At 41.8% G+C, this 72089-nt stretch overlaps 1 long non-coding RNA gene across 2 annotated transcripts; it reads left to right on the top strand.

Annotated features, from left to right (window-relative positions):
- Positions 1-24221: 24221 nt before the first annotated feature.
- On the top strand, positions 24222-66901 carry LOC142042316 (uncharacterized). Of its 2 annotated transcripts, none has more exons than XR_012653708.1 (4): positions 24222-24280; positions 58758-58955; positions 59277-59450; positions 66050-66901. It is a non-coding gene; the product is annotated as an uncharacterized LOC142042316 (long non-coding RNA). The 2 variants fall into 2 exon arrangements; XR_012653709.1 differs by lacking the exon at positions 24222-24280 and adding an exon at positions 56106-56206.
- The last annotated feature ends 5188 nt before the right edge of the window (positions 66902-72089 follow it).

Genomic DNA, 72089 nt, shown 5'->3' with positions numbered 1-72089 from the left:
ATCTGTAACACCTGTAAGCAGAAGCACTGTTAATTTCATAGTGTGCAATTATCAAGGCATGGAAAGAATATAGATGAGACAGACATTTAGAAATAACAGTATTCCCTCCTTCTTTATTTATCAGTGAATCAAGCCAATATTATACATATCAGACATAGGAATATGTATATATATAAAATCATAGAATGGTTTGGGTTGGAAGGGACCTTAAAGATCATCTAGTTCCAACCCCCTGCCATGGGCAGGGACACCTTCCACTAGACCACGTTGCTCCAAGCCCCATCCAACCTGGCCTTGGACACTTCCACGGATGCGGCAGCCACAACCTCTCTGGGCAACCTCTTCCAGTGCCTCACCACCCTCACAGTGAAGAACTTCTTCCTTCCATCTAATCTAAATCTACCCTCTTTCAGTTTAAAACTTTTTCCCCTTCGTCCTATCACTACACGCCCTGATAAAGAGTCCCTCCCTATCTTTCCTGTAGGCCCCCTTTAAGTAAGTACAGGAAGGCTGCTATAGGGTCTCCCTGGAGCCTTCTCTTCTCCAGGCTGAACAACCCCAACTCTCTCAGCCTATATATATACACACACATACTTTCAGTATTATTAATTAAGGGCATTTTCAGCCGTCTGCATGCCCTTTAGCCTTATAGCATATGTATATGTAAATATGATACAGTGAATGTAAGGAAATGTACTTTTATGAGGCTGCATTTAGAAAAAGTATGCAAGTAATATGGAAATAATTATGGCATTTTTTTTCCTTTAAATCTGAAACCATACACTCACTATGGTTGAAGACTATCCACCTGTATTAAGGATGAAAACTACAGTATTCAAGAATTTCAAGATGAACAGTACCATCTTAACGCATCCCTCAAGCAAAATCTGCTTGATATGAGTAAGTGCTCTTTTTGCTTTTATTCTGTGTATGTTATTGGCTTTCTTTACATCACTTCTGCATATAATAGTCTGCATATAATAGGAAGGGGGAAAAAAAAAAGTAGTGTAGGTTTGGTTGTGAATTTTATGCATATTTAGTATTTGTGGTGGCACTGCTTGAGCAAGCCTGTGATTAATGATCAGCGTAGCCCCTCTTTGCATAAAAAAAGGCTTCCTCAGTGGCAGAAAAGCAGCATATGCAATGGAGTAAATTTCAGATGACAATAACAACCAAGGCCCAGTCTCGCTTTTTTACTTTCATGCTACTTGTATCATGCAACAGCACCAATCATTATCAAAAAAGTTTAGTTTTGTATGTCATGTAGAAAATATTCACTTAAGGTTTTCCTAAGTCATGCTTTAAATCTTACTTTCAAGGTACTGCAGCTTTCTTCTGAAAACCTCTGTGTTATTTTCTGGAGTTTTGGCACGATGTTTCATCCCCAGCCACTTTCCCATTTTTAGCTGTGTAACTGTTTCTTAAAGCCTAGGCTGTAGCTACTTGAAGACTGGGATGAGCTATGGCAAATAATCAAATTTAAATAAATATAGTGACACTCTGAATGCATAGTTAATTCGGTGCTCATAACTGTCACTGTAGTCAACAGTTACAAATACTGTTCTGTCAGACATTTAGGCAATGCCTGGTCTCCTATGATTTAAAATACGCTGAGGTTTCCTTCCTCCTACAGCACTACTTCAGTCTTCAAAAAAGTTGAATCAGATGATATTATTTTATCATAGAGGACTTAGAGGCCTTAACTGATGTTTTCAAATCAATAGTACAACAATGAATTAGGAAGTAGTAAATTTACTCTGGGCATAGCTTTGAATATTGGGATTTTACTTGTTTTTACTGTAATATAGAAGCTTCATCAAATTTTACCACAAATACTTATCCATTTGGTCTGGAAGCTTTCAAAATTTTCCAACCTAAATATATCTAAAAGTGCATTAGTAACTGAGAATACCTTCAAAGGAAGCCCTGTCTCTGTAACTGTTTAGGAACTAGTGTAATGCCCATCATCGGAATATCAATGCTTTTAAAAAGAGAAATAATATCTTTTTCTTCTTCCTACCCAGCACATGGTCACTAGCCATGCGTGAGTCTTGCTGACAAAGAATGAAAAGGAAGAGATTAGCTTTGGCTTTACCTCTAAGCATGAAGATGCACGTGGACAGTTTTATCCTCTGCATGCCAGAATCTAGGCCAGTTCCTTGCCAATGTCTCAGCAATTTGGCTCTGGTTCTCTGGGGACTCTTGCTATCAGGACAGACATGTCACAGGTTACTGGAACTGTTTGTACTTGTGCAAAAGGGTAAAAAATAATCCCCCACCCCATCCACTCAGAGTGACGTTGTGTTCTTGCTCTTCTTAGAAATTTTTCAGAAAAAAGTGCTATCAGAAAATGTGATTTGTGGAGTCCAAAATGCGTTGTCTAAGGCTCTGCCTCTAAATCAAGGGATGCCTTGATGAGCTGCACAGTGCATGCCTGAGATGATTAGCTCCTGGACATGTGTCCACGCTCTCCCACTTGTACAGCAGAGCTCCAGGGGCTGCGTTTGGGCTGAAATCCAGGGAATCCAGAAGTGGTAGCTCTAAACTGAATGCATCTGCACTAACTTGCACCTGAACTAACAACCCTGTTTAGCAGTGTGCTGTGACACGGGCTTAGCAGCCTCTGGGATCCAAGTCCCTCGTAAGGAAACATGCGAGTTTTGGAAATGAAATTTCATTTTAAGTGAAAATCTGTTTATGCTTTGAAAATAAAAATTTCCTTGAATTATTTTTTTTTAACGTTGGATAGATTTCTAACTTCTCTAATTCCCCCCACTCCCCCGATTGCAATTACACTTTTTCTAAGCTCCATAAATTAGTCTGTAAACAGCAAAGCTGTAGACAATCTAGCTTCTAAATTAGGCATTTACAGGATCCTGTGTCTCATTCCTGTAGTACCCTGGGCACCTGGATGCAGATCCTCTATCTAGCTAATATTACTATTGGCCGCATACTCCCAGTATGAACCCAAACAAAAAGAAGCCTCCCTCTGGCTAAGCCATTCAATGCTGTGCCAAGCGTATCTCAGCTGTAAGTGGCTTTTTCCATATCTTCCCAATCTCATATGAATTGTTTTCTCTTCCAAATGTTGTGAAATATCTGGGTCAGCAGGTATAATAGAAAAGCAAATGGAAAAAAAAAAAAAAAAAGATCTATTTTTGCAACTCCTGAGTCCCGTTCCCAACAATTTATTGAAATAAGATGTCATGCATGCACATGTATCATTGATTTCAGATGTATGGTAAAGTTGCCAAAGATATACTCAGCAGAAATAACTGTAATTTTTTCGGATCTGCTCTTCTCCCATCAACTTGGCCTTCAGAACAAGACTTCGGCACAGAGTGAAACCTATTTCATACTCCTGGGCACCTGCTGATGCGTCTCCTGTCTCCCAGCTCGGAGAGGACAGAAGGTATCCTGCAATCATGATATCTGCCATAAACTGGACTTGCTCGCTTTACTCCTTGCTTTTTTGCAATTCTGATTTCTTTCGTAATCGTTGTTTTAGCCCTGTTCCCTCTCTGATATTGAACTCTCGTGACACCGATGCAGGAGCAGCAAACAACATGCTATAGTGAGAGAATAGACTGGTTTTCAGTGCTTTTAGCAATGTGACCTTAAGTATTGATTTATAGCCTGCTGCAGTGCTCTAGTGCAAAAGGGAACTGTGGTAATTAAGTTAGTATCTGCGCTTTCTAAAATAGTGCTGAGCTGCAACAAAAAGAGACCCTTTATTTTTCCTCTCTGCCTCTCAGTGAATGCAGATGCAGGCACTGCCCTTTGACCCTGTTCAGCTTTCCCCAGCTGCAGATTATTTTTCTCTCTCTGTGCCTTTAGGTGCTGATAGACAGAGTTGGACCCATTAATTCTTGTGTCTGACTTTCTTTTTTTTAATGCAGGGAATGGAGCAAATTTCTACACTTGTACCTGACTTTTAAAATATTGTGTGTCCCTATGTGGGTGAAAAAAGAACAGTGGCCGAGGAAATATAGGCAGCATTAGAAAATTCAGCAGGGTGGGTGGTCATGAAGTGGCTCAGACTCGAAGGCAAGACCTTTTGCATGAAAATTCCCACTTCTCAGCATGACACATTATTCTGAATCTCACGTGTAAGGTAACAGGGTAAACACAATGAGAAATCTCTTTTGTATTCCATTACAGACATTAGAGAAATAGGCCACAAAAGGTAATGGCAATAAAACTGAATACCTTGAAGTAAGCATGTAAATTACATGCTAATGTATGCAAATTAGCACACCATGTTCGATGTCCATAAAACTACAAAATATAGCTAATTAATGGTAGGTAAGTTGCTTCATTTTATATTCGCAGAGTTACAGGGGAGGTAGTATATTTTTATAATTGTGGAACATTGGCCTTGGGGAACGCATCAAACACTCAGTTTCTCTCCTCTGGCAAATTCGTCCAGTACACTGGAAGTAATTGCCTTTCCACTTCCTCACCCAAGGTCTTACTCTGAGAGCAGGCTCTGAAATTAGAAGTAAAACAAAATAAAAGGCTCCCAGTTTTACAATTACTTTCTTGTGGAAGTAGCTCTCATTAATGCTAACATAGTGTCTGTTCAGCAAAGTACCTGCATGCGTTTGGTACCCTTGGCATATCTAAAAGGATTGAACAACTGAATCCCCGGATGGACATAGGCTTTGTAAAGCCCAGCTTTTAGGCAGCTCGCTCCCAGCAGAATTCACCATCCAAGCTCGCAATACGATGTGAAAACAGAGCATCTGCGAACGGGTTCGGCAAAAGCGACGAACTGAGCACGGAGCAAAGGAACTGTTGGAGGAAGAAAGGCGGAGGGAGCGTGTGGGTCAAGCCCCGCTTCTGGCAGAGACCGATAGCACAAGCAGACTCAAACTCGTCTGCCCACATTCTTCAGTCCTGCACGGGAAACGGCTCTGGTTTGAAAGCCATCTCTGTCCTCTGCCTGAAATTAACAGTCCCATCTTTTAGCCTATCCAGCCGACAAAGCGAAGGGGCCTGGGTCAAGCTGGAATGAAGCCCCGTTAAAGGCGAGCGTCTGCGCAACCTGAGAGGAAGCTGCAACGTGAGTTGAACGGAAAAATGAGTATTTAAGGGTACACCTAAATTGCAGTATGAACGACCAGTAGCAGCAGAAGGGAACCCTGGGAAAGTTCTTCTGAGCTGCCTTCTGCTTTAAAGGTGCTTGCCCTGCAATGTGAAGGAGCTCTCTGCGTGGCTGTGGCCGTGCCACCCTCCTTCGCAGGTTCCCGGTGAGAAGCTCTGTTGAGCCCATGCGGAGGCAGGTCAGTTCTGCCGCTTTGCAGAGCTTCAGGCATCACCCAAGCTGGTGGGTGTCTTCTGGATAAACCCCCTGTGGCCCCGTACCAGAGCAGCCTTCTGCCGCAGCGGCCGCTTCTCTCTGCAGAGGTCCAGAGCAGCAGAGGAGTGAACAGTCTGGAAAGAATCCCCACTCGTGTGTCACAGATGAAGAGAGGATGTGTTTTGTGCAGGGTCTTATTCGATAGGCATTGAGATGAGTGATGGTGATGAATGTAATATGTCCTAGGTACTCGAGGCAGAGGTTATAATTTGCCAAATACTTTCCATGAGCCAGTGGTTCTAATTCTGGAAAGCTGTTCAGTTTCAAACCAAAACATTTCTCTTACACGCATGTATGTGTGTGTATATATATACACGCATGTATATATATATATATATATATAAAATCTACACCTGTTTGGCAGAGCAGTTGAACTTTGATCAACTTCAGGTAAATGCTTACCTTGGAATTCATGTAAAAATTAACCCCAGTGTTAAACATGTGCTTAAGTGTTTTCTGATGTCAGATGGTTTTCAGGATCGAGGCCCTAGAGAGGACAAATGAGTGTAGCTGTTTCGGACATAAGAAAATGGAGGCTGGCAGAAAAAAGACACTACAAAGCGGAAAATGTATGTGAAATATTATAAGGACTTTTAAGTAGAAGAAGGAAAATGATGTATGATAAAAGTAACAGGCTTGCAGAGGGACGTAACATATGAAAATAAATGGCAGAATAATAGAATGAGGAAAAAAAAAAGGAAATAGAAAGTGGAAATAGGGGTACTGGAATGTTAATTTAAGACTGAACACGTCCTCTTAGGTTAATAATCTAAATCACAACTTGCTTGACTGACACTCACAAATTCAGCTTCTGCTCTTATTTGTACCCATACTGCCTCATATTTTGTCATGTTTCCCTGTGCTAGGGAGTTTTGAGAAAATGTGCTTGGAAGCTTCATATTGCAGGGACTCCCAATTACAGGAGGGATGCAGAAACACCTCAGAGCGCAGAGCTTTATTTTCTAAGGAATAAAGGAATAATTTGGGGGGGGGGGGGAATAATTCTAAGGAATGGGGTATCTAATGAATAATTTTGCTCAAGACCAAAAGTCTAGCTTTATGTAAGGCATTTTTCAGGCTATCGAGCAATTGAAACTGCCTTGCCACCACCGGGCATTGGTGCCTGTCACGGACAGCTCTGTTTGGAGGTCTGCTGATTCAGCATGTGATGTGCAGAGGGCTTGAGCTGATGTAACCTAGTGACAGCTGTAAAAGGTCTTTAATGATATACGTACTGTAGCTTGATAGCAGAAGAAAGAGTGAGAGAGAGGAGTAGAAAGATCTGACCATAACCTCCTCCAATAAAATATTCTACTACTAAAGCTTTTTTAATGTCTTCAGAGAGCTTCAGGCTAATCAGATACACTGAGTTATTTGCATCGGTTATTTACATCAGAGGCAATCTGGAATTAAAACCTTTTCTCTTCACCCCTGTCACCTTTTCACCCTGAACTAGAACTACTAGAAAAGTCACAGGTCCTTACCCTGGTTGTGACCATTAACATGGTCCTTTCCTCCCCTCCTCCTGCTTTCCCCTCCTGCCCTGTGCTATATATCTTGGATAGACCACAGCAAATCTAAACCCGATGGCCTTGTTTCTTTTGCTTTTTTGGCCCAGCACAAGCTCAATACCTGCGCAAGAGGGGAGCAGGATCAGCTTGAGAAAGAAAACAAAAAGGCCCCTGCCAAAATAATAATCATAATATTAGCACACAGCTGTAGGGAGACATTTTTGGCATCCAGAGCAAGTGCTACCCACTCTCCCCCCTCCCTCTGTGACCCCACTTCTGCTTTTTAGCTTTCCACTGGCTACCAAATTCTCTGCTTCCCTCAGTCACCTCTCTATGCCACTAAGTACCTCCACAGTCCTGTAATTGCTCCTTGGTGGTGGCAGCAGCAGAAGCATCTAAAGCGACTTGGGCACGTGTGTGTGTGTGTGTTTGTGTTTGTACTCATGTGAGTGCGATATTCCTGCAAACTTGAAAAGTGCTTCAAGGACCTGATATAATTTTCTTGATCTTGAATCTCATTCATTTGGAGGGAGGAGGAAGGGAAAAAGTGAGGGGGGGGAGAGAAAGAGAGAGAGAGGGAATGCTGCTCTTGGCAGAAGATACAGGCAATTGGCTGCTTTATGGCTTTGCCTTGATGTGTGTTTAAAAAACAGCCCAAAATTTGGCACAGAGAGATTTTTCCCACTTGTTTTACTTCTAAATATTCTTCAAAAGCTTCCACGGGATATAGAATATTGCTTTGATCAGACGAATATACTTTGTGCTGAAGTTTCTAGTTAATACCGACTTCAATTCATATTCTGCCAATTTTTTAATTTCAGATTTGATTTCAAATTTTCTCTAGCCTGTAGACAATGGAAAAATATGACAATTTCCCCTGTGGATCATGTTATTTTACTGATGTGGGTTAAAGTTTGGAAGATGGGGAAAGAGTGAGTGAAGAGAATATTATCAAACTTGCTTCTTCAGCAAAATATAAGTATGACCAAAAGGCTGAATGTACACAGGGAGTGTACCCCAGACCAAGATGTTTTGGAAAAGGTTCACAGCTTGAATTTCCTCCAGATAAAGCCCCCGTATTTGCCTTCTTACGTAATCCTTATCTGAGCTATTTGAACTACTCAAGTTTGTGAATTTTTCTGGAAATGTCCAGGTATGGGCTGTCACCTGTGAGTCACCGTATTTCCTGTTTCTGCTCAGTCATAAAAACATCTTCTGACAGCAGCCTTTGTCATGCTGCTCAGGACATTCATGATCTCATTTGGAGCCTAGAATGTAAACACATTTGTTTTTTCCCCCTCCATTAATGCTGGGTTTTGAGTATTTCCATGACCCAACATCCATTAAAGGTCAATAACAAAAAAAAGCCCCAACACTTAAACAAACTTTAATCGTGAGGTAGTGAGTCCGAGCCATGACCATAGAGCTCACGTGTTTGGGGCAGTATTTAATGCACGTCTCCTTGCCCTCCAGACTGTGTTACTGTCATATTTCTCACTTTAGCTGCCCTGGGAGTCTGTGAGGAAGATTTGCCCTCGCAGAGCGGTTCTGCTCACCTATTTGACAATACCAGCGCTGCAGTTTGTGTGTCACCTGCTGTTTTCAGTCCATCACTAATTTAACGTAGCAGTCACATACTTTCCATAAGCTGCTGCAGGCGACAAGGTGCTGTTCCTTCCTGCCGCAGTCCCGGGGGCTGGTGGAATAGAGAGACAGCAATTTTAGTGAAGGATTTTGGATTCTGGACCTCATGTCACTAACCCAGAGTTGATAACCCTCAGGGAGAGAAGGAGTTTTATTTATTTATTTTGTCTGAGGCAGTTATATATGGGATGGTTTATTTAGCTGTGACATCGGTCAGTAGTTCACATAAAGCCACAGCATTGTAAGCTGAGAACTGTAGGTCTGCTCCCAGTTTCTCCAGAGCTAAAGCTCTGAGAGGGAAGAACGGAGGTAAAAGAGCACCAATAATAAGAGTGAATCAGCTCCAGAAAATTTCACACTGGCTTCTTAAGGAAGAAAACCAGGGTTTAAATGTGTGAGCCTGTGTCTTGGATTCTGTGGAAGGTAAATCACTGACCTCAGCTGAAGAAGGATCAAGCTCAGATGAAAAATCTCTGGCCATGTCTGCTAACTCTGCTAGGCTAATCCTAAGGAGCTTCCTCGCGGAGCAATGTCGGGTGCGTGCCATCCACCCTGTAAGCTTTTCATGAGTCTCCAAGCAAGCTTGTTCACATTACAAGGGGCTGCTTCAAGCATCTGTGTCCCACTAGCCCTCTGGCGTAGTCCTTCTAGACAGAAGCCCCAGACGTAATCCATCTCCATCACACACACCCTACACACACCCAGCTCCCTCTCGTCACTAACCTAACATGTCCCACAGTGCGGTGCTGATGCCCTTCTCTAGAGCGTAACCCGCAAAGATGGGAGGGCAATAGAGGAACGGTGGGCTGCCAGGTGCTCTGCCTGGGGGAAAAATGACCCCACTGCCATGACAGCCAGGGATAAGATGGTTCCCACAGCCCGTATTAATGCAGAGGCTGTGATTTGAGACTAACGCCCACAGCGAACACCCCCTGACAGAAAGCAGTTTTACCTTGCGGTGTATGTTACAGTCTCCTACAGGGGGAAGCATATTGTCCTCCAAATGTGGAAAAACAGAGAGCAAGAAGCTAAATCCAGATATAAAAGGCCACCTCCATGGCCCTTTACAGCAGCTTCTACACAGGGCAGGAGAGGAAAGTGCATCCACTCCTTGGCTGCCACCCTGATCTCCTCTCGACCTGTGCCACAGCAGTTCAGCAGTGACAAGTACGGCATTATTTTTATCCCGGAGGTCTGCAATGTCATGAGCTTGTGATCTGCCCTCAGCTGCTAGACTGAGACCAGTTGAATCGTCCCGGCAGCACTGCGGCAGCGGAGAAGCCCAGCTGTGCCAGGGCCATAAGCAGGACAGTGTTTTCCGTTTGGTGCCCACCAGAAGGGAATTCCTGTTATTTACTAATATTTCACCATATGTCGGGACTTCGCTGGTCAGTTCACGAGCACCACCTTGTGCTTTCCAGTATGGATGGGTGGCACACAGACGATGGGTCTGCAGAGCATGTCTCCTAGCTGGGCCCATCCTATAAAGGATAGGGATTTCTGCCTGGGAATGTGAGTGATCAGGGGCGTCCTGGTGGGTACGTGTTGGCAGGTGGAGGATGCTTCAGGTGTCTGACAAGGTGGTTCAGCCAGATGGTGTGTGTGGGATGCTTTGGTGGGTGCTGTGAGAGCTGGGTGCTCCCCGTGTTTCCCATGTGGTGTTGCAGTCAGGGAAACTCAGGCAAACTGGGAATATAAATCAGGGATCAAACCAGCGTGGATGCTCAGCCCCCAAACCTGCTGCCTGAGGTGCTTTAATAGGATGGTGTAGTCACAGGCAGCTGTTTGTCCCCAGAGGGCATTACATACTGCTTTTAACTCTAATTGCACTTGGGGTTTCTGCTGTGGGAGCATAATACATATTTCAAAGCCAAAGATATGTCATAGAAAGGTCCTAGTTCCTCCCCCCCTCACCCCAGTTTTAAGCCATGGTGACCTCAGAGAGCACGAGACTGTGTTTTTTATTTTTTTTTAAATCTTTGTGAAAGGAGTCTTGTTTGCTTGCTGGCCCTTACACACCAAGGCACTGTTGTGTTACTTAAAATTGTAAATTATGTCTGTTTAAGAAAATGTCAGTGTTTTTTAAAACAGAATAACAGAACTGGAAAAGACTTGGCTGTGCTGTTTGTTACACAAGTTGCAGGCAGGCAGAATGATGCATTCATCATTATGAGCAGATTCAAGGAGACTAATGACTGCTATACAATATAGCTTCAGTTCTTTCAAGTAACATGATAGTTGTTTCTTTGCTTGCCAGCAAGATTATCTGAGCAATGTTAATGCTCGTGCACTGACGTATAGAACCATCAATATGGGGCTGTGCCTACCAGCTATAACTCCCTGCCCCCACTTGCTAATTAAAATGACCTTTCTATCAAAAAAGAGGATTGTAAGATAAATACAGCTTTGATAGAGGGATACGATTTCTCTGGCACCTATCATTTTGCATATGGGTATTTCTTGTACATTCCCCAGGAGTCCTGTAAAACAGTTATTCAGCTTTAGGATAGGAATAAGTTATAATGAGTATTCTTTGTTGCTGGCTGTTGACAGCATGCTAGGAGGCTCTCTCATACCAGATAATACTGGTAAATGCTCGACAACCGTGTTGCTTCCAGCATGGATACTCACTACAAACCCCAGATCCTTTGAGAAAGAAGGTGAATTAAGAAGAGAAAAAAAAAAAAGATTTTTCTACCTCACCACTGTCACCTGTCCTCAAAGAAATCCCTCTTCTCCCTCCCCAAATGGAGACTTACCGTTCCTCAAAATACCAATAGCAAAACAAAAATTAGCTGGATCTTTGCCGTCAGTGTCTATTTTGTGTGGAACAATATACAAACACTGAGGAGCTTAGAGCAAGAACTGTTGCGCTTCGCAGTTTTTCATCATGAAATGCCACAGAAAAATGGCCTAAACATCTGGACTGTTTCCCTGCATGAGCCTCTGGCTTGGCTTTGATTCACCTTAAATATCCAGAAGAAATGAGAAGAGGTGCACTGACTTTGTAGTGGCTGCTGTGTATATTTTTGTTTGTCCACTTGTTTGGAAATATTGCTCACTGCTTCTACTCTGTTCCTCAGGGGAGGTGTTGCCTTTCCTGTGTTTTTTTACTAAATATTGAGGTTAGGCTCTGCTCTTCAGTGGTGTCATTTTGGAAGCCTGTAAGTGAGGCTTCAGCCACAAGAAAATGAAAAAGATCACATTTATATATATGTTTTCTTACTAAATAAGGAGAAAAACTAACAGAGGGCTGCAAACTGGGTTTGTCTGTGTGGGTGGACCATGCTCAATATGAAACATGTTTACCAAATTTTTTTCCCATGAGAATCAAAATTTTCCCCATCTGACATCCAGGCTTCTCGTCAGAGGAAGTGTGCAAATATGCTATTTCAGCCACCGTTTTGGTGATTCAGAGCTCTGGCACCTCGAAGATAACGGGTCTGAACTCTGATCGTCTTTTCACCTTTTACAGTTCTCCACAGAGACTTGCCTGGGCACCAAGGACTAAATTTCTGGGCTCTCCTTCTGTAAGTATAGCTTTTGAAAACTTAAGGCTTTTCAGAAGAGACCTGAGGTCCTGGAGGTCTAATGCAAGGGATGTGAGACTGGAAAGGGGCCTGATTTTATAGAGTGGCTAGTAATTATTCTTGAAATTCAGACCACCTTTGAAAACTGAGATTCTGACTAGGTGTCCCTAAATGCAGCTGAAAACTGCCCATGTGTTTGTCTTAAGGTGACATTAATGAGGACAATCATATGATCCTTATTTCCTAAATATTCTGCCAAGCCAGAACATATTCATCTCTGTGACCGAGTTGTCAACTTTTGGTTCACAGGTGAATGGGAAGATCTATGTTTTTTCTTGAATGTCTGACATATTTGTAGAAATCACAGTCAACAGTACCAAATCGCCCTGAAAACATGGCTTTTGGATATATTGCAAAGCAGGGAAAAAATATCTTCTTTCTCTGGCTAGCAGCCACCATCTCATTTTAGCTGCAATCTTCAGAGGCTGTGGAGTGGGGATCGCCTCTTTCCCAAAATGTGATTTCCCCAGACTTGACCCAGACTGGACCAAGTTGCTATTCACTGCTAAATTTGCTTGCGTGCAGCTAAAGCCTGATAATCTTAGGTCTCAACTAAGCCAAAGCTCTTTAACTTGTTTTACTCTGCTAGGCCATATTAAAAAAAAAAAAAAAAAAGCCCCAAACCAACAAACCAGCTCATTACACCTTACTATTTAAGCAGAATCGGGTTGGGTTAGTAACAGTTCAGATGCTGAAGAAAAGGCTGTTAATGTTTCAAGAGAAAATGGTGCTTCTGGATCCCGACTGAACGAACATTTAAGCTTGGAGTTCATGCTGAAAAAGAGAAAACTAAGGTGCTAATTGTCTTTATACACATTTTGGGGGACCTAGTTTCAGACGTAATTGTATCTAGTTCTTTAAGTTCGCTTTACTGCAGTATTTGGATATATGCTAAGTGCCTGTGATGTGTAAGGTGCTCATATTAGTAACATCACACTGCTGAACAGCTGCTCCCTTCCCTCCCAGAAAGAGTCTCTTGACAAGGGGAAGAAAGTCCTGATACTGCTCCCTTACTGTGTCTGAATATCATCCCTGCCTCCACACACACATATGTCTGTATATATATATATATACACATATATATACATACATATATAGCTTTCAGTAGGATTCTCGACAGATTAAAGGTTATGTTTATTTTATAAGCATATTTATACTTCTTCTTACGTACAAACAAGTTTCCTTAAACTCATGTTTGTAATTCTCTAAATAAAACTGAAGACTATAACTGAGACTGCAGATTTATTATATATTTAGAATTATTTTTAGGCATGACTGCATTTTTTCCCATCTTACTTACTTTTTCACCTTGTAGCTGCCCTCTTCAAACTGTGCTGAATTGAACCAGTCCATAAGAGCTAAAACATATGTCTCAAAACAGAATAGGAGCACCTTCTAAAACGTGCAAGAAAAGGAAAAAAAAAAAAAAAAAGAATTGTGCCCTTCTTTTTTGCATGGCTCTACTTCCCACCAGTTTGGTTCTACCTCCATTTCTTACTGAGATCCAGGAGGATGTTCAGTTCTTTCATTTTAAAGAGGGAAGGAAATAGTTCATATTCCAGCAACTGGCTTTTAGCTTCTCATCTCTGCTCCGACCTCACTTTCTTGCCTCTGTTATTGGGCACAATCATTTTGTTTAACAGAGTGAGAAAGTTCCACAGTTAATTATTCTGCTGTTCAGTCCCTGTGTTCTTTAAGTCTGTCCTCTAATAACAAAACCTGGGATCAGACAGCCATGTGAATGCTAACTTCATTCCTCAGCTAAAATACCATGTTTATCTGGCTGAGGGTGGGATTTCCAAGGGAGCCTAAGAGGGTTAGGTGGCTGAGTCTCACTAAGATTCAACAGACAGCTCCTGTGAAAAAAAAAAAAAAAAAAAAAAAAAAAAAAAAAAAGGCAAAAAATCACACTTCAAAGCTCAAATCATGTGGAAATCTTTTGCTCTCAGGGAAAAAAAGAAGGTCCCTGGGAGGCTAAGTCTGATTTAAGTTCTTGGCTAAAGTCATGGACCACTGGGGGCCCTATTCAAAGTGTTATTTTGAATATAGACAGCCCAAGACTGTGAAAAGCCAATAAAAGGAATAGATAGGACACAAGGGCTGGAGAAAAGGTTCATTCTTGGTTTTCTAACCATTGCATTAAAAGCAATGAAAGTCTGTTTCTTTTCTCTTCCCCTCCAGTAATGACTCTCCTTCTAATAGCTGGTGGAGGCTTTTAGAAAGGTTCCATAGGAAAAAGAGAAGCTATATGGTAACCATAGGAGCAGGAGCCCCTGTCCGCCCCCCCCCCCCCCCCGTCTGTCTGTCTGTCTTGTCTGGTAGGCATCCCTATAAAGAGATCAGAGGGAATCACTTGTGGCAGTCAACACTTTTGAAAAACAGGGTTCGGATAAATAAAAATCAGTTGATTGAAGTCAGGTGATCAGATGCGTGCAGCGTGCACATGTGTTTGTGGTTTGCTTTTATTTTTTAAGATGCGTTGGCCTCAGCTCTAAGGGTGGAAAGTACATAAGGAATTTTAATTGCCACTCCTTCTCAAAATCACATTCTTGAGCGAACCTGCCTTACTGGAGAGATTAATTTAATGTATAGGCATAAAAACAAAACATGGTTTTCCAAAGTTCGTCTTTGGAATATGCTTGGCAAGCATATTCCACCATTTTCATTCTTTCCAGGTCAGCATCCCACCGCTACCCCAGCGATCCCACCACAGCTGAGGAAAACTAAAGCTTAAAAAACAGGCGTGAGGCCAAAGAGTGATATGTAGCCACTAGCCTGAAGAGCAGGCGATGCAAAGTCACCCTTGTCTGGTGGGAGCCTTGGAGAGGGTTTACAGTTTTGGCAGGACACGTGCTCTTCGTCATTGACTTAGGGGAAACGGCTGAGGATGAGGAGCAGAGGAGCCGGATCCTGCCCGTTTTCCTTGGCACGGCTCTGGCTCCCGGGGGAGCGGGGGGACCGGGACTGAGGTGGCTCCTGGAGGTGCTGAGGCAGCTGCGCACCAGGGCTTGTGGTCCTGGCACTCGGGAAAGCACCTTGCTGGACTCGGGAGCATTTAAGGCAGCTTTCTTCTGCTGCTTATTCTGGTATCCACACTTCGTCCCATCAGGGGAAGCCTCACCTGTATGCCTGTATGGTCTATTTTCACGTTGGACTGAATTGATAATGTTTTTATATCGTGAGCCTGTTCTAAAAAGGAAACAAATGGGCACTGGCATAGCTCCTAATACGGTAATTTTGATTAATGCCAGCCAACAGCAGCAGGGAAAGAGCATGGATGTCGTGAAGGTGGAAAGAAACCCTGCTTAGAAAGAAATTGCCTTGATTTCGCTTGTTAGAAATCTCTCAGAAAGCTGAGCTGGTAGAAGAGGAGCATCCCCGCATCCGAGTGAGCAGCAGCAGCTAACTTCTGCCTGTCCCTTCCTGGAGCAGTGACGGCTGCGTGCTAGATAAAGAGCAAGCCCTGAAGCCCTCGGTGTGCTTTGGAGAAACACGATCATCCCGGACCGAGAACACGCCAAAGCATTTGCCGGCACTGCCGTTTCACCAAGCCTCAGCTCCGTGACCGTGGTGTGGGGTTAAAAGGCTGGAGGGATGGAGAGCAAGGACAGAGAAAGGCTGTCCAGCCATGGGAGGAGGAGAGTCTCGCAGAGTCCCGTGTTTCTCCGGCGACCTGCTCTGTCCATCCAGCTTTACCTGGAGTCAAACACCAGGCACGCACCGCAGAGGAGACTGCCCTTGATGTTCTCATTACCTTGCTGGCCCACCACGTCCCCTGATGTAAATCGCCGAGGCAGATGCATCCAACACTGACCTCTTCCTCCTGCCGCCGGCGCCTGACTCCGATCTGCCGGAGGAGCCTCTCCACGCTGTCCAGGCATCGACGCTGGCGGCCGGACCTGCACGTCGAGACCTGTCTAGAGGTTTCTGCAATTTGGTGGAGGACACAACCCCTCTCCTCATGCCCCCTCTAGCCTTCTCACCGCACGGACAGGTCTGTCTTTCCTTTGCATCCTCCACCAGCCGGCAAGCCCGAGCCTTATCCTTTCTCCAGGGCTGGAAAGGACTCCTAGGATCCTCATAACATCTTCCCCAGCCTGCATTTCGTGTCGTGCCTCGTTCCCCGGTGGCTGTGGGTCACCCCCTCTCCGCCCGTCTGTGCGCGCAGCTGAGAAACAGCTGCAGAGGTGGAACCGCCGCAGCCAGATGTTGCTGACAGAGGGAGAAGAAGAGAGGGAGAGCTGCCGAGCATCTGCCAAGACAGAAGCAGCGCGGAGAAGCTTTATCGTGACACCACAGCGAGAACTATGTGAAAAAATGTCATTTGGACCCTTTAGAAATGAACCCTGTTACAATGGGGGCATGGGGTGTGTGTTCATACTCTGCTCTATAATTTCTTCTTTCAGCTGGAATTATGTTTCCATTCATACCCATGCGACTGCATTTTTGGGCAAATTTGCAGTTTCTGAAGGACTTGCTGGTCTTTAGCCACAACATAGTCCTGGGATGTTGGCCTCAGCTCCTGTTCCCTGGGACAAGGCTGGAAAACGTGAGGCTATCTTTCCAGACCCAGAGTTTTCGTCAGCTCTGTGGTCATGAAATTATCCCGTCGGTCTGCCTGACTGCCCGTTAACTAGGCAATATGAGCAAATACGAGTCTTGTGTGCATTGCATCAACTGATACAACTGCATTCTCCTTAGGAGGGCATCTGGCATTTATTGCAATGGGGAGAGCAAGCACAGAGGTTTGTCATCCTTCCTTTTAGCATGTAATTAAGGTGGGATTTTTACCGTCCAGGTAGGCTGGTGAGTCAGATGAATGCCAGCACAAAACTGTTTCAGGCCACAGGGGTAGGAGCTGGCACACGTAGGTTTTACACACAGCTTTGCCACTCGCTGGGCCTATAAAACCAATCCTATTTTCCCGCTTACTGAGAGTGCAGTGTCTTCAAAATAAAGACAATTTTTTGTTATAGGAAATCTGGTAATATTACCAGTGAGCTCAGCTGAGACACTCTAGAAATTAAATCAATAGAAATCAATGTTAATGTGAGGACCAGGAGATAAGATGAGGAAGAGATGGCCTGGAGGCCCTGATCGTTTTTTGGGGCAAATTCTTGTGTATCTTAGTATATTTGTTTTGGAAAAATTATAGCTAACTGTGGTCTTTATTCATCCATAGTTGCTGCTGTCACTGTGTTCATAGTCCATTTTATTTCCTGGAGGTTCAAGGACTGTCTGTATCAAACAGTATTTGCAACAATGTCAGACAGTGATGACAAAGTCGGAGGCATATATGGGCGGATATTTTTTTTTCCCTCTTTTTTCCAGAGACCTTATTCTTGTAAACTGAGAAGAGAAAAAGGAAGAATAAACTTCATCTGGACTAAGAGTTTTGCATATGAAATTTTTCTCCCTCCAGTGAGGTGGGTGTCTGTTGATCTAATAAATTAATTACGCTTTAGGAACACATATCAGAAAATGTTTCCCTACGGTCCTTGTTCTGGAGGTTAATCTGACAGGGATAGGGGTCTGTAAGGTGACTTAAAATATCTGTTCTGATATTTATACAACTGGTTTTTTAGCATGTGGATCCTGTAGTGGTAGTGATTTTGGATTTCTGCTCTTTTTTCTTTACCATATGTTGTATAATATGATCTATGCTTTATAGTCTTTAGTGAGTGTATACACACACACACACATGGATATATACATACATACATGTGTATTCATATGTATGCATGTATACTTACATTCATACATGTGTATATATGTATATATACTTTCATAGACACACATATATTTTTCCTGCATTTGAATAGGGCATTACCATATATTGTCATGTTAAATTTATTTGGTCATGGATTCTATAATTCCTAGGACAAAAAATTTTGATAGAACTTTTTTCCAGCCTGGTAAACTCCTGGCAGTGATTTGTGGAGAGGCACAGGTACAGGCATGGCTGGACATTGAACTAGGAGTCTAGGTCGCAGCGGCGCGCTCAGCGTCGTGCAAGAAGGCTGTGCTACTGCTGGTAGGTTCTTGGCTCATGTTGTCCCAGTTGACCCATCGTTCCTGTTGGGTTTACTCCTCAGCCTTCCAGCATGCTGTGCACTTCTTCTCTAGAGCTGTAGAAATAGAAAGAGCTATGAGATCCAGCATATCTCATTTGTCTGGCTGGATATACATGCAATAACTTTTAAAAAAATGAAGGTAAACCACTTGTGATTCAGAGTTAAATTCCTGTTCAGTACAGAAAGATTTATTGTTGTTGTTGTTATTGTTATTTGCATTTTAGGTGGCACTACCCAATAACTCCATTTATCTGGCTAGACATTTACAAATATCTTGTGCTAGATATTGTACAAATACATAAAAGATAGCTCCTGCTCCAAATAGATTACATAAATTTCACAGAACTAACTCATTCAACAAACTTTCTGAAATCTTCCTGAAGAAAAATGCTGGTGCTGGTGTTGGATCAATAATTTTCTAGCAGTTGATGCTCAGTATGGAAGTTGTATATTTTTAAAAGATAGGGAAGATAATGCACATTTCCTGCCTTTTCATAATTTGTTCTTGTCTTTCCATTGTTTTCTGAAAATTGTTTCTGATGGTCTGTTCCTATTAAACCTGTCCTCTTCTCTGTGACCACCCGCCCCTTTGACCTGGACCTACATTTTCTGCTATACTCTGAGCGAAGACAGAGTATTTATGATAGGTGCAAAATGAGATGCAAACTGACAACACATGAAGCACTTCACTCAGAGCAGTGACAAGAAAATCTCGTCCCCATCTGAGACGATACCCCCGTCCCCTCTTGCTCAAAAGCTGCCATCTGTCCTGGGGAGAAGGATTCATAGCTCTGTCTTCTCAGTTTTCTCAGGTGGTTTGGGAAAGCAGCTAGTATTAATCAGCCAATGGGCCTGGAGGTGGGTGACAAGAAACGTGGCCTTGTTCCCAGCATTTTCTCCTTGCTTCATTTCAGTGCCTTGTTTTCTGGGTTTGGCTCCCGAATTCCCGAAATTACAGGATTTCCTGCATCTACGTGCTGCTTCTACAGGGAAGTCAGGGGAGGACAATATGGGAGAGGCAATCTGTATGAGGAGTTCCTTCAGTTAGCAGCCCCCACGAAAAGGCTATCTAGACCCAAATTAAAAATTTGGCCCTGAAAAAAGCAAGACTGAGTAATACAACATTTATATAGCCTCTGTTCAAGAGAGGACTGCTAGAGTCCTGTCCAGGGAAAGGACACCAAACTCTGCTCAGACTAGATCAAACAGAAGAAAATATTTCACCGAAAAGTGGTATTTTAAGTATGCAAGGTTTTTTTCTCTCCATACATAGGGAAAGCGCCACCCTGGTAATTAAAGCTAACTAATTTTGGGGAGGAGGAGAGTCCTCCTTTCACATTCAGCTCCCCTTCCACTGTCCTTCCATCCAAAATCACAGCACTAAATAAGATCACTTAGGAAAAAGTGCCTATGTTTTTGTATGGTTTTATATTCTTTTGTGGTGCTAATGCAGCTTTATATTATTATAATGGTAAGTATCCTCATGCAGAGTTACAGAAACACATAAGTTACATAAATATCATATAGATAATTTATACAGATTACATGAATAGTTGGTATGCAGGCTCAAAACCTGCAGATGACTTTGAAGATAACATGAACAAGGCTATGTCAGTGCAAGGCTTCTTGCTTTATAGATACCCAAAAGAAAAGCAAAGGAAAAAGAAAGAGGAGACGTGCAAAACAACCTCAAAATTAGAATTAAGTAAAAATGAAAGAGATTTTAAAGGATGCCAGAAATTTAGACAAGAAGCACTCAATGGAAAAGATTTTTCTCCTGGACAGTTCTGCAAAATACCCCTTGACACCCTACCCCCCTTTCAAAATTACATCAGTTAATCTCTTAGCTCATCCCATAGCCTGAGGCAAAAACATGTTAAATTGAATAGTCCAATATTTAGGATTTTACACAAAAATGGAGGATCTTGCACACATTTGCCTACTGGCAGTCAGTTCAGCTCCTGGACTGCTGGATGAGTCCGCTCAGGATTCAGGCTGTCAGGTAGGGAGGGAGTTTTCGAGACTAAGGTTCTTTGCACAAGGCACTGTCAACATATACCTGATGGAAATTACTGATGGATTTCAAAACATGAGTAAGGACAGCAAGTTGGGGAACTCAAGAGAAGACGTATCTAAATTAAGTTTTACATCCTTAAATTGAAATGGCTTTGCTTCCAGCAATGTTGGTGATCTACAGCTCCTATAGATTGATTTCTTTGTTCCCTCAAATCAGCTTTTTCTTCCTCAGTCTTACCAATTTTTATAGCTTAAAAATGAATATACATCTACAGCTATCTACCCACTTATGGTTGTTACCATGAAGAAGCTTGTAGTGGTTTTTCTTGAGTGTCAGCCGACAGCGCTTTAAGAACTTATAGTAAATACTGACTTTGTAATACCAGCCAATATATGTATCCATCACGGTATAAAAGACCTGACCTTCTGAATAACTCAGTCAGTGTAGGCCAGACCCATCTAAATGACACAGAAATAATGAATGATAACAATGTATGATTTTTTGTCATTCTGAATGAAATTGCTAACAACTACATGTTGACGTTATCAATTGACTTAGATTTACCTTGAAAGCTGAAACAAAGAAAATGGCAAATACTGAAGTGGGCCAACATTAGTTTTATTGTTGCAAATACAATGCTAGGTGATGTCCCCAAAAGCAAATACTAATTGTATTCTCCAAAACCAGTTGAAACTAATTGTACTCAAATTATGCAGGAAATTCGTGAACAATTGCTGCTTTTTGAAAGAGAACATCTAGTGATTTCTGACCCCTGGTTCTCAGCCTTTTCACTTGAAGAGCCCTGTTGAAGCAGAGAAAATTGCACATTGCTTTTAAGCGCACAAGTAGGGAATTACAATACATTAGTATATCAGGGCTTTATGTACCTGTAAGCTTAGAAATATGTTCAGCCCATCCTGAATGAAGTGCTCATTGGTTTTTCTTCTGCTTTGAGACTTGACTATTTCAAAAGAGAATTTTATTTAAGAGTTCATTTCTCTTTGCAAGCTTTAATAGAGTGTATCATGTCTCATCTCTTCTTTTTTCCCTTGCACAATACTGTATGTGCACAATATATGGTTTTTAGGCAGTACTGCAGTAAGAAATATTCAAATAGAAACTAACGTGACATATATGATTTTTACTCCAGAAGTTTTTTCCAGAAAAAGAAAAAAAAAAAAGGCAAATTCTGTAACAGCCTTCACACAGCTCACATTTGTAGACCGACAACAATCTTCAGATCTCAACAGTGCAGACTTAAACCTCTGGTTTTTATTTGCATTAGAGACATTGAACAGGAAAAAGGGTAGGGTAAAAGAAAAAAAGAGAAAGAAATAAAAAGTGTCTGTCTCAGAACGATGAGATTAGATGCAAGAACACTGCTGTTGTGTAATATTAACTTTACAAAGAAAATATTTCTCTTGCTTCTTTTGTCATACTACCAAGAGTGTATTCTTCATCAGAAGCCTTTTGCAAACAACTGCTTTGCTATTGAATATGTGGCTTTAATGTCACTTGACTAGCACTTTCAGTTTAAGATCAGGACCACCCAGGAATCCAGAAGATGATACGTATAGGTATCTCAATGACATCGGACTTGATTCCTTTTTGGCCGTAGCTATTTCTAATCCAGCCATTTCAAATCAGAAAATGGCAAGATCAAGCCTACTTCATCTTCTTTTTTTCTCCTTAGCACCAACTTTTTCTTTCTCTGCCCTGAATCAAAAGTGCTATTCAGCCTGCAGCCATATGTGAGCAATCACGGCTTGACACAGGCTACTAATAACACCTACTCCAGCCATCTACTCTTAAATTGGAGCGTTTCCATTGATGTGTGCTGGCGATTGCTCTGGCTTATGTACGTTGCACGTGAGCGGCAGCGGGCACCGCAGGAGAATTAGCGGCGAGCCCCGGCGCGGCGAGGCCGGCGGCAGCACCGGGCTTCCAGCAAATGGAGCGAGGCCATCTGAAAACAGAGCGAGGTCAGAGATCACCGCTCAGCCTGATTTCGTAAGTGGCCCTAATGTGCTCCATAAGTATAGATCAGCAAAGAGAGTCTGAGTCAGACCCCAGATTAACATTTGTTTTCATTTTTCAGTGGCTTCAGAACACACAGGGGTCGTTGAACTGTTGGTGCTGATGCTATTTAGCATTCATGGTCTGGAGGAAAATAAAGTCCTAACCTCTGACCTTTCATTAGAGTAGAGCACACAGGGGGTTAGAGGTGAGGGGGAAGAAAAAGGGAAAAAAAAAAAAACCAGTGTTATTCTCCCTCAGAAAATAAGTGGCTCCTGTTCATGGTGCAGGTCTGGCTTGTCATTAGCACAGGGCTGTACTTGCTAATAGGGAAAGTTAGAATGTGCTGTGGTATGGTGAAGTACCACAGAAGATTAATTTTCCTTGAGCATAGCTGCAGTAGCCCCTTCCTCCGAGTTTAACACTCGTTGAGAAGAATAACAGCATGGCCTGGCAGGGTGAGGGTCCGCGCTGAAGAGGTGCTCAAGTCCAAGACATCTAAGCTGTTTGTTTTGCTGACGTCTCCAACATCTCATTCTTATATGGTTTTCACTTTATTTACATTGATCCACTCCTAAGATTTTTTTTTCTTTTTTTTTTCCCAAAGAAAAATAGTTTGTTTTTATTTTTCACTTAGATGCATGTGCTTCCTCTGAGAAAACATGGATTGGTTTCACCCAGCATTATTAAAATAAATAGCATCCATAAATCTCAGTCAACGCTATGTGAAGTTCACTGCCGAACACTGGAACGAGGGAGTGGGCTTGTGCGTCCTTCTCCACGCCAGCAGACAGAAGCACTTTCAAAACACCTCACGTGCATTACCCATACCACCTAACTATTTCAACAAAAGGCCTGATTTTCCACTGCTTTCCCCAGTCTAGTAATCGATACTGATGTAAATAGTCGGTAAGCTACAGCTTCTGGCTGAAGCCTAATGATGGACTTGCTCTTTCCGTGGTTTAAACGGCTGCAGGCAGCGCAAGGCAGCGCGAGGGACGGGAACAGATTGGCAGGCCAACAAAACAGCTGTGCATCTTATACCTCTCCTGTGAACGAACAGAAAAATTAAACCCACATCCCCCAAATATTTCGGTGCCTGAGGCTGGCGGGGCTAGCCCTGGAAAGGACCGTGCTTCTGAAACTTCCCCGGGGGGTTGCCGGCCTCCTGCCGCTTCCCTCCCCGGTGCGAGCCTTCTGGGCCAGAGAAAGCAAATTCACTCTTTTCTGTACCTGGATGTAGTTAGATATTTAGGCACAACTCCAAGAAGACCAGGGCAGATATCCAGGGGAATTTAAACCTGCAGCATGCTGCTAGAAACCTTTTGCCAAAATGAATCTTGCCTAAAACCCATCAGGATGCCATTCCTGATGGCCTCTGTAATATTTCAGAGCCGGTTTTGCATAGAGCAGGAGTGTGTTTGTGAGGTTGGTTTAGTTTAGTGGGAGCTCAAAAAGCCTATGGATTAGGTAGAAATAAATAAGTTGTGTTTGACAAAAGGATATTTGGAGGGAGCCAGAGCTGTAGCTTGCTGCCAAGCTCTTTAGAGACAGAGGGATCTGTGCGTGTTTGCCTGGCCTCACTTGTATCTCCCACCTTCTACTGATGCAGTTATACTGAAAAATCAATAAGTCTTGCCTATGGTATGTATTTTGAAACGTCCAGTCCGAATAGTTTAAAGAAACAGTGTATTTTTTGTTGCATAACTCATCAGTTGTTACTTTTAGGATATTCCAATTTTAAAAGTTTAATTTTTCAGCTAAATATGTATGTTGTGTTTGTTAATTACATAGTATTGTTTCCTTCCCTCTTTTGGTGGCCGAAGTAATAAGCCAACAGAGGAGAAATTTTGAAATCCGTATCTGGGTGTAACATGAAATGTTTGCTCTGGTATGGTCACACTGTTATATTGTGCAATCAGGAACAACAGCAAAACAGTGTGATTTATGTAACTATTTCCACTGAGAACTGTGAGTTATAAACGCAGAAAAGAAATTCTCTGTTTGAATTGTTAATGTCTGTAGTCGGGTTACAGCTCAGCTGAAATTTGCTGAGGGTGAATGAGGTAGGAAGAATTTTATTCTGTGGATTTTCACACTGGGGAACTTGAGTTTGGAAGGATTAGTATGAAATAATCATGAAAGGTTTGTAGAAACCTTCACCGAGAAATTAACTTTGTATTAGTACAAATATTTGAAATGAATTTTCCTCTCCCAGCTGTTTCCTGAGCTGTAACGGAGAGCAGAGGAGACCTGGTGAAGGCTGAGATGTGTTTGCATGGGTGTTACGAGCAGATAACCCACAGCGCGGTTGCCGTACCTACAGACGTAATGGTGAAAGTTGTGAGCATTGTAAACTGGGTGGACCAAGGAGTTATTCTTAGCCTTGACCCTGAGTTACTTGAGGGTGTAACTGAGACACTGCTCAGCTCGACGTCAAGGTGTGGCTCCCCAGAGCGAATTTCTGAGGATGCATGTGTGCTAACAGAGTTTAACTTACTGCTGTCAACTCTTTCTAACTACTCTGGGGCCACGGACCTGTAGGTATGAGGAGGTACGAGAAGTGGATATTCATGAAAAAGGCATGGTGCAAAGTGAAGAGAGACTTGAGCAGCACTGTAAGGAGGGACGCTGTATAACCTTGCCTCTGGAGGAAGAAAAGTGAAAGCAACTACGGATAAATGCCTCTGCAATGAGCACTGCTACTGATTAATTCCTACCCTGCGTACATTTATTCTGTGTCAACCTTTCCTGCCTGCTTTCGGCTGTGGCTATCATCTATATGAACCTAACAGGCAACACCATTGCTACACTACATAAATAATTTAGAGATGGTGTAAAATAGCATGAATTTAGATACAATTTTTCCCAAGGTCTAGCCTCACTATTAAAACAGGTGAGACACGCTCTTAATTGACTTTCCAAAAACACTTTCTTGAAGCCAGCTGGGTCCTTAGAGGGAGTTACATTAGGAAAGGTTTTCTGAATCACACCTGGTTGTGAACTGTAATTAGCCTTCCCATTATTTAGGGAGGGGCAGTAGGCCCTGACTAAATTTGGCTCTGTGGCTGAAAGAAGCTGGATGTCAGATCTTCTCTAGGGCTACAGGACCTTTCTCTGGTGCTTTGAGACTATGGTGAGTGTCAGTTATATTGTATCTACTGTGAGAACACAGGCAGCTATCACAGGTCAATCTGAGACATGCAAATGTGACTGTGAGAAAAGGCAGAACATCTACAGGTCTTTTTGAGGAAAAGAGAAATGTCAGAGGCTGGTTTTTTTCCTAGAGGAAAATTTGGTGAAATTTTAAAATACTTTATTATGTGTTTATGCCAATGAAACTTCATTTCTTTAAAAACAAAAAAGTCTGCTGATTTAGCTAGCTGAATATACTTAGTAATTTAGAAAGTATTAGTATACAAAATAAATGTATACAGGTGCTTGACTTTTGAATAATAATGGCTGTACCAAATGCTGAAGGTGGTGCTTCCCTGAGTTCCTGAGTGTATTTGTTACCTGTTGACATACCCCTAAGATAGGAGGTAAGAATTAAATCTTGAAAATAGGAAGCAAGAGTGGTGGTGACTTATATACAAAACAAGAACTCGGGTGTATGCGGCTTTCAAAGAGAAACCCAGTGAGTGGAGTTGTAGCTCTATAATAGGGATAGGAAAACTCATTTCCAGAAACAAAGATGAACATGGGCGTCCTTTCCCTGGACAGGATTGCTGTCTGCCTGAGTCCAGGTACTGTTGGTCCTTGCCTGGGTCCAGCAACCTTTTGACACAGTCTGGCTTAATTTTAAAACTGTAGCTTGTTTTATTCCTTTGCCCTGAATGGTAGGAACTGTTAGACCTGACGTGGTTGTTACAGAAAGATGCTTGTGAGCTTCAGGATTAAACCAAGTCAGGTCATCCGTGCTTGCAGAGGCTGTCAGCCTCCCGGTGGGTTTCCAGGAACAAACACTGTTCCTCGAACCTGGTCAGGGTCCCGTGTCTGTACCAGCCAGAAACGTAGCCTCCGCTTTCTGTTTTATAATCCTTATTTTACAACATGTCTGCCTTATTTTATCCTACCTTACTGGCCCAGATCTTTGCCCCAGTCCTACCCCCAGCCCTAACCTTGCTACAGATGTAAAAATTTTGGAAATGCTGCAAGCTTGGAAAGCAAATATTTTCCTTGGAAAGTATGGAGGGGGAGGGGATGGAAGGAGATGTTCAGAAAAAACATCCATTTAGGGAAAAATTCCAGTATCATTGTAAACATTACTTTAAACATTCTTTCACTGTTCATTCTGAGACAGAGTATTTCACATGAAAGCCTCCTTCCCCCTCTCCCCCCCATTTTTTCCCTACCAGACCCAAGGAAAAAAAAAAAACTTCCAACACTAACTTTTTCTGTATAGGTTTCCAGGACTATTTTTTTTTTCCCAAGCCCTGAAGTTTCTAAACATGTTTTAGGCTCTGAACTTGCAAATGTGTAGGTTGTACGAGATGTGAAATTCTGAGTCACCTGAGGGAGTGGTTGTACCCATGACGTGCTAAGCCTGCGGGAAGCAAACCCTTCCTTCCTGTGTGAATGTGGGACGAGCTCTCCCAGACTGTTTCAGACCTGGAAAAAGGCTGGTGTGGCCAAAAGCCTTCCTGGGTTTCCCCACCCGGTTCTGTCAGTTGTTCTGTTGATAGATGTTGCTGCATCCTACCTGCTTTCCTGCGCTTATCCTTAAGCCGTCTCAGCTACAAGATCTGAGGAAGGCTTTGCAGCAGATGCGACGGATGGAGAGTCGTTTAGCCAGGGGTGTTTGGCTTGTCCTTCTGTAACAAACCACTGCAGTATGGGGCTGGCTTGCACTGTCTTGTGTTGCTGTTCAACTCTATAGTCTTACTTAAAGGAAGGAAAAAGGTGGTGGTGGTGGGGGGAATGAACAAAACCCCACCAAGCCTCTAGAGATTTGGTAGGACTGGTAGGTATTTGGGCAATGTAGGGGTGCATATTGGTAGGCATCTATGCATGTGTTCATGATTGTAGCCAGGGAGCACAGGTCACACACCCAACAGAAAATGCTGTTAGGTTTTTCTTCACCTGCTCTTTAAGGCTCTGCTGTATTTTCCTCAATGTCTCTCAAAGTTGCCAGTACAATCCTTTACCTGATGACCGATAACCCTGATGCGCGGAGCTGAGATGTGGGCTCATGCAGCTCCTCCTGCTGTCTGAACGTTCCGCCGTGCTGTCAGGGGTTCGTGATAATGAAGAGATACAGGACGGGAACCTGTCAGCCTGCAGGCACGATCTGTGCTGCAAGCCATAATGCATATGGCATGCTGGAAACTTCCACGCTAGCAGAGTGAATGCTGCTCTCCCCCGCTCCGACGTGCATACGCACAAATACACAGACATTGAGATGAAGTGGTAGCTGGCCCCATAGTTGGGGAGAAGAGATGGATAAGAAAAAAATATTCTGTATGTAGCAGAATGCAGCTTGAACTGCCATGTACTTAAATATTTCAGGCTTTCTAATAACGTCTCCTGCAGAAAAGCAAAGTGTGGAACCTGAAAATGGTTTCTACATGTAACTTTATTTTATGCATTACCCTGCGCTTTTGCTAAGTCAACGTTTCTACTCTTCTGAAGAAAAAATGATTTATTGATTCAGGATTTTTGAAAGCCCAGTACTCCAACAACTGCATTAGAGAAGGGGAAAAAAAAGGAAAAATCACTTCAAAACATTATATGACGTTTTGAATGATTACAGATCTAGCTTTCCTGCTTGCATTCCTTTTTCTGCAGGGTTTATCCGTTTCCCTGAGAAACACGTGGGCCAATAAGTCAGAACAATCAAGCCTTTGATGTGGAGCCCGGCCAGCACCCGCAGCCGGGCAGCAGCACCATGTTCAGAGAGGTGATGGGTCAGCTCGGAGCTTCGGGCTGGCTTGCAAGAGCCCGGTAGCCAGAGGATGGTATAATTGGCTACAGTAGTTCATTAGGGTGCAAATCAAATCATTTGACCAGCAGCAAAGCTCTTTGTTGCCCTCTGCAGGGACGAGAATAAGGAACCTTATTTGTCAGATACTGAAAAGAAAAAGGGAAAATGGAAAGGGAAAAAAAAAACCCAACTGGTTGGAGGAGTCCTAAAAGAATATACAACCATGGCAGTAAATCTTGATGCATTTCTGGTTCTTTAAGGGCCCTTCCATTGTTCGGTGATTTATACAGCAGGCTGTACTTTAAAGAACTGACGTGTTTAATGCTTTAGAAAGCAAGGGACTTCTGCTCAAGAAAAAGGGCTGTGTGTGTCCCTTTTTTCATGAGTTTTTCTGTTTTTCTGGAGGAGATCGTGTGGTGTTTGCTGGAAAGATGTTACAGTAGTTATGTATATGTGTCCAAAAGGTATGTTGTCCATCATTAAGTTATTCATAATTGCTTAATTCCTGCTGCACAAAGAAAGATACTTGACTCTGTGAAACCAGAGCGGCGGGGGGGGGGGGGGGGGGGAACATGAAACTTTTTTAAAAAGGCAATACTATCTAGAGGGACACTATAAGGAAGGTTCTGATCAAGTTTTCTCAAAGGATGTCTAGAAACACAAAGTATTTTATTCTGCTGTGTTATAGCTATTTTTAAATTGCAGAGTAGCTGAAATAACTAAAAGGCAGAAGGAAAATCATTAGGTAGAAAGCAAAAATAGAACCAGAGCTCCATTAGCAAAGTACCTTTCTCTGCTGTCTCAGCTTTTCAAGGCTGATGGGATGACAGCTTCTTGTTTAAGTTTTCACAGATTTCTTTACAGGCGCATAACCCATGAACTTATGACTGAGATATATATATTATACATGCATTCATAAATAAACATTGATCAGTCTTTGGAATACTTGATGATGAACTCATGCTTCTTAGGTTCCTTGAATATTAACACCATCTTACAAAATCAAATGTATTCAGACGCACCTTATGTTTTACAGGGTATTTCTGGCTCCTGCCATTCAAAGACCCCAGAATCTTATAATCTATGCTGAATAAGGAGATCAGGTGGCTACCTCCAGGAGCTGGAGTAGAGATTTTATTTAGATTAATCCACCAGGTTATGTATTTGCCATGCAATTCTGCCCTGGAACATAAGGAGGAAAAAAATGTAATAAATAGGGGTGGGGGAAAAAAATACCACCAGTCTTGCATTTTTTTGGCTGATCCTGTGGCCCAGCAGCTAACAGCAGACCTCCCATTGCCTTCAGTGGATGCGTACTAGAAGAGTAGAAGAGAGATGCAGAAGATTTCACATCTATATTTTGCTTTTATGACATGTTTTAATGGACAGGTGAGGCTGAATATGCTCCAGTGTCCACCGTCGCTAAGCCTAGGCTGTAGATGCACGTGTCCTCTGTGCTGCCAGCAGGACATGTCACCCTCTCTCGGACCAGTCTGCCCCAAATCTCTCTCCCTTCCTACGCGTGGTAAATGCTTCTCCCCGTCCTGTCTCGAGCAGACCCCTCGAGGTGCTCCCTGCTTCCTTGGGTTACGAGCGAGCACGGCTGAGGCATCTGCGTGGCGTTTGCTTCTTGAGCAGCTATTCCTGGACTCCTCGGGGGGGGAAAAAGAGCAGGGAAGGCTGGAGTGCTTTACTGGCCAGACCCAGTCCATTGGCTGCTGGTTAGCATCCCTGCGTAAGAGCGGCTTTCTTGCTCAGACCAAAGGGCTTCGTGGGGCAGGAGTATCCTGTCCCTGGCGGTACCCAAGGACAGACGTGTTGGGAAGGCTACAAGAACAGGCAAGCGTAGAGCGATGCTTTTCCCCCCCCTCCACCGCCTGCGGCTCAGGGACGTCCTGCAGCAGCGACCGTGCCTTTGTGCTCAGGAGCCTTTGGGTAATTTTTCTCGCGTTACCTTGTCTAATCGCTTCTTGGAGCGGCGCAACTTTTGGCATCTGCGACATCCTGTGGTAATGAATTTCTACAGCGCAATGGGTTAAAAAAAGGTACTTCCTTTTGTTTGTTTTTAACTTGCCACCTGTTAATTTCATTTGAGGTCCTCCGGCTCTTGTTTTGTGACAGCCTCGATCTCTGTGCGCCTCCTCTGTGGTGTTCTCGATTACACACATCTCTGCATAGGTCCCTTCTGATTATTAACTCTTCCTTTTAGGAAAGCTGTCCCTTACCAGGTGGTATAGGCCTTGCAAATGGTCTTAGCCTCACTGATGCAGAAAATGATGGGCGCTTTCAAAATCCAGCATCTATTGCAAAGTGTCTCCTAAATACTTCTTTTTCCTCTTTCTTTAGCAATTTTGTCTCATCATATTCCAGGTAGCACCAGTTGCAAGTCTTCTCCTGTCCTGAACTTACTGCTGGCTGATTACAAATACGTAACAACAACATGGCATATTTGACAGAGATGAAAAAATATGAACATACACCTGATCTATCATTACTCTAGCCAATTTCTTTCACATTTAGGTCACCCTCTGTCACAACAACTCTTAATTAGCATGAAAAAATGACCTTGTTTCATATTTTTAATATGTGAAATACCATCAAGGTGAACATGAAGAAAGTTGCAATTGCATGCACTATCTGCTGCAAGGGAACTCTCTAAGTTTAGTGTTTTAAATCAATACAATACACAGGCCTGCAAGCGACAGGGAGAGGCCAACTTGATAAATTACTGGTTATACAAGGTGAATAAAAATACGAGGACCTACAAAACTATAGCAGAGACTTGCTGGGAGGGGGAAGGGAGCTGAGTAGTTGGCTGGCTCCTTCTCTTCTGCTTAAAACTGCTGCTCAGTCCCTAAAGTTGCCAGCTTGTCTGTTTGATGGCTTGGCAGGGTTCTGTTGGGAAATGTGCAAATTGCAGCTTGTGGGAACAGGGGAAAAATACAGAAACTAGACTAATGTGGAAGAAGAGCATCTAACCTCGCAAAATCAGTTTTTAACCTGGAACTGCCAGGCCTGGTTAAGGAGAAGGATTGGTTTCTTGTAACTTTAATCACATTTGAAGTAGTTAGCCTATTAAGCCTCGTTTATTCCATGATTCTATTAGCAGCTTTGATCCATGTCTGCAGCTCTTCCCCACATTAGGGGATGTATAACGTGTGGCTGCACAAAAAGAAGTGGGAGGAAACCCTTTGCGTGGTGCTGCAATAAAACAGCTGCCTTGTATATGGTTCAGAGAGGTTGATGAAGCACTGCCCTCCTCGGAGCATGTGTGCCCCTGGGAAAACGACAGCAATCTTTGGGGAAGAGGGTTGGCAGAGGAAGTAAACACTGCTTGGCTGGGGCTGACAGTCACACCTCTTAAATAACCATCCTGGAAGAACAGACTTCAGTCAGCCAGTGGTCAGGGGAAGCAGAAGTAGCCTGGGTTTGGTTGGGCCAGAAATATTGCAAGAACAGGAATATATGAGATATTTTGATACTTCTGCTGTTCCTTTCAGCCAAAGCCTGGCAGGACAGAACTATGGGCAATCTACAGAAGAAACCAGACTGAACTTTTGATCTTAAAAAAAAAAAATTAAAAAAATTCATGTCACTTTCTTAATCCAAACCCACAGGCTTCAACTTTATAAGGACACTTGTGTTTTTCTTTTTTTCTGTGGTTAGACTGCCATGGTAGAATTGAAGGCTTCTGCTTACACTATACAAGCTCCAATTTAATATCAATTAAATATTCTGTAGATGGCTGAAAAAGTGCTCTGGATTCAAATTGTCTTGCTTCGTGGTGAATATATTTATTTTCACTCTTCATTCAATCACTCAACAGTGTAGTCATTTGCATAGCTGCAACAGACTTTTCTGTTGTTCCCCTCGAAGTTTTGTGGGAGCCAGGCAATCTAACTGCTAACCATTCCTCCTGTGTAATGCAAGTACAGATTTATAAGCAGAGGTCTGTAGCAGATACGGTTACTTTACCAGATTCTGCTCTAACTTGCAAATCAGATTCTGCCCTGCCAACCTGAACACATCCTGACACCGGAGCTCAAGAATCAGGTTTTGTAGGGCAAGAGCTGTGGCAGAACCAGGATCCTCTTTCATGTGGCCTTCTGGCTGAGAGCTAATGTATGACTCCATAGTGAATGAAGAAATATTTTTCTACTGGGCTTCAAAGCGGGTAGGAGCTGATCCTGACACCCAAGAGCCTACAGTTCTGTTTCTCAGTTACCTCATCATGTGCGTGAATGATACTTATCACCCAAAGGTGTAAAGTCTTTGCTAAGAAAAGCATTTCTCAACCCGAGGTTGTTACTCTTCCTCTTGGGTTCTGTCCCATCCACAGCTCTTCTGTGAAGTTGTGAGTCTGCTGGCAAGAGGAATCAAGTCTTATGGCTTGGGAAGCGTTTATAATACTCCACAGTACTGTCTACCACTTTTCTCAGCAAATTGAAGAATGGCCTTACCCTGCTCTTGGCATTCATCTCTCTGTTGTCCTTCAGGTCTTTTACTTCCTTACTCGTTTGCTCTCCTTTTTGTCCTTGCACCACCCTCACGATTCTTCCAAACCTTATCTGCAGTTATCTTCTGGGTTTTTTTGTTGGTTTTTTTTTTAATTACTCCTGAATTGGAGATTCACATGTAACATTAAAAGCCTGGGAGCTAACCCTGCAAGATGACAAAGAAAAGCTGGATCCATGAGACCAGGGTGGATATCATGAAACCAGAATATGGACAGAAGTCAAACTTCATCTAACTCTTGCCTTGAAGCAGAACTATCCCAGGGTAGACCCTTCACTTCCAACAGATGTTAACCTGTTCTTAAAAGGCTCTACTGAGCCTGCTCTACTCAGAGTCCCCAGGTGGTCCACCCCTCACTGTCCTCATAACTGGATTTTTTTGCTAGTATCTTTCATGCAAAGAAAACCAATGCCTCTTTTTCATTGACTTGAACAACTGATCACCATCTGCTTTACAACATTTCTTTTTTACATGTATGAAGATTTTCCATCTGCTGTATTCCTACCTAGTTCATGCTTGTTTTCAAAAGATGTTGTAGAGAATATTGATGTACTCTTCCTTGTAGCATTAAAAAAAAAAATAAATCTGTAATATGGAGCTACCATTGGGCCGGGGGGGGGAGATGCAAGTGTCAAATATTTGGAGTTTGTATACTTAATTGTCTCTGAGGACCCACATAGGAAAAAAAAAATATCTTTGAATTAGAATTTTACATACTACTAGTCAGATTGGTCTATTTTTGGTAAATGTTTAATGTCTTGAAGGATTGTGTTCCTATATTCTGTCAGAATCGGTCAATTTTTCTATGGCTGTATTACTTTACATGTAACACTCTACCTTCAAAAAAGTCTACTTTCATAAAGCTGATAATGTGCTCGTACTAAATCTGATTGTAAAAGTTCCCATCATATTATTTTTGGGAATATGCCTGCTGGTATATTTGCCTTCCTCAGCAGGGTTCAAGAAGATGGAGCCAGGCTCTTAATGGTAGTGTGTGGTGGGAAGACAAAGCAATGGGCATAAGTTAAAACAAGAGAGTCAGACTGTATATAAGGAGAAACTGCTTTCCCATGAAGACAGCCAAGCAGCGGAGCAGAAGCCCAGGAAGATTGTGCAGTCTCCATCCTTGGAGGTTTTCAAGACCCACCTGGATAAAGCCCTGAGCACCCTGGTCTGATCCTGCAGCTGACTTTGCTTTGGGCAGAAAATTGATTTGGAGACACCTGAGGTCCCTTCCAGCCTGAACAGGTCTGTGATCTTGTGATCCTGTGACCCTCAGACATGAAACCAGGACACGGACAAATAAGAAAGAGAAGCAAACAAAGGTTTCTGGTAAATTTAGTAAACCTCTCCTGAGTGATAGCTCTTCACTCCTAGCACTTGCTTTTTTCTAGGGTATTAGTCAGTCCATTACAGTAGTTTCCCCAAACACAAATATTAATCATACTCATGACATTTTTTTTAAAAGAAACATTTAATTTGGCTCCAGTCCCTAGAATAAGTCCTTGTGTCTGCTTGGGTGTTCTTGGTCTCTGGCAGTCTTGGGCTTCCTCAGAAGCAGAACAGATCATCTGTTTTCCTGTTTGAATTTCTGGTACCTTCAGAGTTTTCATTTCCTGCTGTTCTGTTGGTGAAAAGGTATAGGAAGGACAGTGCAATCATTAGATGTACTGTACCAGATGCAACTCTGTGTTTATTGATACAGAGATGGGGAGGAACTGAGATGACCCTTCAGTGTGTCGTGTCTCATGTTATGATTTTCTGTATGAGACACTGATTTCAGGTGGGGCATCAGGTAGCAAATGAAGCTGGAGAGTATATTTGCAGGGCAAATACCAGAGGTGGGTTAACAAGGAAATGCTTTCACTTGTTGCACCTTCTGGATCACATTTTCCATTAACTAACTGATCTCTCAAAATCCAGTTGCTGCCGAACACCTTTCGCGTCAGCTTGCCGGCTCCCTTACAGGTGACCCATTTACCGGGAGAGCGGCTGGATGCTTTCTCATTCCCAAAGGAATCACACAGCCATGCTTCCAGTTAGGATGCACTGCTTTGTGGAGAGCACCGAGCAGAGCCATGTTACCCCAGCTTTTGTTTCAGCTCAATGGTAAAAGCTTCTGGACCGTCTTTTGCTCAAATTGGTTCTACTTCAAAAAGCTGAATTATGTATGTGTGTGTACATGCAAGCATATAAAGCTTATTCTGTAACCACTCTGTGCTGCATGCAAACATTTGTAGTTCTGTTTTGTGTATGCGTGGGCCAGTTGGCAAAGTTTGTCATAGCAATTTAACAATCCAAAGTGGCAATGCCTAAACATTGTTCTGTTTTCAAAAGTATGTTTAAAATTAATGTGGCTTCCCAGACCAGGTGCTGACACCCCTAAGGAGTACTCGAGTAGTCCTCTTGCAAGTCTGTTTCAGTCAATGATAGAGTTGCTTAGAGATTTGATTCATTGTGCATAAAGGCATCAGCATCTGGCCTCAAGTTAGCAATAAATAGAGGTAAAAGATAATGTATCAGCTAGCATGTTCCCCATATATATATGGTTGTTCATATTTTTTTGTAAGAAGAAAATTATGTGTGTCCTAGTTGCAGCTTTTATTTTTGTTAGCTTTATTTTTCCCTGGTAATAAAAATAAGTTTTGTCTACAGTACACAGGGAAAATGCCTCAGATTTGTTAGATTTGAAATTTGAGAGATTGGGTTTCACTCTTGTGGTAGAAAACTGGCTTCTGCAACACCAAATTTGAGGCTTGGGGTACGATTTTCCCGAAAGCCTAACTAAAATCTCCCACTGCAACTTAGGTTCATATCTTCTGCAACTGCATCCCTTCCTCCTCCTCAGCAATTCCTTCCTCTCCAGTACGCAAGCCATGAGTTGTTGTGGATGATGACAAAGTGGAATATAGAGGTAGGTTTGCCAAGTATTAGGCTGAATGTTTCCCCTTGATTCCTAGCTGAAGCTTTATGGAGAACAGGAGAACCCTGAAGCCCCGCAGAGTGCTCCTGTGACTTAGAAAGCTATCCCTAGTACGTGCTCGAGGTTCAGATGGTAGCTTTCTGTGTTGTTAGTAACGCTTAGTGAAACTTATTTTCTTATCCTTCCACAGTCTGAAATGTAATCCTTTAAATGTATGAAGCCCTTTTTTTCTTCTCACTTGCTTTAGAAGTGTAGCTTTCCTTATAAATCCCATCCACCATTACAGTTAAGCGGTCTCTGTCTACAGCATATATGCAAGACAAAAGATTTTTTTATTTTTAATGGAGCATGGAAAATCTTCACAGAAAGCATCTCACTGGTTTACAAAGGAATGTAATGTGCAGGACCAAACCTGTCAGCTCTCGCTTATTTCGGCTGCGACTTGTTCACTTTCAAACAGCTTTTTACAGCACACTGTCTCACTCCAGCAAGGAGAAAATTTCGCAGTGTGATTCAGTGAGACTTCTCACTCATTTAACTGTCATCGCGTGAGAATTCCTGTCTCATGAACAGAGGTAACGGGAAGGTGCTGCTTGCGAGACCTCTCAGCTTTGTGAGCTGTTCTACATCCAGTGAGTGATCAGGGAAAGTTCTGCTCCAAGAGAAAGTGTCTCTGCTCTGAGCCAGCAGGAGCTTCTATGTTTCCAGCAGTGGGGAGAAATGCTATATTCCAGCTGTAAAGTAAGTACATTTGTAAGAAAACATCCCCACGGTCGTGAAGGTCTGTAGCAGGCGGAGGTCGGAGAAAAGATGGATGATTTTGCCTTTGTTAGTCCTGCATATTCTCTGCTGTCAGTGAATGATGTCTTTTGAGCAAAATGTGCTCGACTCTTTAAGCCTGCTGATAAGTATTTAACAGGAAAGGAAACATTTCTCTATATGGTCCCTATTCTATCTGGAAAAATTGGAGTTAGGTCCAAATCACACCCAGATAAATAAGTAAAGACATATCTGCATTTAGTCTAGGATAATAACATACATGCCATGATAGAAAATATTACAAAAGTCTGTTCATTAAAAAAAAAGCATAAGAAAGAAGGCAAAAGCAAGCCAATTTTACATAGCAATGCATTCAGAGGCCAGGAAGCCTTTTATAGCTCCTGGTATCTGGTATCTCTGGCAAACAACCTTAACCTTTCTGGCATCTCAGTGGTTTGGGAAAGCTTATGTCCTGATTTGTGGGATCATGGCAATGGTTCTCTCTGTGTAGAATGGAGATCTTTTCCTTGTCTACCCTCTTTGAACCTGGCAGAGATTCCCATGTGCTGAAACTGAATTGACAGAGCAGTTCAGGAAAAGTACATGAGCAGGCTTTGCTTCAGAAATGACCAACTTAAAAGTTGGACTGCACTTCAGCATAGATGACAAGTGGAATTTGCAATAGGTCTTGGTTCTGCTCTTGCTCTTTTTCTCCCCCTTCTTCTATAGGCAAAGAAATGCCAGTGTGTCCCTGATTTGAGAGAGAAGCAAGTCTATAGGCTTTCTTCTCTCATCCTACTGCTTCTGTGCTGAACTGGTCAGAATTTAACCTTTAGCAAGACCTGTCAAGCAGTGGCTGGATCCAACTATCTTCTTCCTTTCACCCATTAAATGGTTGTCTGTGCTTGCTGTTTCAGTGGGCACTTTTGTTGTTTTTAACTGATAACTGGAAGCTTTCTTCAGGAGAATATAGTCTGAAAGCATTTAGAGAGAAGAGGAGGAACTCTGTGTATGGTCACAAATATGACAGACGCACCTGTAAGCAAGCCCACATGGGGGGCATGCTGTCTTCTTCCCAGTGAGAAGGACCCTCATGCCCTGATGTGGCAGCTGAGAATTTATTTCATCATATTGAGAAAATCCTCTGATGAAAACTTCAGCCATCTGTGCTACCAGAAACATAATCAATCCCAGCCAGTAAATCATAGCACCCCAGTGTTTTGGGCAACACACTCTTCGGTACGTTAAAACACTATTGAATATTGACAGCGGGATAGGATTTGTGAGGCCTCTCGTGATCAATCCCTTTCTATTTAAATAGCTGATAAATTACAGTCTGAGGACTTATGATATGCCTGTTGGTTAAGAGAAGTTATGTTTTTAACAGATTTCTACATTTTTGCAGTCGGGGTTTTGAATTCTGAGCTATAATCCACATGGGAGCAGGAATATAAGCTCTTCTTTCACAGATCAGATACGATGGATACCTGTATTCATACTGCATATTTGCTTTCCTTTATTTCTGATCATATTGCAGACCACCAATTTGGGTGGTTTTTCTGAGTTACGACTAAGTACTTTTTTCCACAGCAGATCGTTCTCACGTTTATCCGATTTCTAGTTTTTCACTTGTCAAATAAGAACTTCTTAGATAAACAAACATGGGTTTTTTCCTAGCTTGCCTGCTATTCTCTGTGAGGTAACAATAACAAGTGATGGTTACGAAAACCAGACACCGATAGCCATACCGCGTCTCAGACCAGAAAGCATGCATTCTTCTGGCTGGCTACAAAACACAAGTAAAAAGCCCTGTCCTTTCAATCGTTCTGACTTCTAAATCCCAGCTGAAGGGAAATGTATAGCTCAGCCTGCCCCAGAGCTGCTCATTCCAGCATCAGCTTTCTGTGGTGCTGCAAAGGCAGGGCATCCACTTGTCCTCCATGTAAAACTGCCAGACATCAAAGAGCATATCCCATAAATCCCTCGGCTGTGTATCTTCACCTGCAGATATGGTATCTTGACACTGTTGGCTGCCAGAACAAGTTAGAGCAACACTCAGTTTACCATGCTTCAGAGGAAAATACTCAACTAACATTTCAAGCAAACCATTTCAGGAAAGGTGGTGTAAAATTTCTATTGGAAGAATTGAATTGTGCTCCTCTGTGCAGAAGTGTGCATCTGAACCCATGCTTGGTTTACCAATGATAATTTACTAGTTTGACTTTGGTGGACAAAAGGGAATATTGCTGCAGGACCATCTTGTGTTGGAAAAGGCTCAGATGTTTTACAGGCCTGGCAATGAAAGATTTGGGATGTGTGCATGCCAGACTGGCACACAGCACTCTTGATAAGCTCAAGGTCTGGTCGGCAGCTTGCATTGGGTGTGTTGGTGAACTTAATCCAGCCTATTATGTCAAATGTACATTGCATTGTAACAGTCTTTCAGTAGGCAAATGACTGAAAAGGCAGCAAATTAAACTGTCCTTCAGCCCTATACGCAGGGTTTCCAGCTGTGCAGTCACTGAAGTATGCACTGACAAATATGTTTTAGCTAATATATAGGACTTGCCTCCAGAGCAGGATTTTAAATTCCTTCTCCAACACTGTGCAGAATTGTCTTCCACAGTTGAACCAGGCTGACAGAAAAAGTTTGAAAGCTTGATGAGACAAATCCTTGAAAGAGGGAGAGAAGAGCAAAGCCATACCCTGGGAACTGGGGAGCTGAGGAAGTCAGAACTGTAGACAGCTGTTCAAGAGGACGGTTAAATTCTAGGCAGGAAAGACAAACATGTCAAGGTTTTGGTGTCTCTTCACTTTGGTATTGTAGCTGAAATTTAAACTAAAAGAGTACTATGCTGTAAGGAGGCTGCCTGGCTTTGTCGTGCTCCTTGACAATCACAGGCTGCTCGAAGCAGCTTTGAGCACAGAGTGAGGGATGCGTGGGGTCACTCAGCTCAGTCCTCTGTGGTTGCCAGAAGCCATGCTCTGTGATCTCCTCCAGAACACGTCCAGTTCTGTCTTGAAGACACTGAAAATTATGCTGCTATTCCATGTGTTGATATCTGCATCTCTGGACACTGGTGTTTAGAAACCTTCTCCTGCTTCCCAGCATGGCTGTATCCATGGCTCCCTTCTACCTGTTCTGCTGCCAGGATTGTCTGGCAACCTCAGTAGTTCCCCTCCATCTGTGTGCATTTATCCTGAGCAATCATATTTCCTTAAAGCTTGTATTTAGCTAGGCTAAGCAGGCCTAGGTGTTTTAATCTTTCTTGCATGATAGTCCTTCCGTTCTCCTGGTTGGTTGCATGGACATCCTCCATTCCCAATTTTATTGCTCATAAGCCTGGATTGTCAGAATACAGTGTACAATATTCCTGTGGGGATGCTATCAATGTCATCTTATAAGGGAGTGAATGCTTGCTTTCTTCTGCTGGAGATATTTGCTATGTATCTCCAAGGGCCATACAATGCTGTATGGGACTAATCTGGACACAAGTCTATTCTCTCTGCTTTTTCAGTTGATTCCATCTCTTAACAGATATTCATTAGATATTCATTATTAGTTCTTAAATGCATGATTTTTATACTTGTGTTTCTACCTCTTCAGTCTGAAAGGGCAACAAGATCTTCCTTCCTTCCGTCTTCCGTATTGATAGTGTTAGCTACGGGCTAATTTTCATTCACTCATTCACACTCCTACTTTCGTATTGGTAAATAATAAAAACAAGATCAGTCCCGGACTTGTTCCCCGAGGAACTCCCCTTGATGAACCAGTTCTCCTGAAGGCGAGTTGTACGTATGACCTCCCAGCTGTACTACCCAAAGGAACCAAACTCAGTTTGGAAGACGGCTGAGGAGCTGGGGCAAGAGTAGGAGGCAAGGCAAGAGCGGTACGGGTCTGCCCAGGGATGCTGGCAAGCGAGGAGGTTGAGGTGGGGGCAGTTGAGAGCTGTGCTCGGAGCAGCCAGAGAAGGGCACAGATGCAGAACCACCATCTTGATAGCGAGCTCCTCCTGGCAGGTAAAAGCACTTCCAGCACCTTTGAAACCACTTGCTCGGGGGGGTGCTCACCACCTTGCAGGGGGACTGCAGGAACCCCAGGAGAGCTGCTGGAGGACATACACCTCACAGGACAGGAATGTCTGGCAGTTTTAAAAGTTTCCACAGAGGCAGGTTTTCAGAACAGATGCTGCTTTCTGCTGTTCGAGACCCAAACATTGCTGCATTGTGCTCTCACACAAGAACCAGAACGCGATGGGGGGCAGGATTATGTTTGTTTGCCTTATTCTCATTTTCTGAGAACAGAATTGTGCCAAAATAAACAAACGGCGAGCAGCCACCAAGATTTAAAAATATTTTTTTATATAATCTATGTATTTTAAAGTGTCAGTGATAAAAGTTTCATGTGCATATAGGCACACGCTCCCTTTCTATTTTGCTCTTTTATGTTTTTTATAACAGTTTTCCTTAAAGGAAATCATTGCCTTTAGAAGTGTATGAATAACTTCTTACTCTGCTCAAAGAATTTTAATTTGTGTTTAAAAACCAAAAGAAGATAAACATATCTTATATCAAAATGCAGGCTTTCTGATTCTCATATTATTTAATCCCGCATTTAATCCCTCAGACCTGTTACTGTTAACCAAAGTTGTCCCACTTACACTCCAGGACAAATTTGTTTGAAATACAATCCTGAACTTCATCCCAGACTGCCGGAAAACATCCATCCACATCTGAAGAGGATTAAACGCAAGCTCTCCAAAGCCCCGTCTATCTATCAGCAACCTAAAAAGCCTATCAGTATAGTGTCTAGACACCGAGATAACCCTCCTGATGGAAGCAGATGGTAAAGACCTCTCCACATCATGGATTTCCATGAAAGATATAATGACACAAGGTTGAATTAACAGTCTCTTGGCAAAGCTTTTCATAGGAAAAGACACTACCATATTTAGATATACACAACAGGAGGAAGTTAATAGTGGGGTTTTTTTTAAAGTCACCCAGGCTGAAAATTGATGAACCTAAGCCTGGACTGTAGCAAGAAATGAAGTCTAGAAAGAAAGAAAGAAAAAAAATCTATGGCAGTGACACCAGAGCAGATGTACATCTCGGGAAATGCGATCAAGGAAACCGAAGAACCAAAAATGGATGCATTTCCTTGAAATAAACACATATGGGAAAGTTCTTATTCCAGTGAAAGAACTCTTCCTGAACATTGGATGCAAGAGGAGTCAGAGTCTCGTTTAAGACTTGGTAAGAATTAAATTTAACACCTTCATGAGCCAAGATGTGTGCAGAGTGGAATGATTAATAGGCCTAGATCCTAAATACTCTGAAACTCCCTGCTTACTCAGGCGAGGTCTCATTGACCCAAGCAGTTTGACTGCAGCGTTTGGGACTCGCTTTCCAAGTCCCCAGAGGACCACAGTCCTCCAGTCAGAATCCTCTATATATAAAGGAAAAGGACCATGAAAAAAAATCTTTATTTTACTTTTTCATGTTCTCAAACCTCCATTCACCCCGCTGATCCTGGGTAACAGGTTGCCTTCATCCTTACCAATTTAGATGCATCATCGCTCAATGGGATGTTGCTGTGCCATCAATTGTGGTGATTTTAAACCTTTTCCTCAGAGTGGAAGACAGGAAGGCAGGTTTCTGGGGCTCTGTAACACATTTGAACAGCAGAGGAAATATCTGGGAATCAAGAGAAAATCAGATAATCTTACCAAGTTTATAGCTGCTTATAAGTTTATAGTGAGTAAATGTGGCTAGAAAGCAGTGGTCCCCATCCAGTAAAATGGGAAAGTCTGGAAAACAGTAACGACTCCTAGACTCAATTCTTGTCAAAAATATAATAATAATGTGTATGTGTTTTTTAGGAAATGAGGGCTTGGACTGGGGAAAAAAAAAAAGAAACTATGTTATGGAATAATCAAGAACTTTTAAGCCAGGTGAAATGACACTTGGGTGGCTAATTTCCCCAAGTAGCTTCCAATATGAAGAATATCTGTGCTGTTGTACCATGAGCAGAGCAGACTGTTGTACTATGAGGAAAATCTTGTCCGATGCTCTGCAACCTCTCCTAAGACTTCATTTTTAAGCAGGAGCGATCCAGGTTGGAATGGGTGTGGAGAAGGGCTTCTGGAGAATGGGCTGTGCTAACGGTGACCAAACCTGAACAAAAAAGCATGATATTTTTTAGCCTGGCAAAATAAAGGCAGAGGGGGTGATGTGATTTCTCACTTAAATATATTAGGAGGAGAGACAGCTACGGTCAAGATTAATTTTTGAAGTTAGGGACAATATTGACGTGATAACAAGTAGAATTAATTGTGGATGCATGTAGCCTCAAAAAGGCTACCATATCAGAAAGATGGTACGAGCTATCAGAGGGGGGATGTGTTGGGACAGACTTCTACAAGGAGTAAAACAACCTGAAGGACCCAGACTAGCTTTATTTATTGATGAGGGAGTTGCTGCTGTTGTGACAACATTGATATAGCTGGCATGTCACACTGAAATATTTTTTGTAATTTATTTTAAATTCATCTAAAAGTTGATCGTGGCATGCAATATATAAATTAAATAAAATAATTTTTCCTGGAGACTTTCCCTTCCAACAGCAAGGTATATAAAAACTGAGTATCAGGGATTATTAATTTGATGTAATATATTTTCAGGATGCTTCACTACATAACTGAAAAGAGAGGTTTTTGCTGCAGGTGGGACCTTTAAGGGTAAAAGACCCTCCTTGTCTAAAGGGAGAGCATCAGCCCGCTGGCAGAGTAACTTCAGAGACACAGACCGCGAAGTAGTTGTTCTCACCCTTTTTTTTCCCTGTCTAGACTGACCTTCCCTACCCCTTCCCCCCAGCCAGCACAATACAGCTACGTTTTGATTTTTTTCTTACCAATGCAAACACATGGTTGGGTCCTCCAAGATGAAAGGCAGGGCAAGCCTCGTACCTTGTACTAGCCAGCCAGGAAGCCTTTGTGGGACAAAACCTGAGGGCTCGAATTCTTCCTTTGGGTGGTATTTACTTAGGAATTAGTTAGAGGCTTCACCTGAGCTCAGAGCCGCAGCGCACTAAGCACTGTGTGAACACACACAACTTCTCTCCAGAGAATGAACAAGCTAAAAAAATCCAGATGGACAAAATGGGTATAATAAAATGAAAGGAAGAAATTATTAACTCCAGCCATGCCCTGGATTAATCAAAAAATCCAGGAAAGGAATGAAGGAAAAGAACTCCCACATCTCAGCCTTACACTTTATGAAATGAGTAATATTTCTTTGGATGTGTAATGGCCTCTGGACTGTGATTAAGCAGAATCTATAGCTAAATGCATATTTATATATGCATTACCAGGCCGTATATACAGAGACTGCAATAGTTTATTTCCCCTTCTGTCTAAACAAATGCCAATAATTAACAAATTAATTTTGATTTTCACATTTGACTGGTAGAAGGCTCAAGAAATTCAGTAAATTAAGCCAGCCCATCAATATAAAAGAATAGTTTAAAATCCTCTCTTAAATGATGCTGTCCCAGAATTCTCGCAGTTTACAAACTATGTCACCAGGACCTTTATAAAAAAAGGCAAATAGGTAATAAAAGGCTTCTTTTTCATTTATAATATAGAGAAAAGACTGTCAATGTTTCGGGAACTTTAAGGTAAAGTTAGAGAATAAAGTAAAAATACCAGATGCTCCATGAAAGTGAATGCATTGGTACAATTGTCCCTGTCTCTTAGTTTCTGGAATAATTAAGGTGACTATTACTGGCACAGAAGTAGCACGTAAGTAGATCATGCTCAGACAAAGTGAGATAGCATAAGAAATACAAAATTCACATTTAATCTAGTGCCACATTCAGAAAAGTCAAAACAAAAATAAGTCCAAAAAAAAATCCCCATGGGATACTAGGGGAATCACTGAGAGTGTTTGCTGGAGTCCCACTTGCCTCACAGTTCTGGGGTCACTCTATCAGTTGTGGCTGTATAAAACACGGGTTGCTCTGTGGCGGGAATCTGAGTGATCGCATTTTCTGCAGTCTTACTGTCACATAGATTTACCCCTTTTAGTGCAATAGAAATAGCAAATTTTTGCTTTTGTATGGTCCTTGAAGAAGATATTTCCTGATCTTGCATCAAGAAATAAGGTGTATAGAGAGGAAACCAGCAGTATGAGGAATGCAAACCTGTGTGCACTAATGTGTAAAAGTTCCTGAAAAGGAAGACAATGGCACAGTACATTTTTTTCTCTTAGGGGTAAAAAAGGCAGTTACAAAGCTCTGGGGATAGGAGAAGAAAGGGTAAGATCGTCAAGGGAACATGCCTTCAAAGCATGCCAATAGAAATGTGCTATTTCAACAGAGACATGTGGAAGGGAGGAGAGGAAGCAGCCGCGAGATGGGTAACAAATCAACAAAGGACAGACTTTTGAAATTTACTGCTTTCCCTAGTGGCAGACACTCGCCAGTCGTGGATTGGAAATGGCAGTAACTCACACCAGAAACCATCTCTCCATCTGTGCAGTTAACACCAGTATGTACGGATGCAGGTCCGTGGCAGGAGCCTAATGGGTGGAAGCATCATCAGCTGGGGCTCGGAACGAAGACATTAGCATCTCTGGGGCTACTGAGAGCACCTCTCTGCGATTGTTGCAGAAATAGCCAAGTTCTGAATGTTTCTCGCAGATGACTGTGCCAGACACCCAGGGAGAAAGGATGTGCGAACGCAGGGTTGTGTGTTAGGGCAGGGCTGGGACACCAATGGCGAGGAACACCATATGCAAGAGGGCATGCTGTGGTGATACTCTATCGTTTCTCTTTTCAAGGGGACTGAAGAGACCCTACCAAAATTGGGCCACAGCTTTTCTTAATTTCTTCCCCTCCGGTTAACCTCCGTTTCTTTTCAGTACTATGTACATGTGAAGCTTTCTTTAAGCAAGTTGGCCCTGGTAGACGCAGAAGAGCTTGCTTGCTCACGCTTTCCTTTGCAGGATGTGGCCCTGTAATGTTCCATAGTGGCATTTGGCTTTGGGACAGGTACCAAAAGCTCAACGTTAGGGACAGCGTTGAGTGAAAGTGGTGGGGAGGAGAGGAAGGTAACCACGCTGCCTTGCAGTGGTAGTTCACTAGTGGCTTGATAAGAAGGGGGGGAAAAAAAAGTGTCTATATCCTCAGCACAACAAATTTTACTTTGGGTGGGAAGGAAGAGGAGGGGAGACTGTGGGACCTTGAAAGAGCTGTGCTGACTGCCTCAGCACATGGTGTTAGCTCTGCTATCATCTTTAGAAATGTTTTCCATGGAATATATAATGAGATTCACTTCACTGCTTGTGGTGTAGTAAGAAGACGGCAGTATCAGAGAGGGCTGAGACAGAACTCTGTTTTCCTAACATATTGTTGGAAAGAAGGGTGGGTATGAAGGGTGGTGGGTGGGTGGTAGAGAAATGGAAGAGAAATCTTGTAAATGCTTTCTCACAACTGTAAAAATTGTGTGTAATTTGATCCTTTCTAAAGATTTTTCTAATATCTAAAAAGGGGGATAATCTTCAGCTCAGCATAAAATGTTTGAGGGGATTAGCTATCCTTCCCGGTCAGACGGATAGCGATAATTCACACTTCACAAGTCTCCCAGTAGCTAGTCTCTAATAACTTCAGTAAGGTTAATAATTATCCTTTAAAATTACCTGGCACTTGAACTGGCAACCGGTTTTACTGCCTGGAGGTGACGGTTAAACAATCTGTGTCTATTGGCAAGCGGCACCACACGTATACCCTTGCAAACCCCTTCCCCCGTGATGGGTATGTGAAATTGCATGGCACAGTCACCACCCTGATTACTTATTTTTTGTATCCTGCCTGTGTTCATCACCTCAGATACCAGAGGATATATGAAGTGTGTCCTCCAAGGCAACATCCACCCCAGCTTGGCACCATAAACAGAAATAGGTCATTGGTACCTGTGACTTTGTCAAAGGCAGATGAGGTCAAACAGTGTAAACCTGGGCTTTAAATCATAGCCATAAGGAAGATATTTATCACTGCTGCTTGGGGCATCTCTGTGCTACGCCCTGGTTCAAAACCTGCTTTTGACACGTCCCAGCTGTGAACATATGCCGTGTGTTGTTCAATCTTGATCACTTTGCCTCAGAAGTCAATGGCAGGAGCATTTGGTGGGAATGTGCATAGGATTTGCGAGAGGCAGATAGGATGTTATCTAGGCAATTGTTTTATTTGAGAGGTTTGGATGTATTCTGAAAGAGGCATTAATTACTAGTGATGGTGTGACTGACACTGGATTGCTTTTATTAGCTAGGAAGACCATGATATGATTTTGAATAAATTGGCTGGTGCTGCTCAAGGAGGTGGTAAATCACTCACACCTCCAGTGGCAAGACCATGAACGCAGATGGCTCACACATTCAACTTATTTTCCATAGGCTGTAATCTGAGTGTGTTGATTTCCGATCTCCGTTCTGGTATGGAAATTTCTGTCCACCACAGGCTCTTTCCACATTTGGCTTCTCTCTATAAGATGAGATCTCTCAGCAACAGGGAATGCTTGGGGCTGCCCTTTGCAAAACGGGAATCGGGCTGATAAGCCATCTCAGTTTTGGTGATTGTGCCTTCCTTGCCCCATTCAATTTCCAGATTTAGAGTCATCATTCCAACGGACTCAACAGAACAGAAGAAGGAACAGCTCCAGTGAACCCCATCATTTCTGAGCACCCAGTGGGAAAAATCTGCCTGCAGGGACTATTAGCTGATAGCAGTACAGACTCTTGTAGATAGTGACAAGTGGAAAGGATGAGCTAGTTCTCAGAATATTTGCTATATTTTGTCATTGCTGCACATTTATGAAGGGCCTATTTACTAATGTGGTTCTCAAACCTGCAGGCAAATATACATTGACATATGGTGATAATGTGTGGTAGCGTTCCTGTGCTCATGCAAATCCAGGTCCAGGACCAGGATTATAGACGAGATGAGCTATACCCTTTAAGATGTTGGCTGACTGACATTAAGAGATTCCTCTGAGAAGAGTTACTTACAAACAGGACTCAAAGACATTTTATTCTGGAGCTGCACGTCAAAACCCAGTGTGTGGAGGAATTTTTAATTCAAGCTTTTTATTTGGATTTAGCCCTAATTTTTAATGCCAGGCCATAAAAAGGACCTGTTTCTCTTGCCCATTGCCAGGATGAAAACAATCCGGTGCTGTTTACTTCTGAAATGTAGCTTGCAAAGGAGACTGCAAAAGGAACAGAGGCTAAATTAAACACAATCATTTGCCCCAGGTGGATTCTTTGCCTGCTGTTAGAATGCAATGGAGGTGGGTGACACACGTCTTTGTGGCATGAATACTTTTAGCATTCATTAGAGCTAAAATGTCAGTAGCAATTAAACAATATTAGTCTACAAAATTAGGGTAAAAGGTGTTTGAGTGCTCAAGGCTCCTAAAGTCGCACAGGTACAACTAAACGTTTATGTATTTCCCTTGTAATTCTTTACATATATGAAGACAGGCTCCTAGTACAAGGTTTGCTGAGGCTGAATCAGCAAAATATTGTATACTTGCCTCTGTGTGTAGAGACAGTCACGGTTTGAAAATTTACATCCGAAATGAGTTTCCTTGCTTTTATTCATCTAAACTAGAGATTTTTTTTGTGTCAGCTGAAGATGCCTTTTAGTGCTTCTCCTGACTATGATATTCGTGGTAGAAGCGTTTTTTCCTTGCACAAAAGTTGTCCTCATGCGAAGGTGCTTGAGGGAGAGTTTCAGCGGTACGTTTGCAGCGTGAATGTGTATGGATATCAGCTGCCCGCGGGGGATTGATCTCCTTCTGTAGTCTATGGGGTGATGGCGACAGGCAGGTTGGCTGCTATTCCTAACTTTCTAGATAGTCTGCTGTGTGATCGCAGGAAAGCCCGCTTGAACTCTCTGTTCCTCCCTTTACTTATAAAAGATGAAGGCCGTCTCCTTTTGTTTGAGGCTGTGCAAGCACCCTGGAAATTCATGATAAGATCTCCAGCTTGGAAAGTGTCTTGGCTGGATTTTGCTGTATTGTCATCAGAAACCTCAGAACTTAACAGTTTGGAGCCCTCCAAGACCTAAATATTATTATGGCCTAACAGAAGTAAGGACCATGCAACCCAAGCCCTAACTAAGAGTATTGCAATCTAGCTTTGTACCATCATGGAGTAGGTCAAGGCAGAACTTGTAAGCACTGATATTTCTTCCCGAGGGAGTGAACCAACTTGGGATTTGGCCCTGAGGCTGAAAACACACCCAATGCATTCAGCAATCTTTAGAAAATGTATTGCTTGTCGCCTCTCACTACTTAATTAAAAGGAATGTCAGGCATTTCTGAAAAGACAGTGGGTGAGTTGTCAAATGTAACAAAGAGAGAAAATAATTTTGGAAAGAAAGAAAGTCTATGTAAATTATAATACCCATCTTTTTCTACGCTAAACCACAGCTATGATCATTTTAAGTCATTTTTGTATGGCATTTTAAAATGAAATGTGATTCTCTTGTTCATTCTCTGGCAATATGCCCTGAAATATTCCATTAAGTGTTTTCAATTACATGCCAGTCCCAATAGGATCTCAGTAAGAGGTTTTAAAAAGGTATCTTATCTAGTACATTATCTAATGCAGTTTGAATGCTATCAATGTTGCAATAAATAAAGATAAATTAAGTAATATAAAAAAAGTGTTGTAGCCTTGAATCAATAGACTGCGTAGCAGCTGAGGAGATGCACATACGTACTCTTCTCCCTCAAGAAAGGTTTCAGAACTTGGCACCAGAACAAGATTCTTATTTAATATCTCATTTCCACTGCCTTGTATCAAAGTCTATTTCAGGAATAAAAACAAAATGAAACCTAAACTACATTATTATTTCTGAAAGCTTAGATGAGTGTATTTTTGAAACATATGGAGGTACATTATCTGTATTATGACACAAATTACTGCTCAAAGGCTGAGTGGAAGAGGCTGCTGAGAGATGCAACTAAGAGCACACGTGAGCGCTCGGCTTTGCCGTGCAGCACCGGCGTGGAAGGGGTGCGCACGTGTGCGTGCCTCGGCGTGTCCGCGGGCTAACGTGATGGCCGTTTGTATTGCTACCAGTGGAGCTGATCATGTTCATTCTAGATAATTAATTGGACAAGTTTATCCCGTTCCTTTAAACACTTGAGCATGTACATAATTTTACTGATATGAAGTCTCATATTTCAGCAAAGGAAACCTTTTTATCAGTGTAAACTGCTCACAAGATCAGCGTTTTGAACCGTCTTTATTTCTTACCCCAAACTGCTCACGATAACCATGCTGTTTAGCTTGACCACATGTTTGGTTCTACTGATGGCTGGAACAGAGGCATAGGAGAGCTCGTGTAATACCCCATGGCACTACTTCTGTCCTTTGACTTGATGGCTTGAACATTAAACATCAGTAGGAATTCCCCTTAGAATGGTTATTTTTAAATCCCTGTAATAATCTTGCGTAGGAATGGTGGGAACAAATAAGCCAACTCATTTTCAGATGGGACTTAATTGCTTGTGAATATAATTGTGTGATATGGTGGTACTAGGTATGTCGACTCTACAGTTCCTTCCTGGGCCCATGATTTATGTCTCCAACAGGGTCCTAGGATCAAGTTGCTCTCCTCTGCCTTTCTCATGGCCTGGCTGTGATCCTTCAAAGTCCACACTCACAACCTTCTGTCCTGGGAGCCCCTTAGCCTTCACAGCGACAAGTTGTGAAAAAACATCATTGTTTTCATATTTGATGACAGGCTGGCTGTTGGAAAATGAAGGTAAAGAAAGGAGAGCTCCATCACTGTCCAATTTGCTTTGTTGGAAGCTTCTTAGCTTCGTGTCGTATTTTAACAAAGATTTATAACGTGCTGACTGGCTAAGGCCCCAGGGTTGCTAGAAGTAAAGGGTGGGGGGAGGGAACAAAAGCTGCTAATAGAAATGTAACATTACATTATGGTAATTAGCATGAAATGTGAAGATTTTTATAAATTGCTTATCTGTTTTAATTATTCTTGAGACATCTGTAATATTAATGCACGGATAAAGAACAGTTAATTGGAAAATAAATGAGAGATCTAAATGTATTTTTTCCCCTGTGTATATCAAGGAAAGCCTAGATATTAAATCTTGAACTTCCAAATTCCTGTTGTTATACTGTGGAAATGTCTAAATTAATCGAACATTTTTTATACAAAGCAAGCTTTGTCAAATCCCAATTCTGATGGATTAACTAGTGAAGGAGTCCTAGTGCTGCGAAACCAGTGCAGTTTGTTTCATTTTTTTAAACAATTCCTTTGTCACCACCACCAGCAAAATCTATCTGTAAGTTTTCTCTAAATGATATTTCCCATCCTTTCCTCTACCTTTTCATGTTTCACAAATGTGAATCTCTCATACAGACAACAGTATGTTTCAAGCATGAACAAAATAACTATAGGATGACAGTAATTTTCCATTAAGTCTTCTTGGGAGCCACTACAAAGCAAAACTATACGTATGTCCCCACTGTCTGCATATATTAATGTGTTATGTACGTACACGCGTGCTTCATCGTTGAAGAATAAATGCAAAAAACAATTAACCGTATGGGTAGCCAGAGAGATAAAATTGAAAAGATAGGAGGAGAATAAAACCCAAGAAATGTAGCAGATACGGAGGTAAACATCTTTAAATCAAAAGTAGGACTTAGAGTTTCTGCTCTGCTGCAGTTTCATGTTTATTAAAAGGATTTATCCTGGAATCATCAAGACTGAGGCCACTAGCTGTTCAGTTCTCCTCCATTTATCTTATTGATTTCCAAGTTATGAGGATTACAAAATCCAGTCATGCACCCCCCCCCCCAAAGCATTTTGCAGACTCCATGAAAAATACATTCTGCAAACAACACGGAGTTCACTCTTCCTTCTCTCCTACTTCCAACCCTCCCCTCCCCTCTAATTTTTTCTTGCACTATAATGAGCGCACAGCTAATGCTAATCAGGCAATGTCTCTCTTTACATAAACACTATCATTTCTTCTGTGAATTTCTTTTTTTTTTTTTTTTTTGTCAGGGTGGTGAGGGTAATATAGAGAAAATCCTCGGAAAAGCAGAGAGATTAACATACAGATTAATATATATGCTAACATATGTGGAGACTATTAACTGCAGGATGCATAATTGCTAATCACTCAAGTGCAAGTCCTGCTTTCAGACTGACATATTCCTGAGCTTTGTTTTAGAAATAGTCTTCCTTTGTGGATCATTTTAAAGAAGCAGCCCAGTCACCGTGAAGCTAACTGGTCTTAAAAGAAGGGAGCACATAGCATATTTTGGACCCGTGAGGTGACACTGGTTAATGTTGAAGTGTGAGTTTCTCCTGTATTCCCCTATTTATGTCCCAGCTGTAACGCGAGGCATTGCCTTCAGCGAGACTAATGTGGTTTGCCCTCCGTATGCCTCGCTGATTTGAGGCGCGATATAGCGATATAGCCATTTCCCTGCTGACATCAGCGGAGGGCTCCGTGAGGTTACGGCAGTCTCACCCCCCGCCGTAGGGACCAGTAAAAATCGGTGGACCAGTTTCAGACCTCTCTAGGAGGAGACGCCTGGGAGTACCAGCCAGGAACAGAGAGAGCTGAACGGGGCAGCAATGGGGTCCCGTCTGGTTTTTGCAGAGACAGAGGACCTTGCTTGGCCCTGTGGGGCTCAACTGGGGCATGCGGAGAAGACGGAGTTTGGGAGAGACCCGCTCCTTTACTGCGAAACCAGGAGCTGACGGATGACAAACGTGCTCGCTGGTGCTTGAGCTTAGAGTTTCATGGCATTGATGCAGCAGGTATTTTGGATTTTCTTGGTCAAGCACCAAATTTTGGTTATTTTTAATGTTGTTTTCTCTTTTGCTTGATACGGTCACTTAGGTTGTAAAGGAATACCAGGGGTGGTTCGCATAAGGAGTGCTGGCCATGCTTTTAATTTCAGAATAATGAAAGATTTATTATGGGCAATGAAGTAGAATAATAAAGCCATATTTGCAGATTTTATGTAGTGTGCATTCCTATCTCTAGCACACCTATTAAGCACTAATGGATGTGTTTTATGTATGTTATTTGTGTAGCAACTTTTTTCCTGTAACAGATGGCAAATACCTTTAAAGGGATGATTCCCCCAAACTGAAATCTGATAAAAATTGTTACTAAGCCCAGTTCCTTAACAGGACCTTCACTGACCTTCATTTTCCAGTGTTATATCAAATGGGCCACTTTACATTCCAGGTAAGAACAATAAAGCTCCACATCTCATAGAGGACTTGGACATTATATGAAGGAGTGAATGTATTTCCTTTCCGTTTGCTACTACCTGTCCGTTCGGGTACATCCTCGGGGCGAGATGCACCCTGACCGGAGCCCCATGACAGAAATGAAGTTGGACTCATGGCAAGGGGCTATTTTGGAGACTTGGGAGGTGCCCGGGAAGCCGTTCCATAGGGACCCTGTCTGTAGGTGGAAAGACATGATATGAGACCTTCTGTTCAAACCGCTCCCCTGAGCTGGGTTTTGTGTGGGAAGAAACCAGGTCAATGAAAGAGGCCCACAAAAAATCCCCTGTGTGCATTGTTTTAACCCGTGGATGGAGTCAACACTCGGAGGCAATCTGGCTTCTCCCAACCCGCTTGGCACTAGGGCTTGGAAAGTGGGCAGTGACCAAGGCAGCGGGGTGGAAGGAGAACCCCTCATTCGCGGTATTTTTGCATGCCGAACGCATCCATAGGCACCATTTTTTCTGACAGAGGAGTGTGGTTTAATAGGCAGTGCAAAACAGATGCTGTATGTACAGACCTAATGCGGTCGGGGAGGCACATTTTGAATATTGTTATTAATTATATCCAAAGCATCTGAGCAAGAAAGCAAAATTAAGATTGTAATTTAATGGAATAGTGAGAGATGCATTACCTAGGTAGATATTTGAATAAAAAATGCAAATAAGTGGGAGATTTGAGCAGTGGCTTATGAAACTGTATTCTTCCTTTTTTCCATGTGGCTACTTTTGGTTTGCCTGCCAGCCTTTTTGCAGGGTTAGCCTAATTATTTTTGTTCCCATGGGTAAGATATCGTAAATGCACACAGAGGATGTAGCACAGACCATGTGTATGTTTGCTTCTGCATAGACATATACATGAATTCACTCATGTATACATATGTATGACCTCTTTATGTTTGTGTTTATGTGCACACCATACACATACGCTCAGTATAGCCAATATTTTAAGCCACTAGAGATTTGTTTTAAGCACACATATTTCCAGAATGATTCCTTCAGCTATCAGCCACAGTAGTGAGCCTTCCTCTCCCTGCTCTGTTCTGATAAAGCTGCCCTGCCATCACTGACCTGAAATCTCAGCAAGCTGATGGGTAGATCTTGTTTCTGATATGCATTTTGATGAGCCTTCAGTACAAATCCAATCTGGGTTGCAAGCTAGCTGATGCATGGCTGGCCTTCTGTTCCTTATTTAACACAACCATATTTTTCTCATTCCATATACCAAATTCTGTTTAAGGGTCCCTGTTCAGCCTAAATTTGAAAACAAAATATACTTCAGCTGATATGAAGAATCTGTACACAAGAGCAAGTGAAAAGAAAGAGCTGCATGCATTTTCGGCCATAATTTAGTACACAGATGGTAACGATAGGAGGTGTTGGTTGCAAGAAATGAGTTGTTCAGGAAGATTTGCTCAGCTGAATTTTGATTTTGTTTCCAGCAGACCTCCTCACATGGTATTGTTTATGCAAATATACCCTCTTTTCAAAAAGCGTCTGGCTTCAGAAAACCCCTGGCAGTAGAGCACAAAAGCTAAGTTGTACAGCAGCTAGCAGACCTGAAAAGACGGGCTGAATGGAGCAATGGATGCAATATGCAGGCAGCCAGACAAACAGAAGAACCATTCTTTTCTGGGTACCAGTGGTGTGTGGAGAAGGCAGCCTACCCCAGAGGGAGGAAGAAAAGGCCCTGAGAGGGGGGTAACTGCCCTGCTCCTATAGAAAAAAATAAAAGGCTAAAGGGACCAGAGCCAAGCATTATAGACGCAACCATGGTTAAGACATAAAACTGCTTTAACCCACTTTTAGGACCTCTTGTGGTGTTGCTAAATTTGCCAAGGGAAAATTAATTGGAAAGCAAATCTAAGTCGCTGGTAGGTAGGAAAGATGAAAACGAGGAAAGTAAAACAATTCTTACAGTAACTTTCTAACCTCTAGGAAAGAGGGAAGAGGCTTTCTTTTTGCTCTTAACTTTAGCAAATAAGGACACTGGCAAATATTTCTCCAGCAGCAAACATTCAGCTGAGATGCAGTCTCTGTACAGAAATACAATTACATGCAGTCACATATGGGCAGAGAGAGCAAGCAAGCACTAGTATAAGGATGTTAACATTGTGCAATATGCGCATAATAGGAAATACTGATGTTTTTTAATGCAATTTAATTTTATATAGATATATGTACTTTTCACCCAGCAAGTGTTTTATTTCTGCTTGCAATCTAAAAGCTTGATAGAACCCAACCATTATGTAGTGAAAAAACATATATATATTTATATATATCTATCACTCTTTTATAACTTCAGCATTACCACATTATTTGACAAAACCACTGGTGTTGGTGTCCAATATCTTTGTATGTCTCCTTAAATATTTGAGATAATACTTCACAAGTTTTTAAAGAAAAAGCTGTTACTGTTAGTTTTCTAATAGATTCATATTTTGCATTTATTTTCCCAAGTGCTGCATATAAGTACAGCAGGTGTGTTTAGTACACAAAACACATACAACCTCAGAAACTTCCAATATCATGTTGTATGCATAACTGCAGATTCAACTGTAGATGCATTTAATCTATTTTGCTTGGTGTTTTCAACGGGTTTCATATGTTATGAAGAAACCACTAGCTCTGTTAAGTGAAATTTTTGTCAGGTCATTCCTATGTTGAATATATGAATAATGTATTTTTAATTTAGTATTTCTGGATGCTCATCTTTTAAATGAAAGAACAAGTCTAGAATGGTTGTTTTAAAGGGCAGTCAGAGACAGCATGAGCAGCACACAGAAAGCATCCTGAATTGCAGTTGTGCAAAATCTGGTCATTAATTCAACCTTATATCTTATTCCTTTTATGCCAGAAAATCTGAAAACTGAGTACCAGGGAGGATGGCATCATCTGCATTTCAGTGGTTTGCCTTCAATATAAAAGCTATCTTCTTATCTCTCTTTTTTGTCCTCCTACAAGAACAGTAGCAGAGACAAGGCTTTTTTTGGAGGGTTTGGTGTTAGTGTGAGGGGTTATTTGCCATCTGCCATCAGCTTGTAGTTTGCATATCAATAAAAAAAAAATAAACTAATTTCAGGCATATATGATACAGTTAATGTAGAAGGCCCATTGTTAGGGGAGAAATAGTATATTCTTATCAGTGGCTTTAAACAGCTATTCATCATTTCTAAAGGGCAATTATTTGGAATCTATTAAACTAGACTTCATAATACCCCTGCATACTGAATTTTAAATAGAAATCTGTATTTAGATGAAGGAATACATTAGTATAAGTCATTAGAGCTCTGAAAAACCATGACTTGTTCATTTTTCACTCACTCTTTTTTTGCAGAGAATATGAAGTACTGAGGATCTGAGCTTTTAAAGAAAACTTCCCAAAGTCTGCCCTTTTTGGGGAGTGTTTGGCAAACAGCATATTCAACCCTTTATTCACTTCATTTCAGATGTTGCAAATTTCTGCTGAGAATATAAACTGTCCAGGAAAAATGTTTCAGTAAACAAACAGAAGATATACAGGTAGGTAGATAGACAGACAGACAGACAGACAGATGGGTGCTTCTGTAACTAGCTGTTGGGCAGTTTGAGATAAAGGACTTGGTTCCAAGATGTTTGCTTAGGACAGTAAGAAAACCGATCAAAGGACAGGGGACAGATATTTCGTGTCAAATGTTTTCTAATGGGTGATTCATTTTAATGCGCTGGTTATTCAAAGTTGTTTTTACAAGGCTCGATATCAATGAATAAAAAGAATTGATTCAAAAAAATGTAATAGAAAATGATAACAGGACCAGAGAATAGAAACTGTGTATCAACTCAGTAAATGCTAATGAATCTTCTACCAGGAGGCTCACAAACGAGTAAATCCAGGAAAAAAATCCAAGACCCAGTAGAGATAAATAGATAAGCTAAAAATCACAATCACATACTGCACATATTTTCACAGTAAATTTGGTTTAAGAGTTAAAAAAGCACAGCATATGGGTATCTTGCACCTGCTTTGGAACTGCGTGAACACCATTTACTCCAGCAAACAGCCTGTTAAAACATCATTTCTCACACGGAGCTGTTCAACACCCACGAGCACACGCATACGTCTGTGCACACGCATACGTGTGTGCGCCTGCACACGCACACCCCTTTGTACCAAGAAATTTCCCAGCAAGAGACTTAGCCGACTGAATTTGAGATGTAGTAAGCAATTAACCAATAACATGAGAATATGAGCTCCATATCTGCTGCTCTTTAGGATCCTGCTACTCATTAATATATAGCCACAATAAAATGACCGTATGAAGTAAAGGTCATGCTTCAGCCTGATGCTTTCTTATCTTCGCAAGGATGATGTTGTCATTCTGTTTCTGTAGAAACCGAAAGAAATTACACGCAAGCAGGGAGGTATTAAATAAGCTTTCTGGGCTCCTCGTTGCAGCACTGTGGATGGGTGGAGAGGAGGGAGGTTGCGTATTTCATGCCATGGGTGGGCACCACCCTCACCAGACCTCCCCCAGGGAGAGCAGGGCTCACCCCCAGGACCAAGAGCCTGCCAGCCCCTGGGAGTGTTTTAGTGTAGAGGGTGGAATGGGCTGAAACTGAGGAAAAATTTTGATGCCCCCCTGAGAAATCCAAGCAGTTAATTTATGACAAGTTTTTTATTGCCTTTTTAATGTAGCTCTTCATTATGGCTTTAGAGAGGGAGACTTGTTTGTCACTCTGCCTCTGTGGTTTTGGGTTGGGCAGAGGATGCTGGACGCTCTTAAGCAAGAATACATTTTTATCGCAAAGAACTTTCCTGAACTGATTTTCCACGCTCTGGTCTACGTTCCTCCTCGCTGTAGGAAGCAGAAGGCCACCAACGTATTTCTAGGTACAGAACTGTGTTAGCAGTCTTGCAAGAGCATTCACAAACTAGACTTCAGCTAAACTAGATTTCACCAGGTCAGGCTCCCTACAGCTGGGCTTGTGCTCTGTTTGGCCACCTGTTCCCATTTATGATGCTATTCCTGATGCAGGATACATAATTACAGGATGCATTAATCTAAACTGAGACTTGCGTACACAAAAAACTTGCATGGACTTGGCATAAATGGGTCTCAGAAGTATTTTATGAGCTGCGTGATCTAGCAGCTATGGTTTGACAACGTTTGAGCTTTTTTGGTTTGATCGTGATAACGGGCACATGTACGTTAATAGTCATGGCAAACTCAAAATAATCTGACTACGCTTAAATTGCAGTGAAATAAATTCAGGCTTAAATTTATTGTATAACATATGCTCCATACTTAAGAGAAAACACACAGACACAGTGGGCCTGTGATTCCTTTCTCCTTGTACCATCCCACATCAGGACAGACACATTTCAAGTGATGTGCGATAATTGGGAAAGTCAAGAAGATTGTTTGGATATATGTGCCTAACTTAAACCTGATGCAAAATCCCTACTTAGTGTTCAGCATGGTTTCTTTAGATTTCTCCTAACTTGCTGAAAAGAAGTAAATTTTAAATGATGTCAAGCTAATCCAAAACACATTGTTTGGCATAGCAGCAGTTTAAAAAATGGAGCTTTAGTTAAACAGACAGAAAGGGAAGGAAGATTTAGAGGGGAGTCTTTGGTCTAAATGACTTACCTGGAAGCGAAGCAACAAGATGTTGGACAAGATAATTAAATCGTTGTGGGTGAAAAACTACTGAAAAGGGTGCATGCTCCTGCCCTGCTCCCGCAAAGCAGCTGAGTATGTTCAACCTGAGAGCACAAGAACAATCTTTGTGATAAATAGAACTCTTCATGTGGCTTAAAGTTAGCCATACACATAAGAAGCGCTTGCAGAATTGGGTCCAGAGTGCTCACCCCTTTACAAAATCCATCCTGGCACAACTTGACATCAGGTCAGTATCATTAGTAGCTCTCAATCCCAATTAGGAAACTTAAATAGAGAACAGTTCAGATTGCAAAAGAATTTACGTTCATATTTAAATGTACACTTGAAACAAATCCAGAGAGCCATGTTCTCCATTAATTGCCATCTTGTTAAGTTTAATACATTAATGACTTCTTCTCTGTCTTGTGCAGTGTTCAGCACATCAGAGAGAATATCACCGCAGAACTGCCTACCCTGTCAGCAGTACAAGTTGCAGAATGAATTGCTACTGAATCTAAATTTAGGTATCAGGAGAGGATACGCTGAGCAAGTGAAAACACAGAAGCAAAGCGACATGCCATGACTTTGTGGATCCGCGGATACAAGCAATCACAACTTAACAGACACAGGTAAGCTGGTGAATAGACAGAGGTCCTGCACTTGGTCATGATTTGCCCGGAGATCAAGGATCTAAATATACCTGATCTAACACAAGGAATAATGAAATTGTCAAGTGAACTTGAACACCAGAACAAATTCAAGAAATCTCTCTGTAGCAAAAAGAGGCTTCAGAAGATAAATGGCATGTCCACTTGTACTTAAGTGCTAAAAAGGAATGGCTTTCCAGTAGGGGAAGATAATAAAAAAGGAATATGCCTTCTCTCTCCCCATGCATTTTTATTCCAGCGCCAGCTAAATTTATGTATGTATATATGCATTTTCTTCCCCAGAGAAATAAGACATCCTAGTTATGGCATAGTTGAGAGGTGTTGGCTTCCTCTGCACTTCTCCCAGCTTCATACAGGAATCGCTGCCTGCGGATCACCCAGCAGAGAGGACTGTGAGTGACAGAGCCCATTCTCCACCACCAGCAGCACCAGGGGTGGCTGCACTGTGCAGAAAAGGTACTCCCTCGCCCCTCCCTGATTTTGGGGCTTTATTTCTAGAGGGTTCATCGAAAGGATTGTTATGGGTGGCAGAGATGTAAAACTCTACTTAAATTCAAGAAGATGGTGTGTTTTACTAAGCAACCGCCCCCCTGCTTCCCTCCTCCTCCGAACCCAAGCAGTGAGGATAAAGCAGCCTGACAGGCTGCATCCCGACTGTGCCATCTCTCAAACCCTTATAAGGAGACGAAGCTGCGGCATAATTAATACATGGGATGGTTGAAGATATTCCTGATTTGTTAAATTGGAATATAAACTGCAGTTAAAATATTTTTAGTGCCTGGGTGTTTGTATAGTCATGATCAGCTGTTTTGGATAAACTATAGAAAAAGGACTATAAATCTTCCTGAAATTTACAGTGAAGAGTATAATTCAGCATACAGTTTCCCCCTGCTCATGGAATTGTAATAATCAATACTGTATTATACTATTGCTGGAGTGCATTGTGGCATTTATTGTTCACCCCAGTAAAGACATTTGGCAGAATAGTGAAGGTTACCAAAGTAATTCTCTTCTAAACTTTTGGGTTCCCTATGGAAGTCCTTTGGGGTGATTGTAGGAAACATTGCTCTCTACATTTTTTTTTTGTTGTTGAAAATTGTAATATATTGATCAGGGAAAGAAAAAAAACCCCACAAGACAAAGAATAACAAACTTTTTCTAACAAGAATGACCCCTATACCCAGACAGATGTGTTAGCCTGTGGGTATTGGCTATTGGTATCCTCGTACTGGAAGGAACATACATGTCATCTTTTAGTTACCACCGTTGGCTTAGGTAGTGAAGATATGCTCATGCTCCTTTTGTGAAAGGCAATGCATGGTTAGTCATCCATAACTGAAACCAGTGGGAATCTTTGCAAGTGTCTTCACAAAGAGATGGATCAGGCTGATAATGTGCGGTACAAAGCACCTTCTTCCCTTGCTGACTTTGGAGACTTCATTTTAGATCCTCTAAGTGAAAGTGGATGACTCTGCTGCATTTTTCAGGTGACAAATGTTTTCATGTTTGCATTATGCTAAACCTTGTGTAGAAATCATCTTACTAAATTGATCACCTGCACAGTAGGTCTGATGTGTTTGACATGCACTGCACTTAATGAGGATGAACATATTGTTTCCATAGCACAAGCCTTGGTAGGTCGCATGTGTTGTAGGTAAGCCAGAAAAACGTAGAGCTCTTGGGAGCTATTTTTTGTGCAGGGAATCACAGATAGAAATCTGGGAGCCCTATCTGAAATTAATGGTGAGCAATTCAGAGCAATTGTGAGGCTATGTCTTTCAAATGCAGTTTTGTAGCATCGCTACAAAGAAAATTCTTTCTTTGATACAGGCCAGGTTGGCTAGTTTGTGTAGTCACTGAAGTGAGAGTAAAGCAAAGCCATCCTTCAAGAAACTGAAGCAAAGGCTGTGGTTGGGTCAATGTTTTTCTAAATACAGGCAGGAAGATACATGACCCATATGTCTGTTTAGCAGAATGGATCATGCTAGTGTCATAAACACCATCTTGGTCTGTTTCATTAATATTCACAGTGCTTAATTTTTAAGAGATTTTGTAGTTTTCTGTGCTTTATCAAAAGAAGGTGAATAGAGGGTTCAAGTAGTAATTGCAGTCATTATAATAAAAGGAGAGGGAGAAAGGGCAGACCATTCTTTACACCATGTATGATAAGAAAACAGAGCCATCTACATGGAGTTATGACTTGCTACTGAGCAGGAGACACTTGAAATTTTCATGAAGAGCTGTTTGAAAAAAACAACGAAGAAAGGCAGATAAAATCCCCCATTATTAACTAACTAATGTAATCATATGCATTTCAGCATGCAGCATGTGCGCTACAGATAGTCATGGTTTATTGTTACAGTGAATTAATAACATTGTCACAATGGATAACATCACATATTCTGGCTATCCGAGTGATAGGAAGACCATTAGGGTTTCACAATAACAAAGCAAGTTTAAAATAAAAAAAATAATAAAAAAAACCAACAACAAAAAACCCCAAACCAAAACCAGAAAAACCAAACCCACCACCATCAAGTTAAATTCTTTCTTGAATGGTGAGCAGTGTAACTTTGTTCTACTGCAGCAGATGAAAGAGCACTCAGAGCGCATTGCCTGTTTGTAGCAGATAAATGCTTTGCATGCACATCGTAGTTGATTTTAATCTTGCTGATTGAATTTAGGGTAGATACTAAAAAGCAAACTCATCACCTTCTATGTACTTGATATTTTCAGCAGAAGGAGCACTAGCTAGTGCAATATCTCCTGCTCCTCCAATAAAATAAAAATTCACGGTGCCACTCCACAGGCTTTAGCTTCTCATCAGTGCCTACAAAACTTATCACCATTTGTTTTGCCTTTCCTCATCACCTCCTAAATAGATCTTCCAAATCTGTGTCTACAATAATGCATACCACCTTTCAAAGGTACAGATATTCTTTCAAATATCAAAACTATCATTTCTCAAAGAATAGCTTAGATTCTGCTCCACCATTTACTTACAAATTAGTGAGACAAAGTTAGTTAATTTAAATGAGTTTAAGGAATGTTTAGTCAACTGAGGGACTTGGAATCCAAACCAGACATGTAGCGTTTATGGATTCTTTACATATCTGGGAGAAAAGCAGGATTTTTCACTTTTTTTAGGAAAAAAAAAAAAAGGAATGAAAGTGAGCATTTTCTGGTAAATTGTTTATTGAAATTAAACTTTAATTGCTACTTGCAGAAGAGAGAAAGTACTTAAAATAACATAGTCCATATGAGGTACTACTTGGTATAGTTGTTATATTAATAATTATAAACAGTTTCAATCAATAATAAACATATTCAGCATTACAGAAATTAATTCAGCATTACATTGCTGTACACACCGAATGCATCCTAAGGGTATTATATTCTTAGTTTGTTGATGTGTCTTTCACATACACGTCATTAAAATGCTGAAAATACCTGAAATACAGTCAACATACTGCCATGGGAGCCAGAAATTCAGGAGTTGTACAGCTCTAGGTGGCACGTAAGCAGGATTTAAAGTTGGAATTCAGACACAAAAATTTCTAAAAAAGACATGTCTTGGACTACTACTATGACATCATCATGGGTTTGCCAGAGAGGCTGTGGAGTCTCCATCCCTGGAGAATTTCAAAGCTCAGCTGGGCAAAGCCCTGAGCAATCTGCTCTAACTGTGAAGATAGCCCTGCTTGGACTAGATGATTTCCAGAGTTTGCTTCCAGCTTCATGTATTTTATTATTCACTGAGCAGTTAACCCAATACAATATTAGGAAACAAACATAAATTCAGTAAATTCAGCATATAAACCTACATATATAAAAGAATCAAAATATTCAAATTCTGTAGGTTTTGAAATACAATGCCCCCCTTCAAAATATTTTGTAATTATAGAACTAATTTGATGGATTGAAGTGGATAAGCAGTAATATCACTTTACACATTTCTAAAAATGAACTCACTGTTCTCATGGACAGAAAATACTGCAAATAAATCCTTCTAAACCACATCCTCCAGTCTTCTGCTTTTTCTATAGCAGACCTCAAAAGGGTTTTTTTTCTGTACAGTTTCAGTGGTTTTCTTTCCTGTACCTTATGTCTCTAATTCACACCATCTTTTAATAACACTGAATTTAATCCAATATTATACAGGCTACTTTACAACAGACATTCTTTTTTACTTTTACAAGTAAATAGAAAGTGTCCCTTTCCCTGTGAAGCACATGAATTATGCATTTCCCATTGTTTTGTTGCTTTCTGGAAAACTTTATGAAAAAAATTAATTCCCATGAATATCTTGACTTCATTGCATTAAAAAACACTATTGGTTTAGGTAATAGAATCTGCTGAACTGAATTAAGAATATTCCCCATAGAAATCATTTGCTTTCATTGCACTGAAGAAAAAACAAAATCATCAAGCCCCTTTACTGCCAAGGGTGCTTGCAATCTCCGAAGACACTTTTTTATTAATAATTTTCAAACTCTGACAAAGATCACAGCTTTCCTTTGGTGTTGTTTAGTAAATTATACATATTTTTTTTTTCAGAAGATTCATAATATTTTCATAGATGTTTAAAGTATATTATATCCATATGAAATTATATGGCCATTAAAGATGGTCAAAGAATGTGAAAACATTGAGTAAACAAATCCCATGTAATCCCTATTGATGGGGGAATGTACAGTGGATTTTTGAATCTGAATTTACCTTTTCTGCCCTTGTGCACAGCATGTGAGACCCCTGGATACAGCCACAAATGAAATATTTCTATTATAGCTGACTTCTTATGCAAAATTGACAAAACCAACAAGCTGTATATGCCTTTCCATTGATTTACTTGTTTATGTATTGTAAGATTTTTTAACTGAAGGCTTATCAGTCTGTCCATGAGCCCTGCTGGATACTGAGCAACACTCAAGTGTACTTTTCCAAGATGTGGTACAACCTTCATAATACTGTCTATTATTATAATTATAATTATTATTATTATTAATGTTCAGAAAAGCCAGTATTGTATTTTGGTAGCAAACAATTTGTTCTTCAGTCTGCCTTTTAACTGAAATATTCACAAAGAACAAATAATAACCATCCCAATGAGGCTAAGTAAACCTAACACAAATGAAAGGCTGTAAACAGGTGCTGTCTTTCTTTTTGCCTCTCAGCGAGTCTGTAACTGCCATCAGGCATTTAGTGCTTCTGTTTAACTGTTGGCTGAGAACACAGCCGAATATCTACATGGTCTTTAAGGTATGATGGTGTCTAATGTGAAGGCAAGGCCATACCAAAAAGAAATCTCCCATTGTGTGGGGAATTTGAAAGCAACAGATGCTGTTGCAGGATACTCATACTACTTACCGTGGAAACAATTAATGTTACAGTTAATTTCACCTTGTGGTGTGCCTGTAAATATTTTAGTAACCACCTGTGTGAAGTGTCCAATTTAGGCAATATTTCCATTAGTTCCTGTCCATGAAAATCCATGCACAGCTATTACAATAGCTGATCCTCAACATGCTTAAAAAACGTGTGGCTGTACTCAGGGAGTGGAGGTGTAATGGCTAGCAGTTGTGCTCGGCTCTGCCTGTTACACTTTTGAGGCCCAAGCGTCTCCTGATTCTTAGGGCCTTCCCAGTCATAGAGTCCCAAGCTTGGATAGATTCCTCTGTGTCGATGTTTCAGATCCCTGGGGCATCTCTAGGACATCTGGGTGCATCTACATGGCAGGCAAGACTGGGTGGCTTTGGAATGTCACCCACCCTTTAAACCTTTGGTGACCATCCTAACGAAGGCCATCTAGCAGTCATGGTATTCCTTCAATGTCTGCAATGCACGGACATCAAGAGCCACCACATAACAAAATATTGAACTAATATTGCTCACACTTCTCTAAACCAAGATGCTACCAGCGAGGTTGAGAAAGAAAGTTAAAAGAACATGAGGAATCTTGATGGGCAAGGAGGACCAAGTCATCTTCCAGACCTTGCCACCTTGACTGATACCAGAAAGTGGGCCAGAAATCTTCTGAAAAATTGCTGCCAAGCTCAGTTTCACTGTGTCATGGTAGTCATGACTTTGCCTAATTAGCAAGCAGCCAAAGCATGGCTACTATAGAACTGCTGATTTACAGGTTTGTCTTCATGGCATTTCATAAAAAGCAAGTACCACCTCAAAGAGAGACAACACATATGTTGGGTTGTACAGCTCCTGGGCACAACAATTTCTGCACTGGAAAGTTCATTGCTGTGGGGGCTGTGACACAGCCCATTAGCTGCTTTGTCGTGGCTGATGCTGCTTCCCGTGACGGCCCCGTGCCCGTCGGGGCAGCCCAGAGGAACAGAATGCCCGACTGCGTTGGGTCTATCCTTGAGACAAATACGCCCGGGGTCCACTCAGGGGAACCCCACCCTTAGTGCAGGCATGGTGGATATCATTCAATTTTTGCTTCTGACTAAAGGTCATGGGCTCCTGATACATGCTGCCTATCTGTCCCACAAACTGAACATCAGTAGCCTGAGAATAACCATCATCTCCCCCACTGTCAGTACAGCCTGACAAGCACGAATCCAAGATGTTCTTCAAATTTATGGTCAACTCCTGGTAAGTTTAGGCAGCTCAGGATTTGTTCATGCTGCCTTCAAGATTGCTTTCACAAGAGATAATGTCCACAGGCAACTGGTTACCCAGCACCCAACAAGCAGAGCCTGTGAGGACAATGGTAAAACATCCATTACGAATACATCTAGGAAAGCAGTCACTCTGGAAGCCTGGCCTGCAGATCAGCTCTGAAATCGTGTGTGCTGTCAGCTAGCATGTTTCCATGTGCATATGCATTTGTAAATTCAGCTTCCTCTATTCGTATACAATGGCTGTGATTCCGTTTGCCTTTGCCCTGCCTTAAAAAAAAAATAAAAATCATTCGTTCCCCAAGACTTTGTTAAGAGTCTGGCTGTCAGATTCACCTGCATAAAACACTAAGTATCTTGCATTTTCTTAAAATTCCTAACTGATGGCTGGATTTTTTTTATTTTTATTTTTTTTAATAGCAACAAAGTGACTGAGTACATAGGAGAGAGGGAGGCAGAAGGTAATGTGGATCTGGTTGGCTGTCATAGTGCCTAGACATGAGAACTGAGACCCCGGAGACTCCTTGTGTCTGCTACAGTGAACACCAAAGGATGAAGAAGAAAGAAAGGAAGCAAAGATGGAATGATAAATTAGACTAGGGGAACAAACAAAAAGCAAGACAGGTAAGAGAGGGAAAGGAATGGAGATGGCAAATGACAATGTGAGGTCAAGTTGTTATAATACAAACCAAACCAAAACACACAGTTGTGGTGTAAAGCATACGCATAAAGGGTCTGAATGAAGTTTTCCAGACCTATTTAATTTTTTATTCTTTTAGATGTTGGAACTTTGAAACCCCAGTGCTTGGTGTTTAACCTAACTTTTCCTTTATTGCAATCTTTGTAGCAAGTAAACCATATAAAGTCAGTGTTAGCCAGCAAAACTGTTGGCCAGAGCCTGAACTGAACAGTTCTGCAGTTCTAAATGAACCCCTGGTTCAGATAGTTCAAGATGTTGATCTATATGACTGATGTTTAGGTAATTATAAAAGGTGATGGAACAGGTTATTTATAGAGATATCTGGGGAGCTGCAATACAGACTAAAAGTCCTCACTGACTTGCTCCATCTTTTGGCTAACAAGAAGGTAGGTTTTCAATCAAATACAATGAAGTATAAAAGCAAATATCTTCTTTTTGTTTGTCATGGAGAGAAGAAAATCATTTATCGCATTGCACAAATAATAGCATCTTGGTATAATAGTAATACCTGTAATGGATCCAAACTTTCATCATTAAAAAAATAGGTTTTTTCTCTGAAAATAAATCACTTCTCTTCAGCATTTATCTTTCAGCAGCTGTCTATTATCCAGTCACAACGTTCAATTTCATTGACATTATCCCCTAAATTGAATCATAAATGTGGGAGAGATCTGTAGCATAATAGGCAAATTTGGTGTTACTCTGAATGGAGTGGAATTTCAGTTCGTGTCTTTGCTGACCGTTTTGTTCATTAAAAAGGAAAGGCAGTTCATGCATAAATGCACTTTTCTTAAGAAAGGTTCTGAGCACCAGGTGCTCCCATGGCCACCTAAATTCTTCCTGTTCAGGACAAGCCAGACCCCTATCACAGTATCCTGGGGAGTTTATCCTTGATTCAGTACTTTGGCAGAAGAGCACTCTGGAAGTTTAAGCTATCTTTTGTAACTCCAACATCATCAGGAAAGATGATAATTGTCTCTCTGTTTTTCGAGGCTTACCTACTCAAATCAAGGAACGCTACTACCAGGGAACTCATGAACATGTTAGAGAATGATTTACAGGTCCTCATGATTTCCTAAATGCTGTGCAAATCACTCTAGTATTAGAAGCATTTCCAACCCCAAAGTTTTTCTTTGTAATTGCCAAATTTAATCCAGTGAGCACAGAGACGTGTGCTTGGAGACACATAGCATTACTCTTCCTTTAGGAGCTTCATTGTGCTGTGATTTTATTAGAGGGTTCTGGTGAGTGAATTTTAGCTACTGAATTTTTGGCATCTCTAAGCCTCTTGTCATCTGAGTTTTGTGTATGGCTGATATGTTTCCTCTGTCCCTTTTTCCAGCTAAAGGCTATGTACTGCACTCTACATTGCTCTTCAGTTGGTGAGAGTTTCTTCAGAGCATACCAGAAAGTCAAAACTTGCCTTGTTCCTTCCACTGTACCTTCTGCTTGTTGATGGTATTGTAACATGAATATATTCGGTACAAGAATTAAGCAACCATAAAGGAAGCTGGGAAAAAAGGAAAACGAGGTGGTTCACACAACAGAGCAGACATGTGCAACTAGTAACCAAAGGATGCTATGAATGCTAGAAGCTTAAAAGGGAGGGAAGAATAGATGAGTTTGTGCAGCAGAAATGTATTGAGGTGTATCAAACACAAAGAAACTCCAGACACCTTAGTTCAGCCCTGAGTTGAAAATGTTTGGCAGATGAGAGAGTAATCATAGGGAGCATCATATGTGCTCACTCTCTTCTTATCTTTCCTATGTACCTCTTCATGCCCACTGCTGGAGACAGGGTACGGAACTACATGACCCTCTGATTTACCTACTACGGCTATTGATAGTTTCCTAGGTATCCATAGAACGATTAATTACCACTATTAATAAGCAAAATTCAATTATTAACATAAAGAAAATGTTGTCCCTTAAAAACTTCATTAGTTTCATATTATGACTTAAAAAAGTTAACTACAAAACTCTGCCTTATCTATAGCATGTCCCTTATTGCTAACATTATTAGACACCTCTTCAGGGAGTCTTCTGTATTTGCCACTATGCCTGCAAGTGGTACGACACTCCCAGGTGTGTTACATCCTCAGAATGATGCATAAAGGAAAATCTGGGTGCACAGCTTTTACCTGCTTCTGAGGAAAAAGGAGGAAGCAAGGAAGCTCTGTTTCCTCCATTGTGCCATTCTTATAAATCCCTTTTAACAGCTAAGCTAGGACTAAACATACCATAGAAACTATAAAAGCTGCAGAACTGATTTGTAAATAAACTAAAATTATTTTGGTTTGGGGACAGGTGTAGCTGAGATCTGCAACAGGTTCACCTCCCTGGAAGTAAAGGTACAGCAAGGAGTGAATAATGCACACTGAGCGGGAGTTTTCACCATACGAGTGCCATCATTGAAGAGGTGGGGCAGAGGACAGACTGTAGTTGGAACACTAGTTTTCCTGTTTCTTGGATGCTGAATTTCAGTCTAGACTCTTAAGCATAATTTCTGCACACATACATATAGAAATCTAAACCCCAGATGTGAAAAATAATACCAATGTAGACATATCAAAGTGTACTTAGTGGACATAAAGAACTACTCTATGCCAAGACAGCTAGTGGGGAACCATACCTATGAAAAAATGCTGACTTTCATTTAGATTAGGAAGCTGTTATGAAGAAATACTGCCTAATTTGTAATGTACACCGACTTGACTCTTCTTTTTTTTTTTGCCCAAGAAGTCTGCTTTGGCTAAGGCTTCAGTCTGGCTGGAGAAACCAACCTGCAGGAATGTGGCTGTGACATTGCTTGTCCTCACTGTCAGCTTGCTCTCGTGATCGTTGTCCCGCTGCTCTCTCACAGCAGGATGCATCAGTGCTGGAGTCTAATCTTCGACAATGCCTCAGCTGCAGGCATCTATCCTTTGATAAGTGGGTTTTAGAAAGCCATTATTTTAGGTAATGTTTCCAGTAATCCTGGACATTAACTCTCTGGCTAGTCTGACCTCTCTGTGCTGGATGAAGGAATAATTTCAACCCCTATTTCTTTTCCAGATATAAAATGACATGTTTCTGAATCTGTATCTCCTTCATGTAGGATAAGATGGGAGAAGAGAGAGGCCAAAAGGATGTCCACTGCTTCTCACATGTTACAAAGCACAGGTCTTCACAAGGACAAGTAACAAAGCTTAAATATGCTCCAGGGCATCTCCTAACCTCTATTTTAAATTCAGCCTTCTCCACTGCCTGGGGAACTGCTGAGAGAAAGCCAGGAGGTGGAAGGTATGTGAAAGTCGAGCGTATTTTCTTTTTTCCCTGCAAAAGAAGGCAGAAGCTGTGTGCAGTTGTTATTGTTCCTCTGTGCTTGAGTTACACCTCCCGTTTTCTCACACCCCAGGGACTGCCTTAACAGCCCTCTGTGAAAAAGAGCCTTTAGAGCGAGCATCACCCCCTCCAGCTGAGCTCTGTAAAGGAAATTCACCCTCCAAAGGCTGAGAGGCTGCTCCCGCATCCTCTGATGAGGGGATTTGTTGGCATGGTTAAGCAGGTGAGGTGGGTGAAGGACCAGCACTGGGAAAATAGTTTGGCTTTTTGTGGGGTACCAGATCTGGGATGAGAGCTCTCTGTCTGGGGTGAATGCCGTTACTCTAGCTATTTTCAAAACACCCCCTTGCCTTTCTTTAAAATGGAGCATATCCAATTTGGAACCAGATTGGTATGTGGGAAAAAATGCAGTTACACTTTTTATTATGAATAAGAATACATCTCCTTTATATTTTCTCCAAGTTCAGTATAGGCCCAGAGGTCTGCTGGCCCTTAACCTCTGCTTTCCAGTGGGAAGAGTGTAGAAACTTGTTTTCTCCAAGGAAAGGAGGTGGAGCTAGAGCTTAATGGCACTGTTTAGCAAGGCGAACTGTACCAGCAGTCCAGATGTGCTTCCCAGACTCTGAAAAAGAGCAGCTGACATTGTAGTGTTGAAGCAGTACCTCAAAATTAAAGAAGCTTTGCTCTTATTTAGCTGCTCTGCACAAAATCTGGCTTAATGCTGACATGTTTTGCAGCTAAGCAAGGTCTCATATATGGAGATGGAATTCCTCCTGCTCAGAGCTCATCGTAGACTTGGGGCTTCTGTTATTGCATTCGTAGACATATTGGCTCCAGGCCTGAAGTGCCCAGAGGTTTCAGCAGGAGCAGGAGCAGACCAACTGTAAGAGCTAGACAGCTAAAAGCAAAATAACCAACCCTCCTTCCCCCACAAAACCAGCACAGGATACACCATGCAAAGTGTCAATAAAAAATACAAAACAATGATTAGTCTTCCACATAAACATTTCATTGCATCCTTTCTGAACACCAATGACTGTGACAGTCCATGACAATATGAACGATGACAGGACTGAGGTGCTCTAATAATCCAGCTTGTGTTGCTGTACTTGTCAAGGAAAAAAAAAACAACCCTCCATAAAATCTCTAACCAAAACAAAACTCCACTATCCCACATATGTTACCAATGCTTTCTAAAAATGGCCATTCAACAAACTAGGCTGCATACTATGACTTCAAATTAAACCATATGCTCATTTATAAAATTAAAAACTTCTGGGTTGAATGAGCCTTGGAGATGGAAATCATGATTTCCAGCATGACTTTCTCTAGGGGAAACCTTAGGGTAATCTGTATGCCCATCATACAAGACGCTGGACACCTATGATACTGTACTGTGAAGGCTGGTTTCCTCATAAAGGTCCTCTGTTTTGCAAAGAAGGGCTCAGTATGCAGACTGATGGCTTGATTTTTTTTCCATTTTGACATTTGTTAAAAACAAGCTACGGCATAATCGGTCTCAGAAACTTTGTGGGCATTGTGTGGGAAATCTCTGGCATTCCCAGCCTGCAGCTCACACCTTTCACCAAGGTCCCCAGTAACCCTGCCTGTGAGAGGAGATGGTGGAAAGTGGTGCTTTGTGGGAAAGGAGCCAAACAAAATTTCACTCAGCTTAAGGACAAAACTTTCATTATATTTCATTCTTTAATAAATAGCAATAATAAAACCAATGCGGAATTACAAGGAGGGTAAATCAACAAACAGTGATTTAAACAGTACACTAGCTTGGTCCCCAAAGCTGTCCTCTAAATCGTACCTACTTCAAGGTCCACAGGAGTTAAGGGAGGAACATCTCTCCTTCTGCCACCTTGATTTCAGTGGAATTGGAACTGGGGCCAGACCCACGAAGCGATCCAGGTTGTCCTGCCTTGGAGGCCAGCACAAAGTTTGGCTAGCTTGGAGGAAGAGGTGGTAAGAGAGCGTGGGTCAGAGAATGATGCCAGTGGTGGGAACCTGCAGTGCGTGGATGGCCTGAGGAGGTTGACCCCTTTTCGTTAGCGTTGTCCCAGACCCCCTGGCCCTTCCTATCCCCATCCTGGGACCTACTCACACCACATCACCGCTCCCCTCACCCCTGACTCATAACAGAGGGCAAGCTCTGAAAAGGTAGAAGAGGTGTCAGAGAACAAAGGTAGAAGGACACTGAGGCCAAGTAGCGCTGAGCAGACCTGGCTGGACTTCACAGGGCGGCACTACAGCAGCATCACAGACACTGGTACTTAGGTTTGGCGTCACTTGGTATCGCCTACAGTTAGATTCATAACACAGCGGTGGTATGAAGGTAACACATACCCTTCTGAAGGGTAGAGCAGAAGTCCTCTACAGCATAAGCAGAAAACCACTCATGCTTTCTGATCTACCTTTGCATCTCACAAA

Source organism: Buteo buteo, chromosome 20, assembly GCF_964188355.1.
Source record: "Buteo buteo chromosome 20, bButBut1.hap1.1, whole genome shotgun sequence".
Lineage (NCBI taxonomy): Eukaryota > Metazoa > Chordata > Aves > Accipitriformes > Accipitridae > Buteo > Buteo buteo.
This window is presented reverse-complemented; position numbering and strand designations above follow the sequence as displayed.